Raw genomic sequence first — 72,089 nt, forward strand, 5'->3', positions numbered from 1 at the left:
GTAGTTAACTAGGTAACAATGTAAAGTAGTGTTCTAGTTAACTAGGTAACAATGTAAAGTAGTGTTCTAGTTAACTAGGTAACAATGTAAAGTAGTGTTCTAGTTAACTAGGTAACAATGTAAAGTAGTGTTGTAGTTAACTAGGTAACAATGTAAAGTTGTGTTCTAGTTAACTAGGTAACAATGTAAAGTAGTGTTCTAGTTAACTAGGTAGCAATGTAAAGTAGTGTTCTAGTTAACTAGGTAACAATGTAAAGTAGTGTTCTAGTTAACTAGGTAACAATGTAAAGTAGTGTTATAGTGAACTAGCTAACAATGTAAAGTAGTGTTCTAGTTAACTAGGTAGCAGTGGGGATTACTCACCCAATCCGTTGCGTTGTTGCAGTATTTTGGCTCGACTAGCGAGTTTGTGTCGTGATTCTCAACAACGTTGAAACGTAGTTCCGTGTTTCAAAAGAAAAGTCTGAATATTTTCATTGCTTGCCGTTATGCGGACCAGATGATCAGACTGTGTCTCACATGTCTAAAATGTACTGAGAGTACAGACAGACAGATGAGAGTACAGACACAGACAGATGAGAGTACAGACACAGACAGATGAGAGTACAGACAGACAGATGAGAGTACAGCTCGTTTGATATGAGCAGGTCAGATATGCTGATACCGATCCCATCTTGTGGGAAGCAGATCAGCATGGGAGCTGAAACATGAGCAATCATAACAGGACAGAAACCCAAGCAAAGAACGACCAAGGAGCTCTACAGTCTGGGTTATGAGTTGCCTCCATTTGCAGGGCTGAAGCCTTTGAAACTCAAATGGCATGGTGTTCACCTATGGTTTGTTTCACATTCTGCGTAGTACCCGCGTGAGTAATGGGAGAGTGAAGCATTTGTTTTCTTCTTTTGGTTCTATACTCCAAAAGTTTGGACTTGAAATCAAACACTTACTATGAGGTTAAAGAAGAGACTCATCTTTTATTGAGACTATACGTGTACATATTGGTTTCACCATTGGGAAATGACAACACATTTTATACAGTACGTAAAAACAGAAAACATGAAGCACAAGGTTACCTGTGCATCTGTCTTCCTGCTCAGATCAGTCCAAGAGTAGGTTTGTAAACAAATGATAAACATATTAAGTAACATAGTGGAGATGGGCCAACATGTTGTAGTTTCAGAGATTCCGGATGGTTCCTTCATGCCAAAGGTTTGAGATGATTGTCAAGCCTTTGCATGGACCTGCTGATTTACCACTGACCCCGCAGTCACTGATGCACACTGTTACTGTGAATTGAATATCAAGTTGCCTCCGTTTATTCTCATTATTTGGTAGCAATTTTGATTAAACGTATTACTAACACAGTAACTTCTCCTGTTACTAAAACATTAAAAGGTTGAAGTTAATATGCTCTTATTTAGTCAACTTGTATCATAACAAGCAACATTTCTATCTTTACTGTGTAATACTAATTTGTAATACTAATTACATTCAGGTTACCAAAATGGTAAGAGGAGTACTTGGAACTAGTAACTTGTTTAAAGGGTAATAATGTGAAGTGTGGCTCTTACCTCTTTGTATGACTCTTCACTCTTTCAGAGGATGAACCAGAACCAGAACCAGAACCAGAAAATGGAAATGGAAATAATAATGGGAATGGGACAGGAACAGGAAGTGAGGTGACAGGGATGGTGACAGAAGACGCGTGCATGTGCGAGGCTCAGATCGCCTTCCAGAAGAAGGTTCAGTCGACCATACAGGAGATCACCAGCAAACATATCCTTTACCTCCTTTACCTCCTTTACCTCCCACCGGCTCATCTATAACGCTGCTTGTCCTCCTCGCCAGGTGTAGCAGTCAGATATATACATATACATATATAGCATAGAGATATATACATATACATATATAGCATACAGATATATACATATACATATATAGCATACAGATATATACATATACATATATAGCATACAGATATATACATATACATATATAGCATAGAGATATAGGACCTGGTTTATACGTTCTTCTAAATGCTTTGTCAAGAGCATACCGTTGTTATGGATTCATAACGCTTTATAAGACATATATGACATTATAATGTCCTTAAAAAGTCTTAAGGATGGACATAACATAGTATTAAGACGTTATAAGGAATCATACATGCCTATAATTATTTATAAAGTGTTATATGTGTGTTACATGTGGTATTAGCAATTTCCTCTACTGTAATCACCTTTTAAAATGTAATGCTTCTCTGCTTTTGGGGTGGCGCAGGAGGTAGAGTCGCCGCCTAATGATCACAAGGTCGGCAGATCGGCGGTTCGAGCCCCGGCTGGACACATGTCGAAGTGTCCTTGGGCAAGACACTGAACCCCAAAATTGCTCCCAGTGAGCGGGCCAGCGCCTTGCATGGCAGCTTGTCGCCATTGGTGTGTGAATGTGTGTGTGAATGAGAGGCCGTTGTAAAGCGCTTTGGAGCAGCTTTAGAGCAGCAAAAAAAGGTGCTATATAAGTGCAGTCCATTTACCATTTATTCTTTCTATGGCTGAGATAACAGATAATAAACAGATAATTTTCTTTCATGCTGTATTGAAGTATAAATACAGTTTCCTTAACAGCGTGTCCACTAGATGACATATCAAGGAAGGTTCACCAGATTGAAGACCAGCGTCGATTCTAAAGAGAGACACACCAAGAAGACAAGTCAGAGCTTCTCTAGTTCACCACCATTGAAAATGTCTGTTTAGTATCCTATTTTAGCATTAAAATACTCCATTAAAAGCAGTCCATTGGAAGTTTTGTCAGCCAAAGATAAGACTCCTGTATGTTTACCCAACAGAGGAGTTGAAGAGGTAACCACCCCATCGATGTGCTGCACCTCTGTGTTAAAAACCTGTCACTTCATACCTGATTCAGTACAGCTAAAGTTGTCCATGTCGGTGGGGTACTGTCACAGCATTTGAGAGCTGAATCCCCAACCCAGATCTGGAACTCCAAATCAAATAATAATAATTTACTTCCATCCTCCCAAGCCTGTGTATTAACTGAGCTGTTCTACCTATTTAAAACCAGATTATACATTATCTTTAAATAATTGTAAGAGACTTGAATGCTACCACACATTTTTATTTTACAGTGGTAGACAATATATTGTGATGAATGTGTGACAGATCTCGATTATTCAGAACATGTTTTTTTTATTTTTTATATATAGATTCTCAATATACATACATACATACTGTACATACATAGTGTAGCCACCCTAACCCCAATAAACTAAAAAATAAACCAAAATCAATGCATTAACACTAGAACAGCCGTGCGTTTTTACCTAGCCGCCTTGGCCCTCTTTAGAATGGGAATCTGCTATTTACACACAACAACCACTAGTTGTCCGCTTGTAAATTAGCCTGCCTCCTACACAGAAAAAACGGCAAAATAGCTTCATACTAGCTTATCCTGATGTGATTTATAAAATGTAAGGATACTGGGTGGTAGAACGCACATATCTAGGAAAAGTCATGAAAGGTGTGTCCTGAAATTTGATTGAGTGCAAAGATATAACATGTTTTTTTACTCACGGCTATTCTAGTGTTAAGCGAACATTCAAACAGGTACGTGGGCCTGGACAGAGGGGACCTATCCAGTTAGGATGTACATAAACTTCATTAGAAGATGGCCTTTATTTAAGCATATTTTAAGTGACTACAGTGCTGCGTGTGTCAGTTTATTTCAGATCAAACAGGGAACGTCCATCATGTGTATCCGTTTGTGTTTGTACAGTAACCATGTTGTCCCCACGAATGGTGTGGTTGTGGTTGTGGTTGATCTCTAGGTGGGTATGTGTGCTGCTGGAAGCATGGACGTGCACGCTTTTGAAGCATGTTAGGCTGTGCTACAAATAAGATATAAACTCGGGGTGAAATGGGGCAGGCAAATATCTCAATTGTTATTTGTAAGTACTTATTGATAATAAATGAAATATCAAACAACAATCCTGCTGGGTAGAACAGCTACTGCCTGTATGACCTGCAGATCAACATTATCTACTAGCTAGCAAACAACAAGACGGTGATCATTTAACAATAATGCCTCAATCATGCTTGGTATAGATTATCTCACCAACATATGGAATTGGACAATATAAACCTGTTCGGTCAGATAAAAAAGACTGGTTCTGATTAAATAAAGATTTCATGGTAAAAACAAAAAAAATCTATAATATAGGTCCGCAATTCGGCATCCGATTTAATGTTAAAAACACATTACATGAACATGTAAACACATTTCAGTGTTGTTGAAAATCAATGACACACTCGCTAATCAACTAACACAGCTTGTTTTGTGAGCCTGCTAACAATGTAAAGTGGTGTTCTAGTTAACTAGGTAACAATGTAAAGTAGTGTTCTAGTTAACTAGGTAACAATGTAAAGTAGTGTTCTAGTTAACTAGGTGTGTTGTGATCTTCAACAACGTTGAAATTTATTTCTGTGTTTCAAAATAAAAGTCTGAACATTTTGATTGGTTGCCGACTTGAGGCCCAAATGACCAAACCGTGTCACACAATATATATATATATATATATATATATATATATACACACAACATTGTTGTATTTGAGACAAAGTCACACCTTGTCTGTTTGCTTTAGATGAATCATGCATGTAGTAGAAGTTTTTTTATATACAGAAATGAGTGCAGGTGCAAAAATAAGTGAACCTTGGTTTAATCTAAAGGTGGTTTAATTTAAAGTAGGTAAGTAGAATCCGTTGGGTAAATAATTGGGTACCAAATGAACCAGTTGAAGGAGAGATCTTTAGGAAAGAGTTCGGGTGCGACTCTGATAAGTAGAGATAAGAAACCTGGTCAGTTTTGTGTTATCCATACAGGTGAATGCAAAACACACCATGTCGAGCGGAAAGGAGATCTCAGAGGACATCAGGAAGAGGTTAGAAAGAGCACATCAGTCTGCAGAAGGCTTTAGAGCTCCGGGAGTTGACGTCACTCAACCCGGAAATCCGAGTTATGGTCCCATTTTGGCAGAGTAGAAGCGGTAGTACAAAGCGGGAGAGCGTCCAGTCTTCCATTATTATTATTATTATTATTATTATTATTATTATTATTAATGAATTTCAGATTTCACTGCATAGTGGACATATTCTCTTGCCGGAGGATCTCTTGCAGTTAAGTAGCCCGGTTTGGTCTCAGATACGTTTGCAGAAGGCCGGCAAATGGCGTTAGCATTAGCTAATGTCAGTCTTAGAAGCTAATGTTATCCAGTCTGTATACAGTATGCCGTGCTCTTACAAATGCTTGTGAGTCTGTTGTACCCTTCCAGTGAACACCTAAACTGTCCCAACAGGTGTGACATGCTACTGACGATGTTCAAAAGTGAAATAAAGATGATGCTTGTGACATATTCAAAAAAAAAAAGTGCTGTCCCATGATTCCATGTTTTTGTAGGACACAAGTATGCCATGCTCTGAATGCAGACAGCCTAATACTGTGTGGGGTGACAACCGTTAAAGCAATGTTAATGTAAGACAAACTAGAAAGACAACATTTTAGAAATTGCACAATGTTGATTTATTCAACTATAGACAATGGGGATTGATGGGTGAACTGATACCTGTGAGAGTACAGGGAGAGCAGACAGAAGGCTACACATTTCTGCTGCTTGATCATAATAAATATGTAGGTGATAGGCATACTGTTTGCTTTACTTACTGTTTTTCCTGAGAAGGCTGAGGTCTTTCGGCGTCTGCAACAAGCTGCTGCGAATGTTTTACCAGTCGGTGGTCGCCAGCGTTCTGTTCTTCGCCGTGGCCTGCTGGGGTGGAAACATCTGTGCCAGGGATGCTGCGAAGCTGAACAAACTGGTGAAGAAGGCCAGCTCTGTGGTGGGGACCGGGCTGGACAGCCTAGAGGTGGTGGCAGAACAGAGGATGGGGAAAAAACTGGCGGCCATGCTGGCCAATCCCTCCCACCCGATGTACTGCGAGCTGGCGGGGATGAGGAGCAAGTTCAGCCACAGATTTGTTCTCCCCCGTCAAAGTACAAAAATATTTGGACAGTCCTTTATTCCAGCTGCACTCCGACTCTACAACCAGGCCCTGCAGGGTGGGGGAGACCTGGAGCTGAGAGGCCGTTAAGACTGCTACTTGGACTATACATGCACTTGAGCACTTTATCTTGCACTATTTACTTATTGAGCCTGCACTGTTTTATTTATTTATTTATTGAATGTTTTCTGTCTGCCCTACTAAGCTGTTTGACAACAAAATGTCCCCATTGGGGACAATAAAGGTTTTCATTCATTCATTCATTCATTACTTATACGATTCAAAGTAATATAACTCTGGGTGAGATTAGGCTACATGTAACGGGACGTAACGTTACCTAACGTTAACTTAGCCTAGCAGACAGCTAGCTTGCGTTTTCGTTTTCTAATGGCTTGAATAGTACGCCAGTGGCGTTATCAGGGTTGGTGATGTTCAATCTATTTAGTTTAGCGATGTAGCGTTCTTTTTTTTTCTCTTTTTTTAAATTTGTTTTTCAGATTTTATCCCTTTTTCACCCAATTTGGTAGCCAATTGAACCCAACCTAGAATCCAATTATCCCCTGCCTATTGCGAAGGATCCGCCGCACGACCCCGTGGCCGGCAGTCCCAGAAGAGGCCGCCAGGCAGACTAGCTGACTGGCTCCTCGAGCCCAGCACCTGTTATTCCGGCACCCCGGGGGCGCTGTTGCGCGACGGATCCTTGTCCGGAAATACTCCTATACCGCCCTCGGGAGCGGCCGCCCAATATGCCGCTCCCCGTGTGTGCCCCAGCCATATCCGGATCTGGCGAGCTGGGATTCGAACCCAGTCCCCGGTGGGCAGCATGCACTAGTGGCCAGTGCTTAGACCGCTACACCAGATGTAGCGTTCTTTGTCTTGGTCAGTGAAGTGGGACGTAAACTCTGATGGTCTGAAGTTGCCACTGGCGCTGGTGCTGCATCCATTGTTTTCTATTCTGCCAATATGGCGCCGTAAACAAAGTTTTGTGACTCGAGTCACGTGACGTCCAGAGCTCTATATAATATTTGAACTCCATTAGTCCTCTGTGAGGCAAATCATTTACAAATGGAGAGCATTTAACATGACAGCAACTCGGCCTAGAAGTGGACACCCTTCCAAAATATCCCAAAGAGCCACAAGAAAAATCAAAAATCAGGTAAAAACAATCCAAACATAATATTTAGAGATTTGCAGACCTCCCTTGCTGCATCTCAGGTAACTGCTGCTTCAACAATAAGAAGAACACTGAATCACAATGGCATGTGTGGGAGGGTTGCTAGGAAGAAGCCTCCTGGGAATGTCATGATCTGGGGCTGCTTTTCCTCCTCTGGGGCCTCATTTATAAAGCTTGCGTACGCACACTAAGGTGCGTAAGCAAATTTTCCTGCAATTTTGGGATTTATAAAAACTGTGCGCACCTCTAGGCTACGCACACTGTGGTCCATGCGTACGCATAAAAACTGGAGAAATGTCAACTGCGACTCCGCTGGCAGAAGGATGAAACAGGAGAAACGCTTTGAAATGGATACAATTTCCACCAACATAAATCAAAAGATTACCTCACATATTATGTGAGTGCACACAAAGAATATACGTGCACACTGCCCATATCTTATTCTCCCTTGTCCTGTACCCATCACAATGTAGCCTACATATATATTTGTTCTATATAGATATTCATGCAAATATATAAACTTTTTATATTCATATTTATTGCACATAGCGCGAGGCTGGACAAGTTGAGCACCGTTCCTGATTCACTGTTCCCGAGTGCTCAGTGGGTAACGTCCCGATAAGTCCAATGATTGCAATATCCATACATTGAAGAACATGAACAAGCCCACTGTAGACAATTGACTATCATCCCCAAGCACACCCCATACGGACTACGAACATTTTAAGCGCACAGACACTTTATTACTGAGCTATCTATTATTACTAATTGCACCACCAGTGTATCTTGTCTTAGGCTACTTAATCTGTAATTATTAAACAATACTTGGATGTTATGACATGTATTATCATGAATAGTAAGCAAGCCCGGATTATCCATTTATTGCATCGGGTGAACGCCCTGGGGCACCAGCCAATGGGGGGGCACCAAATTATTCAGACAATGAAGAGACATTTTTAAAATATAGGCTATATTTACTGGAAGTCATCCACACAGGTACAAAACTAACGGTTATATTTAGGCTATCATGTATAAAAAGATAAATAATTGCGAGTTCAGTGTAAGTGCCCCCCCCCCCAGTCACAGACAAGTGCGCGATGACGCAGTGCCACCAAACTATCAGAAGAAATCCAAATGTACAGGCGACAACTGAGTGGCTCTGCCAAGCGAACAATTAAGCAAGGTAAAGACTCCAGACATACGGCCACTCTTAAAAATGTCCCAACAATTGGGATTTTTTATTTATTTCACCTAGGCCTAAAATTAGCACCGGAGCCCATTCACAGCCACACTGGAGCATGTCTTGCTGAATGTGTAGTAAGAATGGTTCATGTCATGACCTGAATGTGGAGTAAGAATGGTTCATGTCATGACCTGAATGTGGAGTAAGAATGGTTCATGTCATGACCTGAATGTGGAGTAAGAATGGTTCATGTCATGACCTGAATGTGGAGTAAGAATGGTTCATGTCATGACCTGGGGTTAGACTTGTCGGGTAAATATAACGGCCTCCAGGCGCATCTTCAAAAAGCAAACCCCCTGATTCATTGCCCTGTGCTGGACATTCCCTTCATGTTGTCGGTGTAAACACCACATTAATAGCTGTAAGGATGCGAGTGATTTCTTTGACCTACTTCAGTCATTGTATGCGTTTTGTGCAGCATCCCCTCACCGATGGAGCCGGATATTTAAAAAGAAGGATGTGAACAGCAGGACTCTAAAACCACTGTCCAGTACTAGATGGAGTTGTAGGACTGACTCTACCAAAGCGTTGAGAGAGAACTATAGTGCAATAAGAGAGGCCTGATAAGAATAAGATTCCCTGCTGGCAATTGAATCCGAGTTGGTCAAAGAGATGGACTTTGATGGACTTTGAGGATTTAGTAAACGACTTTGCCTGTGTAAAATCAAGAAAAAATAAGTTCTGCTAAAGGTAAGGCTTACTTCTGCTTATTTGGGGCTAATATGAGGCTGTGGCTGATTTGGGCAGGCTGTGTGATGCACAGGGCTATAGCCTACGTCTGATACAGCATCACGAAGGTGAGCAGAGCGGCAAAGAGAGAGGCGCTGTTTATTTCCATAATACCTGTAGTACGCTTCATTAATGCGGACAGAAAATATGTTCTTATTCTTATATGCCTGCAACAGTCGTTATTGGACTTGGTTGGTATTGAGCTTGTTTTATTGTAGTATACAGTATGTGCATTTTCCCCCTTTGTTATGGTTTAGCATGTAGTCTCAGGCCATTTATGATGGAAATAATTAGCCTATACAGCCCGTTCCAAATTATTATGCAAATTATATTTTTCTCAGATTTTCCTAAATAGTCGATGTAAATGACAATCAGTATAATTTTCAAGTCATCAACCGTTAGAGTATAATTCAAATTTTATTGAACAAACCTCCCAATGATAACAGTATTTTTTTTTAAAATAAAAAACTCAAAATGCACTGTTCCAAATGATTATGCACAACAGAGTTTCAAAACATTTTATAGGTTGTAAAGAACTAAAAATGGTAATTTGATGAATTTAGGGTTAGGAGGTCATATTAGGAGGTCATATTTACTGAAATCAAAAGCTATTTCAAACAAAAACATCTTAACAGGTCTAGTTACATGTTAACATAGGACCCCTTCTTTGATATCACCTTCACAATTCTTGCATCCATTGAACTTGTGAGTTTTTGGACAGTTTCTGCTTGAATTTCTTTGCAGGATGCCAGAATAGCCTCCCAGAGCTGCTGTTTTGATGTGAACTGCCTCCCACCCTCATATATATTTTGCTTGAGGATGCTCCAAAGGTTCTCAATAGGGTTGAGGTCAGGGGAAGATGGGGGCCACACCATGAGTTTCTCTCCTTTTATGCCTATAGCAGCCAATGACACAGAGGTATTCTTTGCAGCATGACATGGTGCATTGTCATGCATGAAGATGATTTTGCTACGGAAGGCACGGTCCTTCTTTTTGTACCACGGAAGAAAGTGGTCAGTCAGAAACTCTACATACTTTGCCGAGGTCATTTTCACACCTTCAGGGACCTTAAAAGGGCCTACCAGCTCTCTCCCCATGATTCCGGCCCAAAACATGACTCCGCCACCTCCTTGCTGACGTCGCAGCCTTGTTGGGACATGGTGGCCATCCACCAACCATCCACTACTCCATCCATCTGGACCATCCAGGGTTGCACGGCACTCATCAGTAAACAAGACTGTTTGGAAATTAGTCTTCATGTATTTCTGAGCCCACTGTCATGCTGCAAAGAATACCTCTGTGTCATTGGCTGCTACAGGCATAAAAGGAGAGAAACTCATGGTGTGGCCCCCATCTTCCCCTGACCTCAACCCTATTGAGAACCTTTGGAGCATCCTCAAGCAAAATATATATGAGGGTGGGAGGCAGTTCACATCAAAACAGCAGCTCTGGGAGGCTATTCTGGCATCCTGCAAAGAAATTCAAGCAGAAACTGTCCAAAAACTCACAAGTTCAATGGATGGAAGAATTGTGAAGGTGATATCAAAGAAGGGGTCCTATGTTAACATGTAACTTGACCTGTTAAGATGTTTTTGTTTGAAATAGCTTTTGATTTCAGTAAATATGACCTCCTAATATGACCTCCTAACCCTAAATTCATCAAATTACCATGTTTAGTTCTTTACAACCTATACAATGTTTTGAAACTCTGTTGTGCATAATAATTTGGAACAGTGCATTTTGAGTTTTTTATAAATAAATAAAAAATACTGTTATCATTGGGAGGTTTGTTCAATAAAATTTGAATTATACTCTAACGGTTGATGACTTGAAAATTATACTGATTGTCATTTGCATCGACTATTTAGGAAAATCTGAGAAAAATATAATTTGCATAATAATTTGGAACGAGGTGTATATATAGAAAGTCGTGTTGCATTGTGATGTGAGTTGCATTCAGATTTGAGCATCAGTGTAAAGGCTATACTACGGCATTAGGCCCAACTGTGATGAGCCTGTACTGTAGTTATGTTCAAGTCAAGACTAAAAACCCATCTTTTTAATATTGCCTTTAAATGACTAAATCATTAAATTATGATTATATAATGATTGGAGCACTTTGAGCTGCAGTGTTTGCAGGAAAAGTGTTCGCTTTTCAAATAAAAAGTGATTATTATTATTAGTAGTATTATTATTATTATTATTATTATTATTATTTCATTGCCTTTTATTGTGATCCTAATCCATGTACGGCACTTTGGTCAGCGCAAGTTGTTTTAAATGCTTTATAATTAAATAAAGATGACATGACTTTGAGGAAACCGGACGTTCAAAACTACACTCGTGCGCAGAGCTTACAGAAGACTACAACTACCAGAAGAGAGAGGGGAAGCATTGTGTGACTCGTCTTCCGGTTCATGGTTACCCTGGGTTACCACGGAAAGCGTTGCAAGACGTCCTAACCAGCTAATAATGTAGCTATACTTTTTGCAGGAGGAAAACTAAATTGTCAGATGCAAAACATGTTTGTGCGTGTTCTCATTAACTGTACATAGATAGTCCGCTGGTAATCTACTGCTACTCCAGAGAAGTGTTTCCATAAAGCAGCTACTACAGCTACCCCAGCTAGCTACCCAGCTAGCTTTAAGCGCTTCGACTCCTACGGACGTGCGTTGAGTTGACGTTACTGGGCAGAAACCATGTTTATTTATCTCAGTAAAAAGGTAAGACGTACTCTTTCTGACATGTACCAAACATCTGTTCGTATAGCTGAAATGACTTGCTACTCTGCACAGCTTCACACTGACTGTCGCTGATTATTTTCTCCCCCAATATCCTCCTCATCCCCATGCCTCCACCGCCAGCACACACTGACCACACAAAGAGCTTTTGATGCCTTTTATGTTAAACGTTCAACATAGTGCAGTGATTTCTGCCGACGCATATAGCCGACAATTAAATATCCATAATAAATTGTCCTGAGCAAAGTATCCAGTTGTAAAGTCATTGAGATGCCTTCATCCAGTCAGTTGATGATGATGAAAACCTTTATTGTCCCCAATGGGGAAATTTTGTTGTCAAACAGCTTAGTTAGGGCAGACAGAAAACATTCAATAGATAAATAGATAGATAAAACAGTGCAGGCTCAATAAGTAAAAAGTTGTGACCATGCACAGCCCTCTCTCTCTCTCTGTCCCAGATTGCCATTCAGTCAGTTGTGACCATGCACAGCCCTCTCTCTCTCTGTCCCAGATTGCCATCCAGTCAGTTGTGACCATGCACAGCCCTCTCTCTCTCTGTCCCAGATTGCCATCCAGTCAGTTGTGACCATGCACAGCCCTCTCTCTCTCTGTCCCAGATTGCCATTCAGTCAGTTGTGACCATGCACAGCCCTCTCTCTCTCTCTGTCCCAGATTGCCATTCAGTCAGTTGTGACCATGCACAGCCCTCTCTCTCTCTGTCCCAGATTGCCATCCAGTCAGTTGTGATCATGCACAGCCCTCTCTCTCTCTGTCCCAGATTGCCATTCAGTCAGTTGTGACCATGCACAGCCCCCTCTCTCTCTGTCCCAGATTGCCATTCAGTCAGTTGTGACCATGCACAGCCCTCTCTCTCTCTGTCCCAGATTGCCATTCAGTCAGTTGTGACCATGCACAGCCCTCTCTCTGTCCCAGATTGCCATTCAGTCAGTTGTGACCATGCACAGCCCTCTCTCTCTCTGTCCCAGATTACCATCCAGTCAGTCGTGACCATGCACAGCCCTCTCTCTCTCTGTCCCAGATTGCCATTCAGTCAGTTGTGACCATGCACAGCCCTCTCTCTGTCCCAGATTGCCATTCAGTCAGTTGTGACCATGCACAGCCCTCTCTCTCTCTCTCTGTCCCAGATTGCCATTCCCAACAACGTGCGTCTGAAGTGCGTCTCCTGGAACAAGGATCAAGGCTTCATCGCCTGCGGAGGTGAAGAGGGTCTTCTGAAAGTACTGAAGCTGGAGACGAAAACAGGTGAGGGTTTTCAAGTCACTGGTCACCTCACAGGTTATTTATGCAGTTATGCAAAGTGTTAAGGCAATGTGATTCAGATTCTACATTTGTGAAACGACTACTGTAATTGAGCTTGGCTCCTGATGGCACCTGTCATCTCAGTATACGCCGTGTCGATCAGAGTTTCACCTTTATTGTTACCTCACATTACATGAGTGTAAGGAAGTACAATTCAGCCTTCAGTTCCTGACATTGCAGCACAAGACAATATGGCATAATTCAAGATAAAAAAGTGACAATAGTGCAGGACATAAGTGACAAAAAGACAGGATACAATTAGCAGTATCCAGACAATTAACAGGCAATAGGCGTAATTCAAGATAAAAAAAGTGACGAATAAGAAGGATACAATTAGCACTACAACTAGTAATAAAATAGATAGTTCAAGTAGTAAAGTGACTGTGAGCTTAAGGTTTAGGTAGTCTGTATACACGAGGTGTGCTTGATGATAGTCAGTTGTCTACAGTAGGCTTGTTCATGAGCATGATCACCTGGGGGAAGTAGCTGTTGGTTAGCCTCTGAGTTTTGGCCCTGAGGCTCCAGAGGCAGTGAAATGGGACTCCTTATAAACATGGAGTCACTGGTGGGTGTGACACAGGTTAGACAGCAGAGCCAGGGTGAGAGAACTATCCTGGTCCAGGATTTCAACATTCCAAAGGCGCTTAGCAACCAGCAAGGTGCGCTGTATAGATGGCTCTGGGTAGGGTTGGGGGGTATAGATGGCTCTGGGTAGGGCTGGGGGGTATAGATGGCTCTGGGTAGGGCTGGGGGGTATATATGTTATAGTACATGTAGGAATACGGTACATGTGGGAAAAATAGGGTTAGGGTTAGGTGCCTAGACATGCCAGCATGTACCAAGTCGACGTAGCACCTAACCATAACCCTATTTTTCCCACATGTACCGTATTCCCACATGTACCGGTCCGTAACATATACATTGTTCACACCGTTATACTGATAATAATAATAATAATAATAATAATAATAATAATAATAATAATAATAATAATAGCACTACACCCCTGATCACAAACCATTCCCTCTCATTGTCATTGTCCTTCACAGCTCATGGTCTCCCCTTACACCCTGGTTAACACTGTTAACAACTCAATAGGCGTCATTAATGGGCAGCAATCACAGTACCGTTTGGGGTGGGGTGGAGGTAGCTACAGGGGAAACGAGTCTCCTTAGTTGGTTCCTATAGATCCATAACTTCATTCTAGAATCCATAGGCGACTTGCGCTTGTCCATATACTGTATGTCAGAATACCGCTAAAACATTTCCCCTGCTTCTCCTTGCTGCCCATATGAGAGCTTAGCTAGAGAAAATACTCTAGACTAAAACACCAGAGTAGATAATGAGATTTGAAAAAGACCAGTTGGTCCCAGCTCAGATAACTTGATATTTTAAAAACAGGGTGTCCGCGGTGTCTTGAAAAGTATTAAAAGTTGATAAATCAATTTTGGGAAAATCAAGACCCTTAATAAGTATTAAAAAGTCTTATCACGATTTTATGAGGTCTTGAATTTTGTAGGTATTTTTCTGAATTAGACTCTGTCCAAAGAGTTTGAGTCCTAAAAACTTTTAGTAAAAGTTCGTGAATGTATTAGTTTTATTAAAAAACAAAGATGAACCGGAAATTGTGTTGTATGATAGTGGTCTAGTCTATTGCAAACTAAACCTGTTAAGTTAAAGGTGTCACTGATGTAAACGGTTACAGCTCGAAGTGGCGGTGAGGTCTGGAAAAATATTGACACGGTCTTTAAAAAGTCTTAGAAAGGTATTGAAATTAACCTCAAGATTCCTGTATATACCCTGAAAAATGTCCACTCTTCATCTTCATGTAGCCTAATTCATGAGCTGATCTGCTTTCTAATCAGCTAAATTTAGCTAAATATAGAATATAGAATTTCAAACAGCCATCTCCTTGTTGTGGCTTTCTGCTGCAGCATTGAGCTAGCCCACTGTTGCAACCATGTAGTCAGTATGAGCCTTTTAAACTCTCACCTACTGTATGTGGCATATACTACATTACATGATACAGTCCATTGTAGTAACCCAAGGCAGGACCATATTGTCACATGTTCATGTAGCCTACATGACTAGTACATTCAATTAAAATGTTTGTTCCATTTTCATGTTAAATTATCCTGTTTTTCTTTCCATTTATAACTTTCAACAGACGATGCTAAACTCAAGGGACTTGCAGCACCCAGCAATCTGTCAATGAACCAGACCCTTGAAGGACACAGTGGTAAGTAGGGGTGTTTTCGAATGACAGATGCGTCGTTCTTTTTACCCCAAAGTGCTGGTGCATTGTTGGTCTATAAATGTTACGAGCACATACATTGTCGATACTGATTTTGATGTCTGCTAAGAGGTTGATGTCTGCTAAGAGGTTAGGGTTAGGTGCATTATTGTTCATTACAAATACAAATCTGAGATTGACATGAAGAAAAAGAGAGGGAAAGGTACAGAAAGAACAATAGTCTGTAAATGCTCTGTTTTTGTTCCTGATTACAGGTGCAGTGCAGGTGTAAATGCTCTGTCTTTGTTCCTGATTACAGGTGCAGTGCAGGTTGTGACTTGGAATGAACAGTACCAGAAGCTAACCACAAGTGACCAGAATGGACTTATTATTGTGTGGATGCTCTACAAAGGTATCTTTAAAGTTCTGTGGTTTGTCAGAGAAAATGTCTGGTAGGTTGGTGAAACAAGCCTCAGGATCCCCAAGATCAATTCCGTCACTCTAGTTTAGTTTGTCAACGTCTCTCCTACTAGTCACATCAGTTAATAACTGCCATGAATAAACTTTTTAGACAAGTAGTGCTGCACATGTCTGCATTGAGAGACATGAATTGATTGTTGTCTTGTTTTGTCTAAAGGCTCGTGGTATGAGGAGATGATCAACAACAGGAACAAGTCGGTAGTGAGGAGTATGAGCTGGAACGCAGACGGACAGAAGATCTGTATCGTGTACGAGGACGGAGCCGTCATCGTTGGGTCTGTGGACGGTGAGGCTGCTCTTCTTTTTAAACAGTTGCTCCAATGAATCCAAGATGATCTGAGTTTAGTTTTGATGGCCTAATAATACACTATTATTATTATTATTTTGACATTGCTTAACAGTCTCTCTAGTTACTTTCACTAACGTGCAAAATAATAATTTAATAATAATAAACATAAGAGGTGGGCCGGCTAATGACTGTTTCACCAGTTATGGATGACAGGTTTAATGTTAGTTATGGACTTACTACTTACACCCATTAATTACATAATTGTGACAACTGCCAATGAAAAGGGCTACCTGTAGGCAAAATCATTTTTCTGTTTTTTACATGTGCTTAAACTACAGATTGTAAGCTTTCAAATGATGCATCATACATTGAAATCGGAAACAAATTGAAGACGACATGAGTATTTGAAAGTTGCTACACCTGAAATCACTAAGCACAGAAAATCCCCATCAAAGATAATGAATCCCCATCAAACAACAAGAAACGAAGTCATTGTGTTATAGATTACACTTATTTAATGAACGTAAAACTGTTCGGAAAAATAACGAGTGGGTACTTCACATCTTCGAGTTGAATGTTAGCTAAAAAAACGAAACAAACGAAAAAAAACTTTCAAGACGAATTTCACGTCTTTCTCATTTCCGAGAGGTGTCTGTTTACATCAAATTGTGACACAATTGGTAAGAAGAAAACTATCAGGAAGAAAAGAGGCATGGTTGATGTCGTTGTTGGTTTTGTATTTTGGTAGGTAATCGGATCTGGGGGAAAGAGCTGAAGGGCATTCAGCTTGCCTATGTAGCCTGGTCACCAGACAGCAAGATCCTCCTGTTTGGAATGGCCAACGGGGAAATCCACATCTATGACAATCTAGGGAATTTCAACGTAAGTGCATGATAATGTCCTTTGAATGTTGCCACTGCAATTAGTAGCCAGTTTGTTTCCAGAGACATTGTCTCCAATACCTTTGCTTCAACCAGAGAGAGTTTCTGGATATGAGCAGCTTTATTTAATATTTAGAGCTTAAAATATTGATGGTTTGGCCTGAGAATGGTATCCCAGGGTGTAGCAGATTCAGACACAGAGGAGGTCGACACGGAGGTTTGGGTCTGGGCACTGCCCCTTTATTCACCAGTCCCTGACACGGGACACGGGACTACTACTACTAATAATAATAATAATAATAATGCAGTGCTCCGGGACCACTGATCCCACACTCCATGGCGTTTGCGGTGTCTCTGCTGTAGTCTCCCTCGCCAGTACCTTAGAGGCGTAAGATTCTGATGCATTGAACAATTTGGAACCGGTTCTCGACTGGAAGCCAGACCATTATTATTATTATTATGATGATGATGATTTGTTAAAAAGCGTTTAAGCCACAGCCCAGTTTACCTACAGTAGAAAGGTGGAAGTCACTCTGCCTCTCTCCCTCTGTCAACAGCAGTCTCTGCCTCTCTCCCTCTGTCAACAGCAGTCTCTCTCTCTCCCTCTGTCAACAGCAGTCTCTCTCTCCCTCTGTCAACAGCAGTCTCTCTCTCCCTCTGTCAACAGCAGTCTCTCTCTCCCTCTGTCAACAGCAGTCTCTCTCTCTCTCCCTCTGTCAACTGCAGTCTCTCTCTCCCTCTGTCAACAGCAGTCTCTGCCTCTCTCCCTCTGTCAACAGCAGTCTCTCTCTCCCTCTGTCAACAGCAGTCTCTCTCTCCCTCTGTCAACAGCAGTCTCTCTCTCCCTCTGTCAACAGCAGTCTCTCTCTCCCTCTGTCAACAGCAGTCTCTCTCTCCCTCTGTCAACAGCAGTCTCTCTCTCCCTCTGTCAACAGCAGTCTCTGCCTCTCTCCCTCTGTCAACAGCAGTCTCTCTCATCCTCTGTCAACAGCAGTCTCTCTCTCCCTCTGTCAACAGCAGTCTCTCTCTGCCTCTGTCAACAGCAGTCTCTGCCTCTCTCCCTCTGTCAACAGCAGTCTCTCTCTGCCTCTGTCAACAGCAGTCTCTCTCTCCCTCTGTCAACAGCAGTCTCTCTCTGCCTCTGTCAACAGCAGTCTCTGCCTCTCTCCCTCTGTCAACAGCAGTCTCTCTCTCCCTCTGTCAACAGCAGTCTCTCTCCCTCTCTCCCTCTGTCAACAGCAGTCTCTCTCTCTCTCTCCCTCTGTCAACAGCAGTCTCTCTCTGCCTCTCTCCCTCTGTCAACAGCAGTCTCTCTCTCCCTCTCTCCCTCTGTCAACAGCAGTCTCTCCCTCTCTCCCTCTGTCAACAGCAGTCTCTCTCTCCCTCTCTCCCTCTGTCAGCAGCAGTCTCTCTCTCCCTCTCTCCCTCTGTCAACAGCAGTCTCCCTCTCTCCCTCTGTCAACAGCAGTCTCTCTCTCCCTCTGTCAACAGCAGTCTCTCTCTCCCTCTCTCCCTCTGTCAACAGCAGTCTCTCTCTCCCTCTGTCAACAGCAGTCTCTCTCTCCCTCTGTCAACAGCAGTCTCTCTCTCCCTCTCTCCCTCTGTCACCAGCAGTCTCTCTCTCCCTCTCTCCCTCTGTCAACAGCAGTCTCTCTCATCCTCTGTCAACAGCAGTCTCTCTCTCCCTCTCTCCCTCTGTCAACAGCAGTCTCTCTCTCCCTCTGTCAACAGCAGTCTCTCTCTCCCTCTGTCAACAGCAGTCTCTCTCTCCCTCTCTCCCTCTGTCACCAGCAGTCTCTCTCTCCCTCTCTCCCTCTGTCAACAGCAGTCTCTCTCATCCTCTGTCAACAGCAGTCTCTCTCTCCCTCTCTCCCTCTGTCAACAGCAGTCTCTCTCTCCCTCTGTCAACAGCAGTCTCTCTCTCCCTCTGTCAACAGCAGTCTCTCTCTCCCTCTGTCAACAGCAGTCTCTGCCTCTCTCCCTCTGTCAACAGCAGTCTCTCTCTGCCTCTCTCTACCTTGTTGTGTGTTTAGTTGCGTAGCCTCCTAGTGCTGGTGGTCAGAACCATAGTGGTGTGTGTACACTACTGTATGGAGACCGCAGGTGCTGTGTCACTGAGTGGTGAAATGGATGTCATCTCTTTCTCTCTCTGAGAGAATTAAATGAGGTTTTACGGTCATATATAAGGGTACAATAGCAGACATGCCTGTCTTTCTTTGATAGTTGAGAGAGAGTTGAGAGAGAGAGAGAGACTAAAGAAATTTTGGGTGGCAACATTTAAAAAAATACAAATAACGGTTAAGTCATTAAAGCCGAGCAGGAGATTTTATATAGAAGGGGCTCAAATACCAAGATATCCTACAGCTGCAGCGGAACATGCAGAACGTGCATGACACACACACACACACACACACACACACAGAAAGATCATCAGCTCATCGAATATGAAGTACACGAGAGATAATCAGCTCATCGAATATGAAGTACACAAGAGTACACATGGAATCGGGAACGCGCATACAGCACTGAACAACATCCGTAGAATATAAACTTGTGACTGACAGTCACATATACATACACACACACACACACACACACACACACACAATGAAAGATCATCAGCTCATCAATACGAAGTAAGTAAGTAAGTAAAGCTTTATTTATATAGCACCTTTCATACAAGAAATGCAGCTCAAAGTGCTTTACAACAGGAATAAGAACATCAAGTGAATATAAAAACATGACAAAACCCGGTGTTCTAAATCCTACAATACAAACCTGTTTTTCAGTTCAATCTAATATTCTCCTCCTGAATGTTTATATTGACTGACTTACGCTACCCAGCCCTGGAAACCACACACACGCAGCCGGTTCACCAAGCTAGATAAACCTCCAAACAAGCTGATGGTACATAGGAAGCTTGAGCAGAGTGGAGGGCCTCCGTAACACCAAGGAGAGCAGTTTCAGTAGAGTGCCCAGCCTTAAAGCTGGACTGTTGAGGGTCAAGGAGGTTGTTCTGAAGGAGATGGTGAGATAGTTGGTTGGATGCAGCGCGTTCAAGGGTTTTCTATAGGAAGGAGAGAAGGGATACCGGTCTGTACTTGTGGACAGAAGAGGCTTGACTCTGGCTGTCTTAAAGGCAGCCGGGACAGATCCTGTGGATAAGGAGGAGTTGACTACTGTGGTAAGGAAAGGAAGGAGGTCTTTGGAAATGGATTGGAGAAGAGGAGAGGAGAGGGGATGGGAGAAGAGGAGAGGGGATGGAGTGGCAGATAGTTGCCCACTTAGATGCAGTTGTTGACAAAAATGTAATTGCTTATTTTTTTTATCATAAGCCTACAACATAGTCAACAGCAGGCTGTATGAGATGCTGGCATCCTCCCAGGTATTTGAGATGCACATAGACCAGAGCTGCTTTGTCATTCAGGGTCAGTGGGATCTAGCCCCCCCAGCAGATGGTGCTGCTGTGCAAATTAAGCATCACATTGTCTACCTTCATTAGCCAATCTAATACTTGTTATCTTTGGTTAATGCACCATTCACGGCTGTGCTTTACTTAAGTCTCCTTTCTCTGGCTGTAGCACATGTTGGAGCCACTAGGGACAGACTTTGAGCACACAACCATGTTCCCCACTCAAAGTGTTTTATTTTTTTTATGATTAATAGTTTTTTATTATTTTCAATTAACAGACAATGAACAAACATCCATTACACGTAACAGTTGACATTAAACAATAAATTAAAAAGACAAAAAATAGACACAACAAAACATAAAGGTGATGTACAGCAATGTAACTCTACAGCATTGTCTAACAATCATACTTATAGCAGTTTATTTTTACTTTTTACATTTGGGATATTGCTACTTATAATTAAATAAAATAAATAAAAATAAATAAAAATATTGCTATTTACATGAGCTGGAGTTGCCATTATTTCTCAATATATGAGTGATACTGCCCCCATTTCAAGCGGTATTCCTCCACCTTATCTAGCAGCCTATATGATAATTGTTGTAGGGCTGCCAGCTGCCCAAGAGAAATGTGCCACAGAGACGGTGCTGGTGCTGTTGAGGCCTTCCACTCTTTAACTAATAGTTTCCGTCCTAGCATTAACGCTGTCTGGATCCAATTGGCGAGTGGTGGAGTCACCTCACTTAATGCTGTGGGGTCACCCAAAATAAAAAGACTGGGGGTGAACGGAATGTCAAGGCCGACAATTTTTTCCAGATAACCATGGATGGCTAGCCAAAACTCCTGGGTTTTTGGACATCCCCAAAGCATATGCACTCAAAGTGTTTTATTGCCAGAGGGGCCAGTCCTGATCTGGACATCACAACCACAAATATCAGCGGTCATCATGAATGAGGTGTTCTATTTACTCACTACTCGCCTCAGTACTGACTGGAGGAAAACGTTTAAGCGTCTAGGGACACACAATGAATTTAATTATAACTGTAGGCAGTTTCAACCCTGAGTGGTTTCAGAGGAACAGCTTTTTCATACCATTTATATTTTTAGAGTAATCGAATTTGCCTGAAATCCTATTAATTTCTCTCTGAAGGGGAACATTGTAAAATATGTTGACTGACTACACTTAAAGAACTTTATTTGAGTTTTCTTTTACACTTTTTTAACTTTAAACTACCAGCTCTACCCCTCTGAAACCACTATCTATCTATCTACAGTATCTATTGATCTAACCTTCTCCATCCATCCAACCAACCAACCACCTAACCAAACTATCTTAAGTTGACTATGAAATAATGACACTCAAAGATGTTGATGCTTCGATCTGCGCCACCTTGTTTTATATTTTATAGCATCGTAAACCGCTGTGCACATTCTCCAAATATGATACAGCACTGGTATCCACGAACAGACTCTCACTTTCTTTCAACTACCCAGCAATCTGTCTGTTGTCCAAACCATCTTTAAACTTTTTCTACTACCAACTACCACATATCTTTAATTTGATGGAGCTCTTTGATAACATTCATAGTTTTTAAGCTATAACCAGTTACGGTTTAACAAATTATCACAGATTTATTTAGCCGTGAGCTTTTTCTTGCAAATATCTACCTGCTTTAACTGCCTGGGTTAACTACCTCATAACTACCTTACCAACTTGTTCCACTACCATGGAAATACTTATAGCCATTTGAAGCAAGCCTACAAATCTCCTTCCCAGAAGGTTAATATTTCAAGCCATTGTGAGATGGATAGTACACTGTGCAGTAATTCCATACCATACCAATGTTCCAATTGGTTTTTGCATGTTTAGTTTTTCTTCTTTAGCATTTAGTCAATTGTGCAGTGTGTATAAGAGACCTCCTGCCCTGCAGACGTTGAGACTGTTGTTATGTTGTAGATGAAGATGACCCTGGGCTGTCTGCACAATGTGACCGGGGCCGTCAGCATTGCAGGGATCCACTGGTACGCGGGGGCCCAGGGCTACGTGGAGCCAGGCTGCCCCTGCTTGGCCATCTGCTTTGATAACGGAAGGTGCCAGGTCCTGCGTCGCGAGGGAGATGAGAGTGAGTCAATGAGTCACGTCTTTAACGTCTGACTGAAATGGAAATCACTAAATCAATGCTTTTTTTTTTGGTGCTTTTTTTCATATCTTAAGTTGAAATAATGACACTCAAAGATGTTGATGCTTCGATCTGCGCCACCATGTTTTATATTTTATAGCATCGTAAACCGCTGTGCACTTTCTCCAAATATGATACGGCACTGGTAAGTGTGCCTGCCTCAACTGTTACCCAGCAGTGGATAAAGTCACGTTAGCTTTCCAACGTAGACAGAGCAGTTCACCAGCTAGCCCTCTCCAGACCCAGTCTTTCTCTCATGTCCTCTCCAGACCCAGTCTTTCTCTCATGTCCTCTCCAGACCCAGTCTTTCTCTCATGTCTCCAGACCCAGTCTTTCTCTCACGTCTCCAGACCCAGTCTTTCTCTCATGTCCTCTTCAGACCCAGTCTTTCTCTTATGCCCTCTTCCCTCTTCAGACCCAGTCTTCATAGACACGCTCATGAACGTGGCCAGCATCCAGTGGAACCAGTGTGGCAGTGTGCTGGCCGTGGCTGGGTCCCTCAGAGCCACCACCGTGGAGAAGGAGGTCAACGTGGTGAAGTTCTACACCCCGTTCGGAGAGGTGAGAAGTCTGTCCACTAACAGGGTTGAAGTCTGTCCATTAACAGGATTTCTCTTCAGAGAATGTTAGCGGGCGCTGTGCAACATTGTGGACTTTAACTATGTTAACATTTCAGACCTCATTTAAAAGCGAAAGTGTTACTATGTTCCTCAGTTAATTCAGTGTTTTAGTGGTATTCTTAAAGCATTTTGACATGAACAAATGCAAGGCGGTTTTGATAATGCATTCCAGTGCTACCTTGCTCAAAGATTCTGGGGAGAACCCTGTTTAATATAGCCTAACACCAAGATTACAGATAAACTAAACATGGTCAATATGTATTTGGGTATTTGACTCGACGATAGAAATCAGCAACACGTGAAACATGATCTATGAACTCTATGAACAACTTTTAGCTACTAGCTGCTTTTAATAGCTAGTAGCCAATCAGCCAGTTTTGTGCTGTGATAGCTACATAGCCGACAGTTGGCAGACAGACATGTAGCTGCAGCAGCAGGACAGCAGCAGGTGACTCACTCAGCACAGGAGCCCAGAAGGTCGTCTCTGTCTGCTGGCATTTGATCCGTGGTGTGGTCCTTTAAGATTATCAACACAATTCTCACAGGAAATAACCTAAGATTAGTTCTCAAGCAACTTGCCTAGTAAAATGTAGGTGAATGAATACATTGTTAATTAGGTCTCTCAGGTCCTCTGACCAGGGTTTGTTGGTTGTCCCCCGTGCCAGACTGAAGACCCAGGGTGATGGAGCATTCCAACCCGTGGCTCCCAGGCTCTGGAATGCTCTGCCCTTGGATCTTAGATCAGCTGGATCGGTCAAGGTTTTTAAAAAAACAGCTAAAGACTGTCTTGTATAGACAGGCTTTTGGCTAGCCCCTAGGGCCTGTCTTTCTGTGTCCTGTTGATGTTGTTGTACACCTGTTGTCTGTTACTTGTTTTTATTTTCACTTGTTTTGCCTGTTTTAACCTGCTGTGGCTTTCGCTCTTGTATTATGTTTTATTTGTGTTTCTTCCTTGTTATGTAAAGCACTTTGTGACCCTTGGTCTGGGAAAGGTGCTGTATCAATACATTGTACTTACTTACTTAATTGTTTCTCTTTGTTTAACAGCACCAGCGGACCCTGAAGGTGCCTGGGAAACAGATGACAGCGGTGGCCTGGGAGGGAGGAGGACTACGGATCGGACTGGCAGTGGACTCCTACATTTACTTTGCCAACATAAGGCCAGATTATAAGGTAAGCATCAGCTTGTCTATAGGCTTAGTCATAATGCACCAGCATTTGCTGTGCTTATTCTTGCATTCTTTATGTCTTATGACCGTAAAAAGGGAGATAAAGTTATCAGTGGGCAGTAGATAAATATTATGTCGAAAACTGTCTTCTGTCATATTAAAGACAGTGGCGGGTTGACTTTGAGTCATTTGAGCAGTCTTATGGCCTGTGGGTAGAAGCTGTCCCAGACCCTGTTGGTCTGAGTCTGGGGTCTCCGGGACTGTTTGCCAGACAGTGACCAAGAGAACAGCATGTGGCGGGGGGGTGGCGGGGGCGGCTCTTTACAGGAACACGGATGTGAGTGTTCGAGACGGCTGCAGATGGGTGATGTTGAAACCGTGCTCTGAGAATGGAGAGGAATGTTTAGGGACAGGTCAAAGGTCAAAACCCCTTTGAGTTCACACTGAGGACGATGAAGTAGTGGACATAAAGCGTTTCCCTAGACAAACCATCTGAAGTGAAAGGAAGAGTGGTCATGAATCACCTTCTCTGTTCCCAGTGGGGCTACTGCTCCAGCACGGTGGTGTACTCCTACACCAAGCCCGACCGGCAGGACCACTGTGTCGTGTTCTGGGACACAAAGAACAATGAGACATTTGTCAAGTACGTCAAGAGCCTCCTGTCCATCACCACCTCAGGAGACTTCTGCATCCTGGCCACCAAGACAGACCACACACACCCACAGGTACACTACACACACACACACACACACCCACAGGTACACTACACACACACACACACACCCACAGGTACACTACACACACACACCCACAGGTACACTACACACACACACACAGGTACAGTACACACACACACACATCATTTTACATTACACCACTACTCACTCCATGTATACTGTAAGAATATGGGGAGCATATTTTGATACTCTATTATAACATCTTTATTTAAAATTTCAGGGTAGCATATTCCGATAGAGGATGTTGGTAAAAATACGCTACCTCTTAAATACCGATGTTATAATAGAGCATCAAATGAAATAACGTACTGTATGACAGTTGTTACAAACATGTTGAACAACAGCACCATTGCTGGATCAGTCTCACCTAATCTTTTTGCAGATTAAGGTTGTTATTTTGCTGTAATGAAAGTTCTTTCCTTGTTTCCTCATGTCTGGCCACACAGGAGGATGCAGAGCTGGAGTCTGGGAACGCCATGGTAACGTCACAACATCTGCAGGGTTCACTGTTTGTTGAATTTCAGTTGATCACCTGTAATAATGATGATGATGATGATGAAAACCTTTATTGTCCCCAATAAACCTTTATATTCCCCAATGGGGAAATTTTGTTGTCAAACAGCTTAGTTAGGGCAGGCAGAAAACATTCAATAAATAAATAAATAAAACAGTGCAAGTAAAGTGCTCAAGTGCATGTATAGTCCAAGTAGCAGTCTTAACGGCCTCTCAGCTCCAGGTCTCCCCCACCCTGCAGGGCCTGGTTGTAGAGTCGGAGTGCAGCTGGAATAAAGGACTGTCCAAATCTTTTTGTACTTTGACGGGGGAGAACAAATCTGTGGCTGAACACATGGTAATGGTAACCTCTGGTATATGAATGAAATGAACCCAATGTTGTTGTGGTTAAGTTGAGTACGTTGTTGTGTTGCAGTATGTGCTGGTCCTCTGTAACTCTATTGGGACGCCACTGGACTCAAAGTACATTGACATTGGTGAGTGAGATTAAACATCATTCATAGTAGATGATAATGAATGGAACTATGCCATTTTGAATGTGTTAAATATTCCTCATATAGAATGATGTTGTTTATTTGGCCTTATTTTTTTTTATTTGAACGTTTAACTTGAGCCCCTGCTCAATGTCTCTAGACGTGGAGTCTGTTTGGCTGGAGTCAGTCAATTCTGTACTGGGCAACTATGTTAACAAACCAAACTCAATGGTTAATCTAGTCTGGTTAACCTGGTTAATCTAGTCTTGTTAAACGTGTTAATCTAATCTGGTTAATCTAGTCTGGTTAACCTGGTTAATCTAGTCTGGTTAACCTGGTTAATCTAGTCTGGTTAACCTGGTTAATCTAGTCTGGTTAACCTGGTTAATCTAGTCTTGTTAAATTTGTTAATCTAATCTGGTTAATCTAGTCTGGTTAACCTGGTTAATCTAGTCTGGTTAACCTGGTTAATCTAGTCTGGTTAACCTGGTTAATCTAGTCTGGTTAACCTGGTTAATCTAGTCTTGTTAAATTTGTTAATCTAATCTGGTTAATCTAGTCTGGTTAACCTGGTTAATCTAGTCTGGTTAACCTGGTTAATCTAATCTGGTTAACCTGGTTAATCTAGTCTGGTTAACCTGGTTAATCTAGTCTGGTTAACCTGGTTAATCTAGTCTGGTTAACCTGGTTAATCTAGTCTGGTTAACCTGGTTAATCTAGTCTGGTTAACCTGGTTAATCTAGTCTGGTTAACCTGGTTAATCTAGTCTTGTTAAATTTGTTAATCTAATCTGGTTAATCTAGTCTGGTTAACCTGGTTAATCTAGTCTGGTTAACCTGGTTAATCTAGTCTGGTTAACCTGGTTAATCTAGTCTGGTTAACCTGGTTAATCTAGTCTGGTTAACCTGGTTAATCTAGTCTGGTTAACCTGGTTAATCTAATCTGGTTAACCTGGTTAATCTAGTCTGGTTAACCTGGTTAATCTAGTCTGGTTAACCTGGTTAATCTAATCTGGTTAACCTGGTTAATCTAGTCTGGTTAACCTGGTTAATCTAGTCTGGTTAACCTGGTTAATCTAGTCTGGTTAACCTGGTTAATCTAGTCTGGTTAACCTGGTTAATCTAATCTGGTTAACCTGGTTCATCTAATCTGGTTAACCTGGTTAATCTAGTCTGGTTAACCTGGTTAATCTAGTCTGGTTAACCTGGTTAATCTAGTCTGGTTAACCTGGTTAATCTAGTCTGGTTAACCTGGTTCATCTAATCGCGCGCACCACTGTCGCTCCAGGGCCGTGTCAAAAGTCGACTTCTACTTTATGTACATATGCTGTCACGACGTGGAAGCTCACGTGAACAGGTATTTAATGTCAGAAAATCTTATTTACAATCTCTTGGACAGCACTGGAATTAAGTGTTACATTTAACACGTCCGTTAAAGCTACAAACTCCCATCTAGATGCAAACAGAACAGGCGTACTACCGCGTTCTACCAAATCAATTTCAATAAAAGCGTTTAATACTGCTTTTCAGCCTGTCAAAAATATTGTTTTAAACATAAATCCATCCTGGCCACACTTGTTTGAGTATAACTGTCCTTTTAGAAGAAGAAGAAGATTCAAGCTTTGTCATTGCACAGAGAACAACGAGATGTATTTATGCTCTAGGCCAGGGGTCAGAGGTCAGGGGGCAGAGCCATAGAAGGACCCTGGAGCAGTTAGGGGTTCAGTGCCTCACTCAAAGACACTACAACACACAGTCAACCGGGATTCGAACCGCTGCGAGCTGCTGACCCTGCCGACCATTAGACTGAGCCACAGTCGCTCCCCGTCACATAAAAGCACGGCCAGTCTCTGTCTGCCTTACTGGGCCAGTCTCTGTCTGCCTTACTGGGCTTCAAATGCCGGCTGTTGGTAGGGCTCATGCTGCCAGCGTTCACGGGCTCATGGCACAGAGACACAGAGCAGTGGGCATATTTATGTCTCCCAGACATTCTGCCAAATTCCGTTTCTAAATGGTGTGCCAGGTCTGTGCTGCTGGCGAAATATTTACCCAAGACCACAGGCACAGGAACATCAAATGAATGGATCTGAATGAGTTTGTATGAGACCCAGCATGTTGAATCAATAAAGACAGAAAGATGTTAACTTCCTCTTTGTGGTGACTTTTCCTGTATAGCCTGAATAGACCCTGTTGGACCAGATAACGCATCTCCTTAAGCCCTTCTGCCAGGGCCTTCTGCCAGGGCCTTCTGCCAGGGCCAGCCATTAGAGGCTTCTGCCAGGGCCAGCCATTAGAGGCTTCTGCCAGGGCCAGCCATTAGAGGCTGAAATGACCATTTTGCATCTCCCAATTACTTCCAGATGTCATGGACATTTTGCTCCTGTAACAGTAGTACTTTCATAAAGTGAATATAAAATGTGAAAAAGTATACAAATGGTGTATTTCATGTGTTTAATCATACTACTACCCAAGTGATTAATCACACTACTACCTACTACTACTAACTAAGGGTATGTTCTCACTAGAACATTTGCTTCACGGAGTTTAGGATAAAATTCGCTTTGCTCTGCGTCGTTTGCAGCGGTGAGAACGCACATTCGAAGTCGCTCCCGGAGCAAAGAACCAACGGATGCTCCACTTGAAAAGGGTGGTTTCGCTCCGGTTAGAAACGACGCATCCATCACTTTGCTTTGCTTCGCTTTTGGTGAGAACGCTGCTCGAGGCAGTCCATAAGAAAACAACAGCGCAGGCGTGTTGATCTGGATAAGAGCGGGATGAACAGGCAATTCTCAATTTTTCTGACCAATCAACTACCACGTCTGTTGCTTCGATTGCGTATGTTACTTCGTTTACATGAAGGGCTGTGAGAACGCAAATCAGAGAAATAATTTATGCAACAATGTTGCAAACTCATCCACTTGCTCCGGGTCTCGATTCAGACTTTCATGTGAGAACATGACCTAAGTGTAATAGAGCCAAACAAGAGCAAACTTGGGGGTAGGCTTGTTGTGTCATAGGGTAGGCCTGTTGTGTCATAGGGGAGGCCTGTTGTGTCATAGGGGAGGCCTGTTGTGTCATAGGGGAGGCCTGTTGTGTCATAGGGGAGGCCTGTTGTGTCATAGGGGAGGCCTGTTGTGTCATAGGGGAGGCCTGTTGTGTCATAGGGGAGGCCTGTTGTGTCATAGGGGAGGCTTGTTGTGTCATAGGGGAGGCTTGTTGTGTCATAGGGGAGGCCTGTTGTGTCATAGGGGAGGCCTGTTGTGTCATAGGGTAGGCCTGTTGTGTCATAGGGGAGGCCTGTTGTGTCATAGGGGAGGCCTGTTGTGTCATAGGGGAGGCCTGTTGTGTCATAGGGGAGGCCTGTTGTGTCATAGGGTAGGCCTGTTGTGTCATAGGGGAGGCCTGTTGTGTCATAGGGGAGGCCTGTTGTGTCATAGGGGAGGCCTGTTGTGTCATAGGGGAGGCCTGTTGTGTCATAGGGGAGGCCTGTTGTGTCATAGGGTAGGCCTGTTGTGTCATAGGGGAGGCCTGTTGTGTCATAGGGGAGGCCTGTTGTGTCATAGGGGAGGCCTGTTGTGTCATAGGGGAGGCCTGTTGTGTCATAGGGGAGGCCTGTTGTGTCATAGGGGAGGCCTGTTGTGTCATAGGGTAGGCCTGTTGTGTCATAGGGGAGGCCTGTTGTGTCATAGGGGAGGCCTGTTGTGTCATAGGGGAGGCCTGTTGTGTCATAGGGTAGGCCTGTTGTGTCATAGGGGAGGCCTGTTGTGTCATAGGGGAGGCCTGTTGTGTCATAGGGGAGGCCTGTTGTGTCATAGGTGAGGCCTGTTGTGTCATAGGGGAGGCCTGTTGTGTCATAGGGGAGGCCTGTTGTGTCATAGGGTAGGCCTGTTGTGTCATAGGGGAGGCCTGTTGTGTCATAGGGGAGGCCTGTTGTGTCATAGGGGAGGCCTGTTGTGTCATAGGGTAGGCCTGTTGTGTCATAGGGGAGGCCTGTTGTGTCATAGGGGAGGCCTGTTGTGTCATAGGGGAGGCCTGTTGTGTCATAGGGGAGGCCTGTTGTGTCATAGGGGAGGCCTGTTGTGTCATAGGGGAGGCCTGTTGTGTCATATGGTAGGCCTGTTGTGTCTTGGGAATACAACATACAGCCCCCTGTGTCAGTAATGGTACTACAAGATGAAAAAGATTCTTAGTTTATCTGATGTTTGGGTACATGGTTTCACCATTTCAAAATGACACGTTTTTATACGTAGTGCCGCTATTTCAGGGCACCAAAAGTAATGGGACTTACTATGTGTTCTGCAGATATAAGAGAGCTGTCAATGTCTAGTATGGATGCTAGGCTTTGGGTTTGCCTGTGGAGTCTGTCAACATGAGGTGTCAATTAAAGTCAAGGAAGCCATTATTCAGCAAAACTCAGAAACAGCCAAACAAATCTAGAACATGGCCATAACCTGAGGTTTGACAAAATCAACAATTTAGGACATAATTAAAAAGAGGAACAAAAGCTCAGCAATCGCAAATGGGCTACAGTGAATTACCGAAGAATACTTCTCATAATTAAGATTCAAAACAATAATTGTGAATTTATTCTTGACATAATACAACTTAGTTTTTCGAAATTTCAACTTTATTCTCAACTTTATGACATTTCAACATTATTTTGGACTTCTGCTACCCCCTCTACAAAAACAACAACACATTATTATTTTCTCTGGGCTATATTAAGCTTCCATATATTACAGTCAATGCAATGCAATTGTGTTGTGAAATTGTGGTGATCCGAACTTGTCATGGAATGTCATATTATATTTTTTGGGACTCAAGCCATACTTCACTGCATCAGCTTTCCTCCTTACTAACGTCTGACTTTTATCTTTGGCTTGTGCTGTGGGCTTGACCTTGACAGATCCGCTGTTTGTAACCATGACAAAAACGCATGTGATCGCCGCCTCCAAGGAAGCCTTCTACTGCTGGCAGTACCGGGTAGCCAAGAAGCTGACGGCCCTGGAGATCAACCAGCTGTCCAAGACCAGGAAGGAGGGCAGAGAGAGGTGAGCTGGTGTCACTGTTGAGGCAGGTAGACAGGGCAGGCATGTAGACAGAGAAAGGTGAGCTGGTATCAGTGTCGTCCTACACTGACCCCCATATAGGGCTGGTCCCTGTACTGTCCTCGTCTGTGTGCCAAGAGGTCAGCTCTAAAGATAGTATCTCTCTCTCTCTCTCCCCCCCCCCCCCCCCCCCCCACACACACACACCCTAGGGTCTATCATATTGATGATACTCCATCTGGGACCACTGAGGGTGCTCTGGACTTTGCCAAGGCTTTTACTGTGAGTACATTTATAGAAGAACACCATGCCTCTTCTAACACAGTGTTCAGTGTTCAGCCTCTCTGTTCACTCTGAGTGATGAACTCCAGTGATAAAGTGAAACTACAGTATATGCAAAAACTACCAGTTGAGTGCAAATGGCAAACTGATGACCCATTTCTATATGTTTATACCCATTTCTATATGTTTACTAATTTCTATATGTTTATACCCATTTCTATATGTTTACTAATTTCTATATGTTTATACTCATTTCTATATGTTTACTAATTTCTATATGTTTATACCCATTTCTATATGTTTACTAATTTCTATATGTTTATACCCATTTCTATATGTTTACTAATTTATATATGTTTACTCATTTCTATATGTTTATACTCATTTCTATATGTTTATACTCATTTCTATATGTTTATACTAATTTATATATGTTTATACTAATTTCTATATGTTTATACCCATTTCTATATGTTTACTCATTTCTATATGTTTATACCCATTTCTATGTTTATATAATTTCTATATGTTTATACTCATTTCTATATGTTTTGCTATTGTTATATTTTAGGCAACACGAGACCCTATCTGTTGCATTACAGCAACAGAAAAGACATTGATTGTGGTATGTATTCTTTTCAGTATTTCTTACCGAATCGTTCTGTCAAAAGTTCAAATCTGTGCATGTAATTGTCTGTGTGTGTGTGTGTCTGTGTGTGTGTGTGTGTGTGTGTGTGTGTGTGTGTGTGTGTGTGTGTGTACAGGGCCGTGAGTCTGGCAGCATCAACAGATACAGCCTCCCTAACATCAGTCTGGTGCAGAAATACTCCCTCAACTACCGAGCTTACCAGCTCTCCCTCAACTGCAACTCCAGGTAGGTACGATAGGTATGGATAAGGTATGGATAAGGTATGACATTTCTGTCATGGCTTCCGCATTTAGGCCTACGAGAGAGTCAGAATCATGTCGGAATCATGTACTACCAAGCGGACCAATCACAGTGCTTACGGTTGCGTAGGCACTGCCGCGTAGTTATTTTTGGAGAGGTGCGCGTGAGCCTACGGCGTAGGCTCGGGGCCTACGCAGGCTATGGCGTAGGCTACGCCGTAGATTTTACGCAAATTGGGTTTTAGGTCATGACCAGTGAGGTGGTTAACCCTCTGTCATACTTGTTCCTCAGCCGTCTGGCCGTCATCGACATCTCTGGGGTTCTGACCTTCATGGACCTGGAGGTGCGCCCGTCCTCTACAGACAGCTCTGGGACCCGGCCCACCACGGCCGACCTGTCAAAGTTTGAGCGCAAGGACGTCTGGGACATGCAGTGGGCCAATGACAACCCTGACCTGTTCTCAATGATGGAAAAGACCAGAATGTATGTCTTCAGGAACCTTGACCCCGAGGTGAGGGACCAGTGAGAGAGAGAGAGAGAGAAGGAGAATTCCACTGTCCATATGGCTATAATAACTGTTCCACTGTCCATATGGCTATAATAACTGTTCCACTGTCCATATGGCTATAATAACTGTTCCACTGTCCATATGGTTTATAATAACTGGGTGGATCGCAATTAAAGGCTACAAGACAGAATACAGTACAATGTCCCTTGGTTGGTTTTAGCTCCAGTGATGTTCAATACTAGCCTAGTGGCCTTTTAATCCAGCCTGCCCAATCAGCGTACTCTGAAGGGTCTGGGTGTGTTTAAGGTTGTTAACCTTAAACAGGTCACATTTGAAAATGAGCCCTTGGGGCTCAATGTGTTTTTACCTGTATAAATAAAGGTTAAATACAATAAAATAAAACGACCTGCCCCAGGACAACAGAAATGCTCAATCTGAAAGGTGGATAAATGTGCCTAACACTGTCGACAGTAAAGTAGTTAATGACCAAAGTGTGAAGCAACTGGACTGATAGCTGTACGGTTGATCTTCTATTATAACATCTTCTATAATAAAACTATAACACTACCACACAACTATTCATATTGTTCCTCCACTGCTTGTTCTGGTTTATGGTTTATGTGAGGGAAGCACATTGCATAGTGCCCAGAGACTACACATTGATCCCATAGTAAAGTGCTCAGTTCTGTATTTACACAACCAATGTTTTCTTTCTCTGGAATCAGGAACCCATCCGGTCGTCTGGATACATTTGTAACTTTGAGGACTTGGAAATCAAATCTGTCCTGCTGGATGAAATCATGAAGGTCACCCTCCTTTCCTCATATAAGCCTAACATTGAGTAATACTGCTACTTTGACCACAAGAAAGACAGACAACCCTGTATACAATGGAGACAGTAACAGCTTTATACAACTTTAAAACAACAGGCAACAGAAAACAACAGCAAAGGCACTGCCCTGTCCTTTTCAACTTCAGACACTTCAGTCTGTCTTCTGTGTTATTATCCTGTTAGTCTGTTAGTCTATTAGTCTGTTAACTCTCTGTGTTACTATCCTGTTAGTCTGTTAACTCCGTGTTAACTCCCTCCAGGATCCCGAGAGGCCTAACAAGGATTACCTCATTAACTTTGAGATCCGCTCCCTCCGGGACAGCCGCTCCCTGATCGAGAAGGTGGGGATCAGCGACGCCTCCCAGTTCATAGAAGATAATCCTCACCCAAGACTCTGGTAAATATAGAGAATATCACCCTGCACTCTGGTAAATATAGAGAATATCACCCTCCACTCTGGTAAATATAGAGAATATCACCCTCCACTCTGGTAAATATAGAGAATATCACCCTCCACTCTGGTAAATATAGAGAATATCACCCTCCACTCTGGTAAATATAGAGAATATCACCCTCCACTCTGGTAAATATAGAGAATATCACCCTCCACTCTGGTAAATATAGAGAATATCACCCTGCACTCTGGTAAATATAGAGAATATCACCCTCCACTCTGGTAAATATAGAGAATATCACCCTGCACTCTGGTAAATATAGAGAATATCACCCTCCACTCTGGTAAATATAGAGAATATCACCCTCCACTCTGGTAAATATAGAGAATATCACCCTCCACTCTGGTAAATATAGAGAATATCACCCTCCACTCTGGTAAATATAGAGAATATCACCCTCCACTCTGGTAAATATAGAGAATATCACCCTCCACTCTGGTAAATATAGAGAATATCACCCTGCACTCTGGTAAATATAGAGAATATCACCCTCCACTCTGGTAAATATAGAGAATATCACCCAAGACTCTGGTAAATATAGAGAATATCACCCTCCACTCTGGTAAATATAGAGAATATCACCCTGCACTCTGGTAAATATAGAGAATATCACCCTCCACTCTGGTAAATATAGAGAATATCACCCTCCACTCTGGTAAATATAGAGAATATCACCCTCCACTCTGGTAAATATAGAGAATATCACCCTCCACTCTGGTAAATATAGAGAATATCACCCTCCACTCTGGTAAATATAGAGAATATCACCCTCCACTCTGGTAAATATAGAGAATATCACCCTGCACTCTGGTAAATATAGAGAATATCACCCTCCACTCTGGTAAATATAGAGAATATCACCCAAGACTCTGGTAAATATAGAGAATATCACCCTCCACTCTGGTAAATATAGAGAATATCACCCTGCACTCTGGTAAATATAGAGAATATCACCCTCCACTCTGGTAAATATAGAGAATATCACCCTCCACTCTGGTAAATATAGAGAATATCACCCTCCACTCTGGTAAATATAGAGAATATCACCCTCCACTCTGGTAAATATAGAGAATATCACCCTCCACTCTGGTAAATATAGAGAATATCACCCTGCACTCTGGTAAATATAGAGAATATCACCCTCCACTCTGGTAAATATAGAGAATATCACCCTCCACTCTGGTAAATATAGAGAATATCACCCAAGACTCTGGTAAATATAGAGAATATCACCCTCCACTCTGGTAAATATAGAGAATATCACCCTGCACTCTGGTAAATATAGAGAATATCACCCTCCACTCTGGTAAATATAGAGAATATCACCCTGCACTCTGGTAAATATAGAGAATATCACCCTCCACTCTGGTAAATATAGAGAATATCACCCTGCACTCTGGTAAATATAGAGAATATCACCCTCGACTCTCGTAAATATAGAGAATATCACCCTGCACTCTGGTAAATATAGAGAATATCACCCTCCACTCTGGTAAATATAGAGAATATCACCCTGCACTCTGGTAAATATAGAGAATATCACCCTCGACTCTGGTAAATAAAGAGAATATGACCCTCGACTCTGGTAAATATAGAGAACATGACCCTCGACTCTGGTAAATATAGAGAATATCACCCTGCATTCTTAATGGCACTTCAAGCCGTCCAGAAACGTTCTTGATCATCCTTTGTACGATGTTTGTGATTTAGCAGATCTCTAGTTGAAGTGAAACCTCACAACTCTCACATGTTCCAGCTGCTAAACTCCCCGGGTCTGATGTTTCTGTTTTAATCATACAACCATCTCTAGTTAATACATGGAACCTAGAACATGATCATCCTTTCACCTAGAATGACTTCAGTGTGAAGCCTGTGAGTTCAGGCGATGCTCCATTACTACACACTGGAGGGGCGGGCGGCTGTGGGTCAGGAGGTAGAGCCGCCGTCTAATGATCACAAGGTTGGCAGTTCGGCGGTTCGAGTCCCGGCTGGCCACATGTCGAAGGGTCCTTGGGCAAGACAACTGAACCCCAAATTGCTCCCAATGGCAGCTTGCCGCCATTGGTGTGTGAATGTGTGTGTGAATGGGTGAATGAGAGGCCGTTGTAAAGCGCTTTGGATAAAGGCGCTATATAAGTGCAGTCCATTTACCATTTACACAAATGAAACGGGCCACTGTATTGAATTGAGTCTAGTCTGGCCTGAGGCTGTCAGCCTCTATAGAAGCCGTCACGCTCAACAAGCATCAACCCACCCAGGAAACGTGCCACACAAAAGTGACGGTTGGACTCAGATATATTGGTCTGACCCCAGATGACCTGAGAGAGAGAGTAGTCACGGCTGTTACACGTTTATCATCTCTTTGATGATGTTCTTCTCAAAGAAACACAGAGGTCCCGAGGTGATGGATCTGGTCCTGGTATGTCCTGTCACACAGCCTAACCTAAAGGCCGAAGGCCTGTCTGGCAGCCCTGTTTACACAAGCAGCTAAGAATGTGACGTGTGTGTGGAATCTGACAACACAGAGATCCCATCTTAATATTTCAGTCATATTCATATGTAGCCGTGTTGAAGAACAATGAAAGAGACGGTGGAGGTCATTAAAGCGTTGATGTTTCTAGAGGCTCGTCATCCAGTCATGTGGGAGAATCCTCAGGCTGGTGTGACAAAGTGGCAGAAATGGATGAGAGTGTTTTGGTAGCGTTCACCTGATTGATGCTGGTTGGAAAAGGACTTCAGCCTTCCTGTCAATTCTCACAGCATTGCTTGGAATTTGGGATCCTGTAAAAAAGAAAGAGGTATTTGTCCATCCTATGTGCAGATCCTGTGAGGGAGGGACAGGGAGGCGAGTCTGAGAGAGCCCTGACATCACACTCATTTTGAAGCGTCTGTTTTTTTAATGCAAATAAGCCATTCATTCATGTTCCAGATTTAGTAATAAGGACTCTCCGGTGACGTTATGGCGAAAGCAGACGCTCCGACAGACCCGTTATTAAAGTAGTCAACATCTAAAATGAACACGAGACTAAACTATAAACTCATTATTACAATGAGTCAAAGCGACACCTTTGTCAAAGCGACTACAGTCCAGTGAGGTCAGAGATGTTGTATACCTACTGTGCCCTGCAGAAGTAATGGAGCAGTGAAGCCTTCTCAAGGACAGGAGATGTTTGTCCATGTTGATTTCACCATTCAGAACAGGTTCTCTGGCGAGGCTCTGCCAGGCCCGCAGCTGGACTGGTCACTTGGTGTTTGTTTGGAGGTATTTTTAATAAATCACTGACGCACTGTTTGGCCCTGAACATCCCTAGTCCCTGTTTGGGGGTAAGTGACTTCAGTGTTTAACAAGGTGCTGCTGGGTGACATCACCCAAACTAGCTCACATTTATTCAAGTCAACAGTGAGCTGCTGCTGTCAGCTGTTACATCATCAACCTGTCAATGTTAACTTCCCTTCACTGTCCCATTACTTACTAAGGGCACGGTGTGTATGGTTACAACACAACACCTCAGTGATGCCAGTCCCATGCTCTCGTACCATACTCTAGTACCATGCTCTAGTACCATACTCTAGTACCATGCTCTAGTACCATACTCTAGTACCATACTCTAGTCCCATGCTCTAGTACCATGCTCTAGTACCATGCTCTAGTACCATGCTCTAGTACCATGCTCTAGTACCATGCTCTAGTACCATGCTCTAGTACCATGCTCTAGTACCATACTCTAGTACCATGCTCTAGTACCATGCTCTAGTACCATGCTCTAGTACCATGCTCTAGTACCATGCTCTAGTACCATGCTCTAGTACCATGCTCTAGTACCATACTCTAGTACCATACTCTAGTCCAATGCTCTAGTACCATACTCTAGTACCATACTATAGTACCATGCTCTAGTACCATACTCTAGTACCATGCTCTAGTACCATGCTCTAGTACCATACTCTAGTCCCTTAGTCTAGTACCATACTCTAGTACCATGCTCTAGTACCATGCTCTAGTCCCTTAGTCTAGTACCATGCTCTAGTACCATACTCTAGTCCCTTAGTCTAGTACCATACTCTAGTACCATGCTCTAGTACCATGCTCTAGTCCCTTAGTCTAGTACCATGCTCTAGTACCATGCTCTAGTACCATGCTCTAGTACCATGCTCTAGTACCATGCTCTAGTCCCTTAGTCTAGTACCATACTCTAGTACCATGCTCTAGTACCATGCTCTAGTACCATGCTCTAGTCCCTTAGTCTAGTACCATGCTCTAGTACCATGCTCTAGTACCATGCTCTAGTCCCTTAGTCTAGTACCATGCTCTAGTACCATACTCTAGTACCATGCTCTAGTACCATGCTCTAGTACCATACTCTAGTACCATGCTCTAGTACCATGCTCTAGTACCATACTCTAGTACCATACTCTAGTACCATACTCTAGTACCATACTCTAGTCCCTTAGTCTAGTACCATGCTCTAGTACCATGCTCTAGTACCATGCTCTAGTACCATACTCTAGTACCATGCTCTAGTACCATGCTCTAGTACCATACTCTAGTACCATACTCTAGTACCATGCTCTAGTACCATACTCTAGTACCATACTCTAGTACCATACTCTAGTACCATACTCTAGTCCCTTAGTCTAGTACCATGCTCTAGTCCCTTAGTCTAGTACCATGCTCTAGTACCATGCTCTAGTACCATGCTCTAGTACCATACTCTAGTACCATACTCTAGTACCATACTCTAGTACCATACTCTAGTACCATGCTCTAGTACCATACTCTAGTACCATGCTCTAGTACCATGCTCTAGTACCATGCTCTAGTACCATGCTCTAGTACCATGCTCTAGTACCATGCTCTAGTACCATGCTCTAGTACCATACTCTAGTCCCATGTTCTGCACACTAATTAGCTGTAATTCACTAAAAGACAACGTTGACAGTGTCAGAGTGCCGAGTTCCTAAATAATGTGCATACGGAATGTTCTGGATCAATGACAAAGTCATGACCTCATTCACAGCTCAGCTGTGTCATGTCTTATTATATTTTTTTTAATAATAATTAATTAATTTTGCCATTTAGCAGACGCTTTTAATCCAAAGCGATTTACAATTACGAATTACAGGGACATTCCCCCTGGAGTAACTGAGGGCTGAGAGCCTTACTCAAGGGCACACTAGTAGTGGTGTGGTTTCAGGCAGGATTTGAACTCACAACCTTCTGATCACAAGTCCAACTCACTATCCACTAGACCACCACTACCCTACTCTTATGTCTAAGTTGTTGTTCTTTTTTAATGTAAAACGCTTTGAAACAATTTTCAAGAAAAGTGCATAAGTTATTATTATTATTATTATTATTACTATTATAGTCATTAATCTGTCATTGATGATCAAAAACAGTTACTCTATCATTACTAAATGTATAAAAAACACATTTCACGTACATTTTTGGGGGGGAGAATCCTCCTTTAAGCTCTCCTCCAAACCTCTGTTTGCTTTCCCTCCACCTGCTGTCTGCTGTCTGCTGTGTGCTGTCTGCTGTCTACTGTGTGCTGTCTGCTGTCTGCTGTCTGCTGTGTGCTGGCCAGGCGTCTGCTGGCCGAGGCGGCGCTCCAGCAGCTGGATCTGAAGATGGCAGAGCAGGCCTTCGTCCGCTGTAAGGACTACCAGGGCATCGAGTTTGTGAAGCGCCTGGGAAACCTGCAGAACGAGGCGATGAAACAAGCTGAGGTGTCGGCCTACTTCAGCCGCTTTGAGGAGGCGGAGAGGATGTACCTGGACATGGACCGCAGGTAAGACACTACACCTGACATGGACCACAGGTAACACACTACACCTGACATGGACCGCAGGTAAGACACTACACCTGACATGGACCACAGGTAACACACTACACCTGACATGGACCGCAGGTAAGACACTACACCTGACATGGACCACAGGTAACACACTACACCTGACATGGACCACAGGTAACACACTACACCTGACATGGACCGCAGGTAAGACACTACACCTGACATGGACCACAGGTAACACACTACACCTGACATGAACCCAGGTAACACACTACACCTGACATGGACCACAGGTAAGACACTACACCTGACATGGACCACAGGTAAGACACTACACCTGACATGGACCACAGGTAAGACACTACACCTGACATGGACCGCAGGTAAGACACTACACCTGACATGGACCGCAGGTAACACACTACACCTGACATGGACCACAGGTAAGACACTACACCTGACATGGACCGCAGGTAACACACTACACCTGACATGGACCGCAGGTAACACACTACACCTGACATGGACCCAGGTAACACACTACACCTGACATGGACCACAGGTAACACACTACACCTGACATGGACCACAGGTAACACACTACACCTGACATGGACCCAGGTAACACACTACACCTGACATGGACCGCAGGTAACACACTACACCTGACATGGACCACAGGTAACACACTACACCTGACATGGACCACAGGTAACACACTACACCTGACATGAACCACAGGTAAGACACTACACCTGACATGGACCGCAGGTAAGACACTACACCTGACATGGACCACAGGTAACACACTACACCTGACATGGACCACAGGTAAGACACTACACCTGACATGGACCGCAGGTAAGACACTACACCTGACATGGACCACAGGTAACACACTACACCTGACATGGACCACAGGTAACACACTACACCTGACATGGACCACAGGTAAGACACTACACCTGACATGGACCGCAGGTAAGACACTACACCTGACATGGACCACAGGTAACACACTACACCTGACATGGACCACAGGTAAGACACTACACCTGACATGGACCCAGGTAACACACTACACCTGACATGGACCACAGGTAAGACACTACACCTGACATGGACCACAGGTAAGACACTACACCTGACATGGACCACAGGTAACACACTACACCTGACATGGACCACAGGTAAGACACTACACCTGACATGGACCCAGGTAACACACTACACCTGAGATAGATACAATACATATTTATATGTGGGATAGATAGATAGTAAATACAATACATACAGTATGTATAGGGTAGATAGGGTCTCAGATCCTGGTAGTTTGTTGTAACATTCCATGATAACTATTAACATTATTCAAACAATACCACCCACAATACTCATTAACACATTTTTTAAATATAGAATTGTCGTAGTACAAATGGAACTCAGATTTCAAATTCAGTTGGAAATCATATTTGATGAGATACGATGGTGTCTCTACTCTAGCCCAACATTGTTGATCGGCCGTACTTAAGTACACTATATGGACAAAAGTATTGGGACACCTGAACATCACACCCATATGTGCTTGTTGAACTTTCCAAAACCATGGGCATTAATATATATATATTATATATATATATATATTAATTATTATTAAGTATTATTATTGTGATGCTTGTTCCTCAGGGACCTGGCCATCAGCCTGATAATGTATTATTATTATTGTGATGCTTGTTCCTCAGGGACCTGGCCATCAGCCTGCGGGTGACCCTAACCCTAACCCTTGTTCCTCAGGGACCTGGCCATCAGCCTGCGGGTGACCCTAACCCTAACCCTAACCCTAACCCTTGTTCCTCAGGGACCTGGCCATCAGCCTGCGGGTGACCCTAACCCTAACCCTATGCGTGTCCCTCAGGGACCTAGCCATCAGCCTGCGGGTGCAGCTGGGAGACTGGTTCAGAGTGCTGCAGCTGCTGAAGAGCGGCTCAGGGGACTGTGACGACGCTGTGCTGGAGCAGGCCTACAACGCCATAGGGGACTACTTTGCAGACAGGCAGAAGTGGTACGGGCCCTAACCCTAACCCTCTCTGGGTCCTAACCCTCTCTGGGTCCTAACCCTAACCCTCTCTGGGTCCTAACCCTCTCTGGGTCCTAACCCTCTCTGGGTCCTAACCCTAACCCTCTCTGGGTCCTAACCCTCTCTGGGTCCTAACCCTCTCTGGGTCCTAACCCTCTCTGGGCCCTAACCCTCTCTGGGCCCTAACCCTAACCCTCTCTGGGTCCTAACCCTCTCTGGGCCCTAACCCTCTCTGGGTCCTAACCCTAACCCTCTCTGGGTCATAACCCTCTCTCGGTCACATCATTATCAGATCACATCATTATCAGATCACATCATTACCAGATCACATCATTACCAGATCACATCATTACCAGATCACATCATTACCAGATCACATCATTACCAGATCACATCATTACCAGATCACATCATTATCAGACCACATCATTACCACATCATTATCAGATCACATCATTATCAGATCACATCATTATCAGATCACATCATTATCAGATCACATCATTATCAGACCACATCATTATCAGATCACATCATTATCAGACCACATCATTATCAGATCACATCATTATCAGATCACATCATTATCAGATGGGGATTTGGGGGTCAATTCCATCTCCACTCTACATATGCTGAGGTTCTAATTGTTAATTTCTCCAGGGTAAATGCGGTCCAGTACTACCTACAAGGGCACAACCAGGAGAGGCTGGCAGAGTGCTACTACATGCTGGAGGACTATGATGGGCTGGAGAAGCTCGCTAACTCCCTCCCAGAGAACCACAAGCTGCTACCGGTAAGGCTGCTAGCATGACCTGACTAACATGACCTGACTAGCATGATCTGACTAACATAATCTGACTAGCATGACCTGACTAACATGATCTGACTAGCATGACCTGACTAACATGATCTGACTAACGTGATCTGACTAACATGATCTGACTAGCATGATCTGACTAACATGATCTGACTAACATGATCTGACTAGCATGACCTGACTAACATGATCTGACTAACATGACCTGACTAACATGACCTGACTAACATGATCTGACTAGCATGATCTGACTAACATGACCTGACTAGCATGATCTGACTAGCATGACCTGACTAACATGATCTGACTAACATGATCTGACTAACATGACCTGACTAACATGATCTGACTAGCATGATCTGACTAACATGACCTGACTAGCATGATCTGACTAACATGATCTGACTAACATGATCTACTAACATGACCTGACTAGCATGACCTGACTAACATGACCTGACTAGCATGATCTGACTAACATGATCTGACTAACATGATCTGACTAACATGACCTGACTAACATGATCTGACTAACATGACCTAACATGACCTGACTAACATGATCTACTAACATGATCTGACTAACATGATCTGACTAACATGATCTGACTAACATGATCTGACTAACATGACCTGACTAACATGATCTGACTAACATGACCTAACATGATCTGACTAACATGATCTGACTAACATGATCTGACTAGCATGATCTGACTAACATGACCTGACTAACATGATCTGACTAGCATGATCTGACTAGCATGACCTGACTAACATGACCTGACTAACATGATCTGACTAGCATGATCTGACTAGCATGATCTGACTACATGACCTGACTAGCATGATCTGACTAGCATGATCTGACTAGCATGACCTGACTAACATGACCTGACTAACATGATCTGACTAACATGATCTGACTAACATGACCTGACTAACATGATCTGACTAGCATGATCTGACTAACATGACCTGACTAACATGACCTGACTAACATGATCTGACTAACATGATCTGACTAACATGATCTGACTAACATGATCTGACTAACATGACCTAACATGATCTGACTAGCATGATTTGACTAGCATGACCTGACTAACATGACCTGACTAGCATGATCTGACTAGCATGATCTGACTAACATGACCTGACTAACATGATCTGACTAACATGATCTGACTAGCATGATCTGACTAACATGATCTGACTAACATGATCTGACTAACATGATCTGACTAGCATGATCTGACTAACATGACCTGACTAACATGATCTGACTAACATGACCTGACTAACATGACCTGACTAGCATGATCTGACTAGCATGATCTGACTAACATGACCTGACTAACATGATCTGATCTACTAACATGATCTGACTAACATGACCTGACTAGCATGATCTGACTAACATGATCTGACTAACATGACCTTTCAGATTCAGATTCAGATAACGTTTATTGCCATTATGCTTGACACATATAGGAATTTGTTTTGGCATTACAGAAGGTGCATTTATGCTTTTTTCACATGTATACATGAACAAAAACAAATACAAATACAAATGCAAAACAGGACAACACAGGGCAGACAATGCATTGAATAGTGCTATATATATATATATATATATATATATATATATATAAAGTGCAGTGCAGAGTTTTTCAAAGGTCCAGTGCATATTCAGTCCTGACTAACATGATCTGACTAACATGATCTGACTAACATGATCTGATCTACTAGCATGATCTGACTAACATGATCTGACTAGCTACCTCTGAATCTCTGTAATACAGATTTACTGGTTTAGTTGAATTGTCACTGATTTTAATCAGTTTTTTTTATCCAGCATTTTATAGTCAAGCCCTTTTTATAGTCGAGCCCTTTCCACAGCCTTTTCCCGCCGTTCGGTTTTGTTTGCGTTTCCTAGGACATCGGCCAGATGTTCGTCACCGTCGGCATGTGTGAGCAGACCGTGAACGCCTACCTGAAATGCAACCAGCCCAAGACTGCGGTCGACGCCTGCGTTCATCTGAACCAGGTGAGAGACAGCCTGGAGTGATGCGTCTGTGCTTTGGACAGATTATCTATTCAGCTTCATTTCCATGGCCAACTAACAGTCGCCACTATTGATACCGTTGCGCCCATGTCTCAATGACACTTTGTGTCCTGAATGCTTGTGGTCTGGCACTGACTTGTGAATGTGTTTAATGTTCACCCTAACACTTACCCTTTTCTGATGTGAACCAGGTGCATTTTTCCGATGTAAAAGCACTTAATGGGAACAGCACAGTGACTTGAGATTGAGTGTGGTAATATCTGTGAATATTAAAAAAAAAAAAAAAAAAAAAAAAAAAATCCTAACTCAAGCTTAAACATTTAAATATTGAGCTATGTAGCTTAAAGATGAGAGCGGCATATAGAATGATACGTCCAGGGATGAGGCTGGGGTCATCAGGTAGACGGGACTGTGGGAGCGTGGGGGTGGGGGTAGAGAGAGCACTGTTGGAGTCATTCTCAGGATGGGTTCCACAAATCTCCTGGACCCCGTTCACATTACGTAACTCCAGGGGCCCCAATGTGCTTTGGCTAAACAGTGGCGGACAGTAAAACTAGGAGCAGAGGTCAGGAATGGGCAAATTCCACATTTAAATGGCATGACTATAAACACAGGAGAGGCGACCCTGACAGCCACACACACACCACCATGTATCCTCTACAAGTATGCAGAAGCAGGCCTGGAGAATCTCTCCTAGATCTATCCTCCTCCCATTACTACATTCAGCAAGGTATACTCTCTAAAACATTGAATACCCAATGTTGTCAGCATACATCAATCACCTACACCCTCTGTGCCAATCACTTTCTCAGGATAATGACATCATGCAACCATGAATGTCTTTGATAGGGTATAAAATAACATAGGAGTATACTGTTTATACACCAGTCATTTGCTAAAGTAAAAAAAAGTAAGTAAAAGTGGACACAATCGCTGCTTCTTCCTGGGGCGAAGCTCCTTTATGCTTCAGTAACCTCTTATGCTCCACCATGCAAACCACATTAAAGGAGAAACAGTCATGTTGTCTATTGTAACAGTCATGTTGTCTATTGTAACAGTCATGTTGTCTATTGTAACAGTCATGTTGTCTATTGTAACAGTCATGTTGTCTATTGTAGCAGTCATGTTGTCTATTGTAACAGTCATGTTGTCTATTGTAACAGTCATGTTGTCTATTGTAGCAGTCATGTGGTCTATTGTAGCAGTCATGTTGTCTATCATCTTATCTCCCATCAGAGAAAGTGTCTCAGGATGAATGTTGTCTATTGTAACAGTCATGTTGTCTATTGTAACAGTCATGTTGTCTATTGTAACAGTCATGTTGTCTATTGTAGCAGTCATGTTGTCTATTGTAACAGTCATGTTGTGTATTGTAACAGTCATGTTGTCTATTGTAACAGTCATGTTGTCTATTGTAACAGTCATGTTGTCTATTGTAGCAGTCATGTTGTCTATTGTAACAGTCATGTGGTCTATTGGCGTGGAGAAACAGTTCTGATAGACTGTGTGCAAAACTCTAGCTTGAGTAAAACAACAGTAATAAGCCAGGTGTTGATCTGCGTGTGTGGAAGCACATGTCTGGTCTTCATCCATCTGAACATCACAGTGACACAGTGAGATGATCATCTTATCTCCCATCAGAGAAAGTGTCTCAGGATGAATGTTGTCTACTGTCGTGTAACATTGATAGTTGTGAAGCTACTTTTTACTACGTTTTTCTTCCCCCTGTTCACAGTGGAACAAAGCTGTCGAGCTGGCCAAAACCCACAACATGAAAGAGATCAAATCCCTTCTGGCCAAGTACGCCTCCCACCTGCTGGAGAAGAACAAGCCCCTGGAGGCCCTGGAGCTGTACCGCAAGGCACACCACTTCCTGGAGGCAGCCAAGCTCATGTTTAAGGTGCTTTGTTAACATGTTAACATGCAAAGAAACAGATGGTAATCTTTAAAGTGGACATGTTAGATTGGTACATACATTTTTGGACTTTTAAATGATCAAGTATAACCATTGATTCTTGAAGAATATAACTTCCAGCTTAGTTCATCCATCCAACTCATTTGACCCAAGGAGAACCCATGCCTGTAAACAGTGAAGGACTTTAGATGATTCTCACCCAGGCCGCTTTTAACTGATGGGTGAGGGAAGGTGAACATTGCAAAACATCAACATTGCAAAACACGTTTTGTGCACTATACCATGAAGTAGAGACATGAGAGAGAAAAAATACATTTTTACATTACCACTAAAACACCAAAACAATGTCCACTAAAAATGCTTCTCTGTGCAGTAACATGCGTGATGACTACAACAAAATAGTATGAGAGTCCATAAGGATATTTGAAACACAAGTCGTTCACCATTAAGATAACTTAATTTAAACAATTTCCATTTTTCATCTCCAGAGGTGATCTGTTATTCACCTCTGTTTGGCCCAACATAGGAGATATTGTATTATTATATATATTATATTATATGATATATTCTGGTGCAGAGTTTATCTACGTATGCAGAGTTTATCTACGTATGTAGCAAGTTGGTGAAAGCGAGACTGCAATCGAAATATAACTTGATGTTGTGCTTTTGTTATCTGCTTTCTCTCACAACCCATATATAGAATGTATTCCACAACATATACCATGAGCGTGGTGATAGAGCATTAATGTTGACTACCCGTGTGCATTAAAGCCCGTCTGTGTTGCCAGATAGCCGAGGAGGAGGCCAGGAAGAGGACCAGGCCTCTGAGGGTGAAGAAGCTGTATGTGCTGGCGGCCCTGCTGGTGGAGAGCTACCACGGCCAGGTGAAGAGCTCCCAGCTGAGCAAGGCCCAGGGAAGGAAGTCTGAGGTACGTCCCCCTAACCCTAACCCTAACCCAAGGCCCAGGGCAGGAAGTCTGAGGGACGTCCCCCTAACCCTAACTCATCACCTGATGAAGGAGTGAAGAAATACTATCATGTTTAGAGGATTCACTACGTTCTGGCCTGACCTCAGCGGCGCGTGTGACTTTCATTCAGGCGCCCAGCAGCCATACAGGCCTCGCGCTGGCTCCTCCCCCTCGCTCGTTAGAGACTCAGAGTCTCGCCTATTTTCTCAGCGTGTACAGAGACAGCAGCTGCAGTAGCGTGTACAGAGACAGGACTGCAGTAGCATGTACAGAGACAGTAGCAGTAGCATGTACAGAGACAGTAGCAGTAGCGTGTACAGAGACAGGACTGCAGTAGCGTGTACCTCCAGGCTACCTGTGCTCTGCCTGTTCCTCCAGGCTACCTGTGCTCTGCCTGTTCCTCCAGGCTACCTGTGCTCTGCCTGTTCCTCCAGGCTACCTGTGCTCTGCCTGTTCCTCCAGGCTACCTGTGCTCTGCCTGTTCCTCCAGGCTACCTGTGCTCTGCCTGTTCCTCCAGGCTACCTGTGCTCTGCCTGTTCCTCCAGGCTACCTGTGCTCTGCCTGTTCCTCCAGGCTACCTGTGCTCTGCCTGTTCCTCCAGGCTACCTGTGCTCTGCCTGTTCCTCCAGGCTACCTGTGCTCTGGCCGGCCTGCTGGAGGAAGACACCACCTCCTCAGACGACCGCATGGTGGACAACGCCTGGCGCGGGGCCGCGGCCTACCACTTCTTCCTGCTGGCCCAGAGGCAGCTGTACGACGGCCGCATGGAGGACGCCATGAAGACAGGTACACATCTGACATGGCCTTTAACAGGATTACACCGTGTTGGTGAGCCACTTTAGTGTATATACCCTGACTACTACAACAGAACATATATACCTTGACTACTACATTTAAAAACATATACCATGACTACTACAAAAAAGATATACTACTATAACAAAGAAAAGTCTTTTAAAATATGAAAATGACAAATTTGTTCAAATATTTTCCCAGCTAGGTTGCTAGGCACACTATTTCATATCTAGGGCTACAGCTTCCTTGCATGAAAATTAAGCAATGATTATGACTGACCAGGAGCCCCCAAAATAACATATTTTGGGAAGTAAACAAAACTATTCAACACTCATATCAATAGTTGCATTTATTCATGTCACTATGTTTTTACAAATATAGGCAATTAACAGATACATGTGTGATAAAGAGATCCAGCCAGTCAATTGAAAAATGTACCTTTTGGAGCTGAAAATCGGCGGCCATCTTGGATTTGAAGATAAAAAAATAGGTCAAATCATCAAAACGACATCAATTATGAATTCCTCGTCCCAAAAAGTGCCAGAAACCATGTATTGAATAACATTGTAGGCCAAACCATTGAGAAGCTAAAGATAAATAAAAAACATTGAAAAGCTAATGTTCAACATATGGAACCTCCATTTTGGATTTAGGGCAAAAAAAAAAAAAAGTGCCCACATTTTTGTGAGGCTACGAACCTCCGCTCTCCACGGTCACGGAACTGCTGGAGAAGGTCCAACTAAACTAGGACAGCCCATGAAATATTTAGTTATTTTTTTAAGAAATATGGACATATCAATATTTGATCTTGTTTCAAACAATGTCTATAGATAAAGGTGGTGAGTGTAAGAGATGTAATTGAACCAAAGACAATGAAAATGTTCCTTTATTATCATGTATTTAACAAACAATGAACAAAGATGCCAGTTCCTACTGAGGAACAAGTTAGGACCTCCTATGCCCGACTACTGAGGAACAAGTTAGGACCTCCTATGCCCGACTAGACATGTCTGGTAACCCAGTAACATCTCTATACCTCCCTGTGTAACATCTCTATACCTCCCTGTGTAACATCTCTATACCTCCCTGTGTAACATCTCTATACCTCCCTGTGTAACATCTCTAACCCTAACCCTGTGTAACATCTCTAACCCTAACCCTGTGTAACAGCTCTGCACCTGCGTGACTATGAGGACATCATCCCGGCCGTGGAGATCTACTCCCTGCTGGCCATCTGCTCCTCAGCCAACCGGGCCTTCAGCACCTGCTCATGGGCCTTCATCAAGCTGGAGGCCCTGGAGGCCCTGAGCCCCGAGCAGCGGCAGCTGTACGAGGACCTGGCGCTGGAGATCTTCACCAAGCACAGCCCCAAGGACAGCCTCACGCTGCAGCTGGACAGCACCGCCCAGGGGTGAGGAGGGCAACACTGGAGATGAGTTGAAAGTGAAACTGATGGCATGGCTCGATCCACATACCATAGATCCACATACCTAGATACACATACCTAGATCCACATACCTAGATCCACATACGTGGCCACTCATACTTCTATGGCCACGTTCATCATCATCAGCTTTTCATATGCTATGGATGTCCGTTTGTAAACTGTAGAATCCAAACATGACTGGGGACCGGCAGCTACTCTGATGGGAGGGTTCAGCCTGTTTTCATGGTTAGGTGGGAGGGTTCAGCCTGTTTTCATGGTTAGGTGAAATCTCATCTTCACCCTGAGTCGTCTTCAGCGGCCAGTAGTGAAAGCTTCTTCGGTTCTCTGTGTCGGTGACGACTGATGGCGCTAATGTCACTCCAGAACCCAAGTCATGTTTAGTATGTGAATGTGAGGTTGTGTCTGATGTGAGGTTGTGATGTGAGGTTGTGATGTGAGGTTGTGTCTGATGTGAGGTTGTGATGTGAGGTTGTGATGTGAGGTTGTGTCTGATGTGAGGTTGTGATGTGAGGTTGTGATGTGAGGTTGTGATGTGAGGTTGTGATGTGATGTGAGGTTGTGATGTGAGGTTGTGTCTGATGTGAGGTTGTGATGTGATGTGAGGTTGTGATGTGAGGTTGTGTCTGATGTGAGGTTGTGATGTGATGTGAGGTTGTGATGTGAGGTTGTGTCTGATCTGAGGTTGTGATGTGAGGTTGTGATGTGAGGTTGTGATGTGATGTGAGGTTGTGATGTGATGTGAGGTTGTGTCTGATGTGAGGTTGTGTCTGATGTGAGGTTGTGATGTGAGGTTGTGTCTGATGTGAGGTTGTGTCTGATGTGAGGTTGTGATGTGAGGTTGTGATGTAATGTGAGGTTGTGTCTGATGTGAGGTTGTGATGTGAGGTTGTGATGTGAGGTTGTGTCTGATGTGAGGTTGTGATGTGAGGTTGTGTCTGATGTGAGGTTGTGATGTGAGGTTGTGATGTGATGTGAGGTTGTGTCTGATGTGAGGTTGTGTCTGATGTGAGGTTGTGATGTGAGGTTGTGTCTGATGTGAGGTTGTGATGTGAGGTTGTGTCTGATGTGAGGTTGTGATGTGAGGTTGTGATGTGAGGTTGTGTCTGATGTGAGGTTGTGATGTGAGGTTGTGTCTGATGTGAGGTTGTGATGTGAGGTTGTGATGTGATGTGAGGTTGTGATGTGAGGTTGTGTCTGATGTGAGGTTGTGATGTGATGTGAGGTTGTGATGTGAGGTTGTGATGTGAGGTTGTGATGTGAGGTTGTGTCTGATGTGAGGTTGTGATGTGATGTGAGGTTGTGATGTGAGGTTGTGTCTGATGTGAGGTTGTGATGTGATGTGAGGTTGTGATGTGAGGTTGTGTCTGATGTGAGGTTGTGATGTGATGTGAGGTTGTGATGTGAGGTTGTGTCTGATCTGAGGTTGTGATGTGAGGTTGTGATGTGAGGTTGTGATGTGATGTGAGGTTGTGATGTGATGTGAGGTTGTGTCTGATGTGAGGTTGTGTCTGATGTGAGGTTGTGATGTGAGGTTGTGTCTGATGTGAGGTTGTGTCTGATGTGAGGTTGTGATGTGAGGTTGTGATGTAATGTGAGGTTGTGTCTGATGTGAGGTTGTGATGTGAGGTTGTGATGTGAGGTTGTGTCTGATGTGAGGTTGTGATGTGAGGTTGTGTCTGATGTGAGGTTGTGATGTGAGGTTGTGATGTGATGTGAGGTTGTGTCTGATGTGAGGTTGTGTCTGATGTGAGGTTGTGATGTGAGGTTGTGTCTGATGTGAGGTTGTGATGTGAGGTTGTGTCTGATGTGAGGTTGTGTCTGATGTGAGGTTGTGATGTGAGGTTGTGTCTGATGTGAGGTTGTGATGTGAGGTTGTGTCTGATGTGAGGTTGTGATGTGAGGTTGTGTCTGATGTGAGGTTGTGATGTGATGTGAGGTTGTGATGTGAGGTTGTGATGTGAGATTATGTGTGATGTGATGTGAGGTTGTGATGTGATGTGAGGTTGTGATGTGAGGTTGTGTCTGATCTGAGGTTGTGATGTGAGGTTGTGTCTGATGTGAGGTTGTGATGTGAGGTTGTGATGTGAGGTTGTGTCTGATGTGAGGTTGTGATGTGAGGTTGTGATGTGAGGTTGTGTGTGATGTGATGTGAGGTTGTGATGTGATGTGAGGTTGTGATGTGAGGTTGTGTCTGATGTGAGGTTGTGTCTGATGTGAGGTTGTGTCTGATGTGAGGTTGTGTCTGATGTGAGGTTGTGATGTGAGGTTGTGATGTGAGGTTGTGTCTGATGTGAGGTTGTGATGTGAGGTTGTGATGTGAGGTTGTGTCTGATGTGAGGTTGTGTCTGATGTGAGGTTGTGTCTGATGTGAGGTTGTGATGTGAGGTTGTGATGTGAGGTTGTGATGTGAGGTTGTGATGTGAGGTTGTGTCTGATGTGAGGTTGTGATGTGAGGTTGTGATGTGAGGTTGTGTCTGATGTGAGGTTGTGATGTGAGGTTGTGATGTGAGGTTGTGATGTGATGTGAGGTTGTGTCTGATGTGAGGTTGTGATGTGAGGTTGTGATGTGAGGTTGTGATGTGAGGTTGTGATGTGAGGTTGTGATGTGAGGTTGTGATGTGAGGTTGTGATGTGAGGTTGTGTCTGATGTGAGGTTGTGATGTGATGTGAGGTTGTGATGTGAGGTTGTGTCTGATGTGAGGTTGTGTCTGATGTGAGGTTGTGTCTGATGTGAGGTTGTGATGTGAGGTTGTGTCTGATGTGAGGTTGTGATGTGAGGTTGTGATGTGATGTGAGGTTGTGTCTGATGTGAGGTTGTGTCTGATGTGAGGTTGTGATGTGAGGTTGTGTCTGATGTGAGGTTGTGATGTGATGTGAGGTTGTGATGTGAGGTTGTGTCTGATGTGAGGTTGTGATGTGATGTGAGGTTGTGATGTGAGGTTGTGATGTGAGGTTGTGATGTGAGGTTGTGTCTGATGTGAGGTTGTGTCTGATGTGAGGTTGTGATGTGAGGTTGTGTCTGATGTGAGGTTGTGATGTGAGGTTGTGATGTGAGGTTGTGATGTGAGGTTGTGATGTGAGGTTGTGATGTGAGGTTGTGTCTGATGTGAGGTTGTGATGTGAGGTTGTGTCTGATGTGAGGTTGTGTCTGATGTGAGGTTGTGATCTGAGGTTGTGATGTGAGGTTGTGTGATGTGAGGTTGTGATGTGAGGTTGTGTCTGATGTGAGGTTGTGATGTGAGGTTGTGATGTAATGTGAGGTTGTGTCTGATGTGAGGTTGTGATGTGAGGTTGTGATGTGAGGTTGTGTCTGATGTGAGGTTGTGATGTGAGGTTGTGATGTGATGTGAGGTTGTGTCTGATGTGAGGTTGTGTCTGATGTGAGGTTGTGATGTGAGGTTGTGTCTGATGTGAGGTTGTGATGTGAGGTTGTGATGTGAGGTTGTGATGTGATGTGAGGTTGTGATGTGAGGTTGTGTCTGATGTGAGGTTGTGATGTGATGTGAGGTTGTGATGTGAGGTTGTGATGTGAGGTTGTGTCTGATGTGAGGTTGTGATGTGATGTGAGGTTGTGATGTGATGTGAGGTTGTGTCTGATGTGAGGTTGTGATGTGAGGTTGTGTCTGATGTGAGGTTGTGATGTGAGGTTGTGTCTGATGTGAGGTTGTGATGTGAGGTTGTGATGTGAGGTTGTGATGTGAGGTTGTGATGTGAGGTTGTGATGTGAGGTTGTGATGTGAGGTTGTGTCTGATGTGAGGTTGTGATGTGAGGTTGTGATGTGAGGTTGTGTCTGATGTGAGGTTGTGATGTGAGGTTGTGATGTGAGGTTGTGTCTGATGTGAGGTTGTGATGTGAGGTTGTGATGTGAGGTTGTGTCTGATGTGAGGTTGTGATGTGAGGTTGTGATGTGAGGTTGTGATGTGAGGTTGTGTCTGATGTGAGGTTGTGATGTGAGGTTGTGTCTGATGTGAGGTTGTGATGTGAGGTTGTGATGTGAGGTTGTGTCTGATGTGAGGTTGTGATGTGAGGTTGTGATGTGAGGTTGAGGTTGTGTCTGATCTGGTCGTTCTCTGCAGGCCGGAGGGGAAGCAGGTCACCTGCGTGGTGACGGGCCGGGTCATCTCAGAGTTCCAGTTCTGGATGTGCAGCGTGTGCCGGCACTGCGCCCTGGAACAGGAGATTAACAACCACAGCTTCTGCCCTCTCTGCCACAACTCCCTGCCCTAACCCCTCAGGACCCTCCTCAATACTGTAAACATGTTTTGGGATTAGCGATAATCATATTCAATTCTTGCTTTTTGTTATGCACCAAAATGCTCCTCTCTTCGATGCTCTAGATCTGACTTCTTTGACTGACACCCCCATATCAATGGATAGTGATGTGTATTATACTAATATGTTAATTACTTATTGACGTGGGGTGTCAATCATCACAGAGTTCTGTCTATTGTGGTAATGCTTGAACAAACAATTACTTGATGACTCTTAATGGATCAATTACTTGGTTAATTATAGTAGTTACTGTTGAGCTTGACCACCTTTTGAAGGCCTGTTCCAGCACTACGTTATGTATTTTCATGAACCTCTCACTTATTTTCTGCATCACATATGTTAAGGGTTAGGGTTAGTTTACTGTTACTGATATTTGTCAACTTGTTGCAGTAATATTCCTGTTCGTATGTAAAAACAAATTGAACAGTTCTGACACGTTATTGTTATTGTTTTCATTTGAAAAAAATAAAGAATTTTTTTATCAAATGTAATTAGTTGAATTGTCATAAGAAATATAGATCCGGGAAATGATTTACATGATTACATGGAATTCTTGTAATATTGAAGAAATTGTATTAAATGTAATTACATAAGGAACAAGTTATGGAGCTCTATTTTTGGCTAGGGCAACATAACAGAATATATGAATGAATGAATGAATGAATTAATGATTTTTATTGTCATTGTAAAAGGTACAACGAAATTTCAAGAAACGCTTCTCCATTATACACAACAGACCTGCCTCCCAGAATGCATTTCGCACCGCCCGGCAGCAGGGTTTTTTAAACCTCCATTGGCTAAAAGCTGTAACTTTGGGTCTACGTGTTAACATGTCATTTTATTCAGTTTTAATATGTTATCAGGCGAGAAAGTAACCATATATATAACCATATAACCACATATATTCACAAAATGTGTCTAGTTTATCAAACTTCAACCAGCCCTGGCGCCTCAGCTCACGCAAGACAGCCGAGGTCGACGCCCCTGGGAGTCAGATAAGGTCGCTGCCCCTGGGAGTCAGGTAAGGTGCTGAATGCAGCCAGTCTGCCAGGTGCAGAGGCCATCTTCTCTAACATGACAGACAACAGCAGACCAGTGTGATCCTGTACTGACACACAGATTATATTGTAAGAAATCCCACTAAGATCTAACATTAACATCATGGTTCTGTCAATTACCAATTGTTTAGCTACTGTTGAAATGTGTAACCTGTGTACTGAACTAATTCAAAGATTTGGCTAAGATGCTTCTATAGTTATGCATCTGTCAGTGTCATTTAGTGTACACCTGGTACCATAGTGAATTATTGAACACAACACTTAACAGTAACAGTGTTCACAGCTATATTTCTCTATATCCTATCTCAAACCCAAGGACCCAACAGATTTCATAGACAGACAGTCAGACAGACAGAAAAACAAAGCAAAGAAACAAAGACAACAGTGACAAACTAGACTAGAGGCCAAAGGCCTTAGAGAAACAGGTTTTGAGGGCTGATTTAAAAGTGTCCAGGGTGGGGGGGCATTGCGGATCACTATGGGGAGAGAGTTCCAGAGGGTGGGAGCTCCACACTGAAAGCTCCGCCCCCGAAGGTCCGTAGGTTGGTGTCGGGGGTGGACAGCAGGCCCATGTCTGCGGACCGCAGGTTCCGGGAAGGGGTATGCTGGGGGAGGAGATCAGTTAGGTACTGGGGGGCGCAGGCGTGGAGGGATTTGTAGGTGAGGAGGAGAATTTTGAATGGGATGTGGGACTTGACCGGAAGCCAGTGGAGGTGAATGAGGGTGGGGGTGATGTGCTGCCAGGGCTTGGTGTGGGTGAGGACCCTGGCAGCTGAGTTCTGCACGTACTGGAGCCTGTCCAGGGCTTTGCTGGGTACCTGAACATACTGGAGCCTGTCCAGGGCTTTGCTGGGAACCCTGAACAGGACTCCATTACAATAGTCCAGACGGGAGGTGACGAAGGCGTGGATGAGGGTTTCGGCCACGGAGTCAATGAGGGAAGGTTGTAGTCTGGCGATATTTCTGAGGTGAAAAAAGGCGGATTTTGTGACCGATTTTATGTGTGACTGGAAGGAGAGGGTGGAGTCCAGGATGACGCCCAGGTTACGGACTTCGGAGGATGGGGAGATGGAGCAGACGTCGACCTCGAGGAAGAAGTCCCCAACCTTCTGGAGCAGCACCTTGGGTGCCACAACCATGAGCTCTGTTTTCTTACTGTTGATATTCATATGTAATATCATATGAAGCAGTTTTCTTCACCGCTAGTGTATGTCTATCTTGTACAACTTCAATAGCGTGTCCCCAGCTTCACGTTCCTGGGTGTCCACATCTCTGAGGACGTCTCTTGGACCCACAACTCTGCTTCCCTCAAAAAGGCCCAGCAGCGCTTATACTTCCTGAGGAGATTGAAGAAAGCCCAACTGTCTCCCAGGATCCTGACCAACTTCTACCGCTGCACCATTGGGAGCATCCTGACCAACTGCATCACAGTGAGGTACGACAACTGCCCTGTGTCTGACCTGAAGGCCCTGCCAAGGGTAGTGAAAACCACCCAGCACATCATTGGCACCAAACTCTCTACCATCTCTCTACCATCGAGTCCCTCCAGGCAGACCGGTGTCGGAGGAGGGCAGCAAACATCATCAAGGATACCTCCCACCCCAGCCACGGACGGTTTGACCCCTGACCCTGACCCTACCATCTAAGAGACTCAGGAGGTACAGGATCCTCAGGTGTCGTACCAGCAGGCTACAGAACAGCTTCTTTCACAGAGCTGTCACTCTGATGAACAATCACACCCCCCCAACACACACACACACACTCTGTTGAACAATCCCCCCATTCTTCCATGTCGACAGCAGAGCTGTAATGTTTCTATCCACCTGCACAGTATTCCAAGGTAGGAGAGCGCAACATTATTGGGTGCAAACTGTAGGATAACACTGAGGGTACCCCCCAGGGTAGGTCTGGTGGAGAGGGTACCCCCCAGGGCAGATCTGGTGGAGAGGGTACCCCGCAGGGCAGATCTGGTGGAGAGGGTACCCCCCAGGGCAGATCTGGTGGAGAGGGTACCCCGCAGGGCAGATCTGGTGGAGAGGGTACCCCCCAGGGCAGATCTGGTGGAGAGGGTACTCCCCAGGGCAGATCTGGTGGAGAGGGTACTCCCCAGGGTAGATCTGGTGGAGAGGGTACTCCCCAGGGTAGGTCTGGTGGAGAGGGTACCCCCCAGGGTAGGTCTGGTGGAGAGGGTACCCCCCAGGGCGCCGCCTGCTAACGATTCCCAACTAAGTTGGGCGCTCCGCCACGCCCCCAGCGGGCTCGCCACGCCCCCAGCGGGCTCGCCACGCCCCCAGCGGGCTCCCAACTAAGTTGGGCGCTCCGCCACGCCCCCAGCGGGCTCGACGCACGCGCAGCGGGCTCGACTCCCAGCGGGCTCGACTGCGAAACGGCATACATTTTGCCAGACTGCATACATTTTCACGCACTGCGTTGCTATTTTAAGCATTACCGTTTCAATCAACCACGTAATATGTCACTGTCAGATATTTATTCACCAGAACTAGTAAAACAGAGGTAGAGGACAACAGAGGGGCCAGAAAAGTGAGCTGTAAAAAAATATTCCCTGACCCCTCTTAACGAGACGAGCAATAAGTTACATTAAATTACAATATCAGAGCATAAAAACATCACAGGAGAGACATGGCAAATGTGCGTCCATGAGTGTGAGTCCATCCCACCAGCTAAGCAGTTTTTGAGGCGATTAAAGTTTCATTTATTTCAGTTGTTCTGCCTATGTATCCTCTTGAGGATAAAACATGTGAGATCAGGTTTTGTATAGATTTGTAAAAATGAACATTAGAACCTGAAATGAACTGATTGAAAAGGGCCTATTGATATGAACAGATTGAAAAGGGCCTATTGATATGAACAGATTGAAGTGAACAGATTGACAATAGCAGGCCTATTAAATACAATGGCAGTCAAAACTGTCCTTTTGAGCCGTCTTTGGGTCTTCAATATATACAAAGGGGTAGAGGAGCACCAAAATATTATGAATGAAAAAACCTTTGTTGTCAGGCCTATTAAATACAATGGCAGTCAAAACTGTCCTTTTGAGCCGTCTTTGGGTCTTCAATATATACAAAGGGGTAGAGGAGCACCAAAATATTATGAATGAAAAAACCTTTATTGTCAGGCCTATTAAATACAATGGCAGTCAAAACTGTCCTTTTGAGCCGTCTTTGGGTCTTCAATATATACAAAGGGGTAGAGGAGCACCAAAATATTATGAATGAAAAAACCTTTATTGTCGCCAATGGGGAAATTTTTTTGTCAAACAGCTTAGTAGGGCAGACAGAAAACATTCAATAAATAAATACATAAAACTATAAAATATAATATATTATATATAATATAATAATATAAAATTATGTTCTGCCTCGAAGGAACGATGAGAGAGGGGCACTGTAATCCACTGTGTCGCGCCTCTGTAGTGGATGAGGGGCACTGTACCGTAGCGTCCTGCCTCTGTAGTGGATGAGGGGCACTGTACGGTAGTGTCCTGCCTCTGTAGTGGATGAGGGGCACTGTACGGTAGTGTCCTGCCTCTGTAGTGGATGAGGGGCACTGTACGGTAGCGTCCTGCCTCTGTAGTGGATGAGGGGCACTGTACGGTAGTGTCCTGCCTCTGTAGTGGATGAGGGGCACTGTACGGTAGCGTCCTGCCTCTGTAGTGGATGAGGGGCAGTTCCTCAGTGCTTTTTGGCCAGGCTGGTGTTTGAGGCCACTGCAGAAGTCAAGTTGTGCCGCTTGACTGGTCGCCCAGCAGACAAGTGCCTTTTTGAGCCACAGCTCTGCTTCCTCCGTGCCACAGCTGTGGGCTGGCAGCCAATCATTGGGCCTGGCCGTTTGGCGGCCCGCCTCAAAGTGACTGCCCGTCTGCTGGTCAGAGTACTGCTCCTTCCAAAGGTGTGGACAGCTGACAGTAGTGCAGCTGGTTTTTTCTTCAGCAGCTGATGCTGTTTGGCCATCTTCACCAACCCAGTGAAGAAGAGGGGATCCTCTTGGCCTCTTCTTTTCAGATCCTCCATCATGTTTTCCACGATGGAGGCACCACCAGAATCTGTGATATCCAAGAAGAAAATAGGTTTGAATTAATTTACATACAGTGAGGGAACAGTTCTAAAAATGTCCATTATCCGCAATGCTATCCCAATCTCAGCAGAATCGTTGAATACCACAGTGCTCTGTCTGTATGGCAGTCACACTGAACCACATTCACCACTATTAACAAACACTGTTAACAATGATTATGATACAGGATGATACGGACCAGGCAGAGGAACATGTACTTCAGGGTCCTCTTCCATTGGACCAAAAGAATCTCCCTCATCAGCAGGACATTCACGTCTGCACACACTGCTTTTAAAAAGGTGCATAAGTATTACTGTCTGTCCCACCCACATGATTGATTATGAACTTCTTTTTCTTTTTTCTTTTTTTTTTAGTTCACAGGTCCAAAAACATTTTATTCATTTCTGAGGTGAGTGTTCAACACAAAGAATACCCAACACACATGATTGAGCGGATTTCCCGCCCCCCCTGTCTCAGAGGTTGGAAGAAGTCCACAGATACGGTTGCTTGAAAATACAAAAACAATGTTGAGATGAGCAAGTCTAATAGACTACAGTAGATTGTACCATGGTCTTTGCGATGATAGCACTCCAAGCATAAGAATTGTTATAATTCTTAATGCCTGTTGCTAGGCACGTTGTTTGGGTTACGTAAACATAGCAAAGCACAAATAATGTATATTTTACTGTAGGAGTATTTCTTTGTTTTTGGTAGGCAACTGTGTTATTAGGGCAGTAATTAGCTAAGGTTCTTTGCCTCCACGATCGCGCATTAGTACTGTCCAATGCCTGCCTGCCTGCGTACCCGCTGACATCTTCATACAAATAATCTAGTACTAGTCCTTCCTTGTCCCCCTTCTCCTTTTTACCCTCTTCTTCACCTCTTCACTAGCTGATGTGTGGTGAGCTGTAGTGTGCACAAGCTGCAGCCTAAGCATCACCCAGGTGGGCGCTACACATTGGTTGTGATGTGGTGTGCCCCTTCTTCCTCTCCCACTGCACTTTGAGCATTGTTTGATGGAAAAGGGCTCTATAAATGCAATAAATTATTATTATTTTATCATTATAAATCATAAAAACCCAAAATTACCTCCTGATGTGAGCTTCAGAAGCTCAGCTTTCTGCTCAGCAGTAGTGGGAATGTAATTGTTGGACAAGCAGTGGTAGTGTTGCACCACTGCTTCTTGGTGCCTGCATGGTGCCCCTGTCTGTCCAGCTGGACAGGTGCACAGCTCAGACTCCATGTCCACCTCATACATTGCTGTCGACCCCTTGACCTTGAACAGCTTCACCTCAATCTGTCAGACATTAAGAAAGAGAAGATTCTGTTTAAACACTAACTCAGTGTTGAAAGTTTCTGTGAATCTAATAGTAGTAGTAGTAGTAGTAGTAGTAGTAGTAGTAGTAGTAGTAGTAGTAGTAGTAGTAGTAGTAGTAGTAGTAGTAGTAGTAGTAGTAGTAGTAGTGATAGTAGTAGTAGTAGTAGTAGTAGTAGTAGTAGTAGTAGTAGTAGTAGTAGTAGTAGTAGTAGTAGTAGTAGTAGTAGTAGTATTTAAAACTGTTACCTGCTGAATGTCGCTGGCTTCAATGCTGCTGTCATGACTCATGAGCCAAGAAGCGTGAACGCTGGAAAGCCTCTCTGTGGCCAAGGGCAACATCAGTGATGCGGGCTACATAGTATGTCTCCAGCCGGGAGGTGAGCATATCAAAGAGCTGCGGAGGGTTGAACGCTTTGGTCCTCAGCATGATCTTGTCTTTGAGGACACGCATCGCCGCCTCCACAAAGTTATTTGTGTTGTTCCCTCGAGTACGCAGCTCCACTCTGAAGCTCAGCGCCCAGTCTTCCCTCCTGTTGTACAGCCGCTCCAGGTAGACCAGGTATTTACGGTACCTGGAATGGATTACAAGACAAAAAGTGTATTACATTAACTATAGAGGTGCATCTCCTTCTGTATGTATGCAATGTTACAGGCATGAAATGTGTGAAATTACCATTTGTCAACTAAGTATCTTCACCATTGTAAAGCTAACTGTCTCTAAACTCCACACTAACCTGACAGCAACAGGATTTTCCGCGGCCTGCCTGTACAGCCTGTCTACCTCAGAGACCTCCCTGCTGTACAACATGTCCCTGATGAAGGCAAAGAGGGTTTTCCTGTCTCCCTTCTCCACATCACTCTCCTTACTCCACAGCCACCTCCAGGTAGCTTGGAGGAGGTGGAAGGAGCAGAGCAGCAGTGTAGCCTCAGGAAATGCCTGCTTTAGAGCTCCCCTCTCTGCACTGGAGTCATCTGTCAGGAACACGCGAGGTCCTGCCTGTCCTTTCCCTGCAAAGCCTTCCCTTCCAATGAGCCCTTTCAGCAGCTCCAGCCCCTCAAAGATTGTGCCTTTGTCCTCCGCTTGAGTGATGATGATCCCAAGGGGAAGGCCACCTGCACATGTGTGTGTGAGGAGGAGGAAGACCCGGCAGTTCTCTCTGTCCATGTTCCCAGAGGAGTCGATGAAGCAGAGCTCCCCACTGTGCTTGTGGGTGTGAAGGCGTTTCATCAGTGGGGAGCATATCGCGATGAGAAGAGCTCCAGCAGAGGAAGTGGTCATCCTGGCACACACTTCTCCACACTTGGTGTTGTACTCCACCACCTGTCGTTCCAGAGCTTCCAGCATATAAGGGCCTTGCTGTGCACCATACTCTCCCCTGCACACCTTTTGGAAGAGTCTGAACAAAATAATGTTAGCCAATAAAGTTATAATATGCATGCTGTATACCGTTTCAAACTATACATCCCACTCCACTGCTATGTGTTCAAATGTGTGACACATACACAACCATCATCAACATAGTATTATACAGTCTCAACCCCAATCATGTGAGGGGTCTTTTGACAATACATACATAATAACTACAATATGATCTTAAAAAAAAGGTGCACCTTTGGACAAACTGGAGGTCTGGGCAGATCTCTCTGTTCGCTGAGGCATGGACATATCTCACGCCATACTGCATTTGCAGGTCGTGCTTCAAGACACAAAGTGCTGATGTGGGAGAGTGGCCGATTTCAAAAAGCCTCGTCAGGCTCTCAATTGATGCCTTCCCCACATCTCTGTGCCAAAGGGCCTCGGCCACAAACAGGTTGTGGTTGTGGGTGTTCTTTACCCTGACTTCCAATGGGAAGTCAGGCATGTGTCTGTCCTTGCAGCTGTTGACAGAATCATATCAACATTATTTTAAGTTTGAGCCAGTGAATGAGGGAATCAGTGGATTGGTGAGGTAACAAGGAGGATGTGGATGAGTTGAAATACTTGGCGTCAACAATCCAAAGTAATGGAGAGCGTAAAATAGAGGTGAAGAAGATAGTGCAAGCTGGGTGGAGTGGGTGGAGAAGTGTCTTAAGAATGATTTGTGACAGAATGCTACCAGAATTCTACCACCAATAGTGAAAAGGAAAGTTTACACGTGGTGGCATTGTCTGACAAATAACTAAACAAGAGGCAGAGCTTGGTTTTGGACATGGCAGATAGGAGACAAGCTGGTAGGGGTAAGGATGCTGGAGATAGAGCTGAAGGAAAAGGCGGAGGCCTAAAAGAAAGTATATGGTGTGGTGAGGGTGGACCTGCAGATGGTTGGAGTGAGAGAAGCTGATACAGGACAGTTTAAAATGGAAAAAAATACTCTGCTAACGAGGATGTTAAGTTTAAGCCAAGGATGAATATAACAACATGATTATCAGCGTACAGTAGACCTGCATACATCTCTCAACTCACCGGCTAATCTGCCGCCTCCGCTTTATAGGCTGCTGGCACTGTTTCAGGGTGAGAGACATTGTGGCTGGACAGCCTGTGTTTTTAGATGAAGGTCTCGAATTGGCCGTCATAGACCTCACATCAACATGGTGCTGACACTTGTAGTCCACCTAAACAAAACATTATATTCACTATATAAACGTAAAGTGGAAGGAGTTGAGAACCTATGTGAATGCCATCCGCCTGATACGTGACTGTTTGGAGCAGGCACAAGACATTTTAACTGTTACCCTGAAAAGAACGCGCTTTGCCAGACATGGAATGGATTTTCGGACCCTCCATGTTACCCCGGAGTGTTTTGCTGCCTTCACCCACTCCCTTGCCTCGTCCTCTGTCCTGACCTGGACTCTAATTTGTGCCTCAAATGAAGCATGATCCCCTGGTGATGGCAGGGCCATGTATTTGCACACAGGGTATGTGTGATCAGGGGGTAGCCAACTCTGCAGATGGAAGCCACAGAGGAAGAAAATACAATTAGTATGGACGGATATACATTGGGACTTTTACCTCATAACCTTATCCTACAATGATGACTTATTGCGATTCTCATCAGTTCCCTTCTTCCAGTTGCTAGGTTCATAAATAAACACTTTAGGGCTCAATCTGTCAATAACAAGCTAGTACTCAACAATAAGCAATCCGGTCTTCTCTGGTCATAACTGTCATCATATTTCATATTTACATGCTAACAGCAATGTAATTTGAAGGGCTTGACTTTGTAGCCTACATTATGTGTGAACACATTACTTTTTCCTTGTGATGAGTTCACTTGTCTGAAGGACAAGTAGGCTATACAGTACATGAAAAAGTCCTGCTAAACTTTAACGTTATACCTTCAATTGAGGATATTCCTCCACGTTTTCCCTGACATCTGAGCACACACTGACCTGCGTGCTACTGACAGTGACAGGGTTCACTGATGGTGGTCTGTAAATGACCAAGGAGAAGTGTTAGGTTCAAAACGAGAATGAAAGACCCAAATATGTACTTTTCATGAAAGACCCAAATATGTACTTTTCACAATGCACATGGAGTTCATATTTTAACTTTAGAAATGAGGATATTCCTCCACGTTTTCCCTGACATCTGAGCACACACTGACCTGCGTGCTACCAAAATGCTAACCAAAATCTGCGTGCTAACCAAAATCGCGAATGAAAGACCCAAATATGTACTTTTCACAATGCACATGGAGTTCATATTTTAACTTTAGAAACGTTGATAAATGAAACCTACGCGGGCGCAGCATTGCGGCAGTCTTGCGTCGACATCTTGCAGCTAGGCATCTTGCAGTGAGGCATTGCATCTATCAGCGAGGGCAGCGCAGCGTCGAAAGAGGCGCGCAGCCTGGGGGGCGGAGCCCGCAGGCCGCTGGGCGTGGCGGAGCCCGCTGGGGGCGTGGCGGAGCGCCCAACTTAGTTGGGAATCAAATACAGGCCCCCAGGGCAGATCTGGTGGAGAGGGTACCCCCCAGGGCAGATCTGGTGGAGAGGGTACTCCCCAGGGCAGATCTGGTGGAGAGGGTACTCCCCAGGGTAGATCTGGTGGAGAGGGTACTCCCCAGGGTAGATCTGGTGGAGAGGGTACTCCCCAGGGTAGATCTGGTGGAGAGGGTACTCCCCAGGGTAGATCTGGTGGAGAGGGTACCCCCCAGGGCAGATCTGGTGGAGAGGGGACCCCGCAGGGCAGATGTCTGCTGGGCTGAGCCTGTGTTTCAAGCCTGTAGAAAGGCTTGGTTGGTAGAAAAAAATAATACAAGACACATACAAAAAGATATTAGACATTAGAAATGAAAAATATATATATTTTCTTCTTTCTCGTTTCTCTTATTTGATAAAACTCCAGAGTGGCTCTTTCAGGCAGCGCAGACAGGAACACCTCAACGGGCATCTTTCTAGGAACATGGAAACACTGGTGTAACAGCGCCATCTACTGGTGTAACAGCGCCATCTACTGGTGCAACAGCACCATCTACTGGTGTAACGGCGCCATCTACTGGGTGATTGGGCGTATTGGCATTTCAATGAACACAACGGATTTAATTGCAACCAACATTCTGTATGGGACCACAAACTGGTGTCTTGATTGTTAAATCAGATACAGTTGTGAAAGAGATGATCCGAATTCCAACCATGATTCCCCCTGCAACTAGACTAGAGCATCAGTCATACCTCATAACCTCCTCTCCTTATTAGATGTCCTCATAACCTCCTCTCCTTATTAGACGTCCTGCTGCTACCAAACATTTGCAGGCGACAGCCCCCTCTAGTGGCTCTTACATGTTAAACCTGTTTGACCAGATTATTATTGGCGCCTTTCAACACAATCCTCCTTAAAAATGAAAACAGTATTTCCGATTGTTTTTGCTTATGCAGTTTCAAATCACTTGATATTAGCATTATTGAAAATGAAATAAACATTGGATATATGTTTGACCTAGGTCTAATTCATTGCGATGAATTGTCCTAATTCATGGCATTGTTTCAAGTTGTATTGTTACGTCACATTGTGTAAGAGAGTAAAATTCTTAGGCTTCAGTTCCTGACATTGCAGCACAAGACAATAAGGCAGTAGTGACAATAGTACAGGACACCTTCTTGTGTTTTTTTTTTCTTTTTTTTTCTTTCCTACCACCGGGGGAGCCACCCCTCCTAAATGTCGTTGTTTGGTACCTGTACTATAGCAATGACAATAAAGACCATTCATTCATAAGTGACAAATAAGACAGGACACAATTAGTAGTACAAATAATAAATGAAATTGATAGTTCAAGTAGAATGTCATGAGTATTGCACTCGGTAGCAGTGGGTGTAAGAGGTAGTATTGAGTAAAGTGACTGTGAGCTTAAGGTTTAGGTAGTCTGTATACATGGGGTGTGCTTGGGGATGATAGTCAATTGTCTACAGTAGGCTTGTTCATGAGCCTGATGGCCTGGGGGAAGTAGCTGTTGGTCAGCCTGGAGGTTTGGCCCTGAGGCTCCGGCAGAGGCTTCGCCTTTTGGACGGTATCGGTTCAAACAGACTGAGGTTGGGGGGGCTGGGGTCTAACAGACTGTGGTTGGGGTGGCTGGGGTCTAACAGACTGTGGCTGGGGTCTAACAGACTGTGGTTGGGGTGGCTGGGGTCTAACAGGCTGTGGTTGGGGTGGTTGGGGTCTAACAGGCTGTGGTTGGGGTGGCTGGGGTCTAACAGACTGTGGTTGGGGGGGCTGGGGTCTAACAGGCTGTGGTTGGGGGGGCTGGGGTCTAACAGACTGTGGTTGGGGTGGCTGGGGTCTAACAGTCTGTGGTTGGGGTGGCTGGGGTCTAACAGACTGTGGTTGAGGTGGCTGGGGTCTAACAGACTGTGGTTGGGGGGGCTGGGGTCTAACAGACTGTGGTTGGGGTGGCTGGGGTCTAACAGACTGTGGTTGGGGGGGCTGGGGTCTAACAGTCTGTGGTTGGGGTGGCTGGGGTCTAACAGACTGTGGATGGGGTGGCTGGGGTCTAACAGACTGTGGTTGGGGTGGCTGGGGTCTAACAGACTGTGGTTGCGGGGGCTGGGGTCTAACAGGCTGTGGTTGGGGTGGCTGGGGTCTAACAGACTGTGGTTGGGGTGGCTGGGGTCTAACAGACTGTGGTTGGGGTGGCTGGGGTCTAACAGACTGTGGTTGGGGTGGCTGGGGTCTAACAGACTGTGGTTGGGGGGGCTGGGGTCTAACAGACTGTGGTTGGGGGGCTGGGGTCTAACAGACTGTGGTTGGGGGGGCTGGGGTCTAACAGACTGTGGTTGGGGTGGCTGGGGTCTAACAGACTGTGGTTGGGAGGGCTGGGGTCTAACAGACTGTGGTTGGGGTGGCTGGGGTCTAACAAACTGTGGTTGGGGTGGCTGGGGTCTAACAGACTGTGGTTGGGGTGGCTGGGGTCTAACAGACTGTGGTTGGGGGGGCTGGGGTCTAACAGACTGTGGTTGGGGTGGCTGGGGTCTAACAGACTGTGGTAGGGGTGGCTGGGGTCTAACAGACTGTGGTTGGGGGGGCTGGGGTCTAACAGACTGTGGTTGGGGTGGCTGGGGTCTAACAGACTGTGGTTGGGGTGGCTGGGGTCTAACAGAACAGTATACTATGTTCTTTTTTTCATTTTTTCCCCCACTTTATTTATTTTTTCCTTAGAATGATAATAATATATATTATTAAACTATACAATGTTAGAATGATCATAGAATGATAACAATTATCAAATATAATGTAGTGGAAAAAATGGAAACATATGATAGAATGATCATAGAATGATACAAATCATAACAGATAATAAACTGAAAAATCAGGGAAAAAGGACATAGTATACAATGTTCTTTTTTTCCTTTTTTTCACTTTATTTATTTTTTCGTTAGAGTTAGGGTTAGGTTTTTTCAAAATGTTTTCACTTTATTTATTTTTTCCTTAGAATGATAATAATATATCATATTACACTATAGAATGATAGAATGATCATAGAATGATACAAATGATAAAAAAAATAGTTAAGTGAAAAAAATGAAAAAAAGGACATACTATGTTATTTTTTTCATTTTTTTTCCACTTAATTTATTTTTCCTTAGAATGATAATAATATGTCATATTATACTATAGAATCATAGAATGATAAAATTATAAAAAATAATGAAGTGAAATCTTTTTCTTTTAAAAAGAACATAGTATATGATAAAAAATAATAAAGTGAAAAAAAAATGAAAGAAACGACAAAGTATATACTATGTTCTTTTTTTCCATTTTTTTCACTTTATTTTTTTTCCCTTAGAATGATAATAATATATCATATTATACTATAGAATGATAGAATGATCATAGAGTTAGTGTTAGGGGTTAGAGTTAGGGTTAGGTTTTATTCCTTTTTTTCACTTTTTTTTTTTTTTACTTAGAATGATAATAATATATATTATTATACTATACAATGTTAGAATGATCATAGAATGATAAAAATGATCAAATATAATGTATAGATTTTTTTAATGATAGAATGATCATAGAATGATACAAATGATAAAAAATAATTAAGTGGGAAAAAAATGAAAAAAAAGGACATAGTATACTATGTTTTTTGTTGTTGTTTTTTCCATTTTTTTCCACTTCATATTTTTTCTTCCTTAGAATGATAATAATATAGCATATTATACTATAGCATTTTCGTAGAATGATAATAATGATTTTAAAAATTATAATAAATTGTGAGGGCTCTAGGGCACGCCGCCCGGGCACGTCTCCTCCACTGGAGTGGGCATCCCCTGGGCACGGACCTGCTGCACACACTGCCTGCAAGGACCAGGAGAGACACATGAGAACACAGACCAGGAGAGACACATGAGAACACAGACCAGGAGAGACACATGAAAACACAGACCAGGAGAGACACATGAGAACACAGACCAGGAGAGAGACATGAGAACACAGACCAGGAGAGACACATGAGAACACAGACCAGGAGAGACACATGAGAACACACACCAGGAGAGACACATGAGAACACAGACCAGGAGAGACACATGAAAACACAGACCAGGAGAGACACATGAGAACACAGACCAGGAGAGAGACATGAGAACACAGACCAGGAGAGACACATGAGAACACAGACCAGGAGAGACATGAGAACACAGACCAGGAGAGACACATGAGAACACAGACCAGGAGAGACACATGAGAACACAGACCAGGAGAGACACATGAGAACACAGACCAGGAGAGACATGAGAACACACACCAGGAGAGACATGAGAACACACACCAGGAGAGACACATGAGAACACAGACCAGGAGAGACACATGAGAACACAGACCAGGAGAGACACATGAGAACACAGACCAGGAGAGAGACATGAGAACACAGACCAGGAGAGACACATGAGAACACACACCAGGAGAGACACATGAGAACACACACCAGGAGAGACACATGAGAACACACACCAGGAGAGACACATGAGAACACACACCAGGAGAGACACATGAGAACACACACCAGGAGAGACACATGAGAACACAGACCAGGAGAGAGACATGAGAACACAGACCAGGAGAGACACATGAGAACACACACCAGGAGAGACACATGAGAACACAGACCAGGAGAGACACATGAGAACACACACCAGGAGAGATACATGAGAACACAGACCAGGAGAGACACATGAGAACACACACCAGGAGAGACACATGAGAACACAGACCAGGAGAGACACATGAGAACACACACCAGGAGAGACACATGAGAACACAGACCAGGAGAGACACATGAGAACACAGACCAGGAGAGACACATGAGAACACAGACCAGGAGAGACACATGAGAACACACACCAGGAGAGACACATGAGAACACAGACCCACACAGGTTTTAAAAAGCCAAATTACAGACAAAGACGACCCTTGAGATGAGTGTGTTCTTCACTGGGCTGCCAGTCCGTCAGACCTACCAGGCGGAGCGGGACATGATGTAGTGGATGTCGGGTTTCTGGAAGCCGTTGAAGGTGGAGGAGGCAGCGACGGTGTACGCCCCCATGTTCTCAAACAGCATCCAGTCTCCCTCCTGCATGTCGGGCAGGTCACACTGCTCCACGATGCGGTCCAGCCCGTCGCAGGTCGGCCCCCAGATGCTGCAGGGGTACATGCGCTCGTCTGGCTTCGGCTTCTGAGAGGGAGGGAGGGAGAGAGAGAGAGAGAGAGAGAGAGAGAGAGAGAGAGAGGGAGAGAGAGAGAGAGAGAGAGAGGGAGGGAGAGAGGGAGAGGTTATAAAGAGCAGAGGCTTCAAATCCTGTCCGCCGCGAAAACGCAGAGAAAGGAGGTAGCCCGCTGACGTCTCGTTAAAATATTCGGCTCACGAGTTCAATTTGTTGGGTTGGTTGCAGAAAGAGCGTGGGTCTCTCACCTTGTGCAGCGTGGGCAGGCAGACTGCGTGGTCGTACAGGATGCAGTTGAAGGAGCCGTACACGCCGTCGTTCACGTAGTACATCAGCGTGCGGTCGCTGCTCCCCTCGTCTTCCTCTGCGGGAGGAAGGACACATTATGGTCAACGATCAGGAGAACATTCTGTTACCTACGAGGCCAGCAGCCGTGACTCTGCATTGGCTGCTGGTTTCTCTGCAGACCCGAGGCTCGTACCGTCTGACAGCTCGTTCATGATGACTTTCTTAGCGATGATGTTCACCGCCAGCGTGTAGGCGGAGGCCACGTAGTAGCGGCCCGGCTCGGCGATGATCCGGACTCTGCTGTCTGCCGGGAAAAACATGTCCAGCGCCGGGTTGATCACCGCGGTGATCTACGGAAGAGAAGCAACGACAGCTAGGATCAGAACCGACCCGACACCAGGTGACTCAAAAAAAGAACCCGTTGGAAAAAAAAATGTTTGTTTCTTTTCTCTGGTACACGCTTTATAAAACGACGCATTCTCAACACACAGACGTACCTCCTCAAACTTCAGCTTGGTGTCCTCAGACCCGGGGAACCCTCCGCCGATGTCCAGCAGGCTCATGTTGAAGCCCACCACCGCCTGCAGAGACCAGAGAGACAAGAGTTAAAGCTGCTGGAGGCCAACCGTGTTCTCCTCTCTGCTCATTGGCTACTGGGAGGGGACGGGCGACGGAGCAGAGGGACTCACCGCCATGTCAAAGACCACGGCGGCATCATAGATGGCCTGGCTGTAGGTGTCAGGGTCGGTGCAGCCGCTGCCCACGTGGAAGCTGACCCCCACCACGTCCAGGCGCAGCTCCATGGCGCGCTGCAGCAGCCCAAGGCACGCCTTCAGGGTGGCGCCGAACTTGACGCTCAGCCGACACACGGCCTTGGAGTCGTCTGTGGCGATGCGCAGCACCAGTCTGCACAGAGGAGAGGTTTAAAACGTCAGGAGGCGCAAACATGTTCAGCATCGCGGGGAAGACGAGAGCGGGTTGGAAAACAGGTCTCTGCTGCCACAGAGCCACAGAGCCACAGAGACATGTCACATCCCAATGAGAGGAGAGGAGACGGAAGTCAGAAAGGTTGTGTATGATGGTTGTGTATCCCAGAGTTTACCGTAAAGATGTTGACATGGGAGTCTTTACTGTCAGTCAACTGAGTGATGTGGTGTTGTTGACACAGTGATGTGGTGTTGTTGACACGGGGTCGTCTCTTACTTGGCATTGGAGTGGCAGCGGGCGACCTTCATGAGCTCCACCTCGCTGTCGAAGGTCATCATCTGGACACCGTGAGCCGAGGCGTACTTAATCTGGGACACCTGCTTGCAGGGGTTGGCATAGATGATCCTCCCAGGCTCCACCCCCAGAGACTGGACCAGGTGGATCTCAGTCTGGTGGGACAGAGAGAGACCGGGTCAGTACAGAACACTGACTCACAGTTTGAGTCAATACACTAGAAAGGAAAACATTTCTTGTCTCAAAATAAAATCGGGTTTAAACAAACAGAAGATCCGACAACAGTTTGTAGCACGTTTTAATGTGGTTTTTGCTTGGAAAGCTAACTCAATGAAAGGACTATCGTCTCATTAACCCCTGTTACGACACTCTCACATGAACACCAACCAGACAGACACGCTACACTGTACCCACACTCCCATCTCAATACAGGTCCAAAGATACTGTAATGGGTATATGTTGTATATGTTGAACACTCCAATGAGAAGATAACCCTCAAAACTCAAGGGCTTTGGAGACAGTGCCTTTTCACGAGCTGCACCCCACCTCTGGAACTCTCCCCC

The 72,089-nt window shown here is 44.2% G+C and overlaps 3 protein-coding genes across 3 annotated transcripts in view; 2 read left to right on the forward strand and 1 right to left on the reverse strand.

The window, feature by feature from the left end:
• The window catches only part of LOC308163552 (matrilin-3-like), a gene marked incomplete at both ends in the record, with an annotated part of 20,196 nt that extends 18,370 nt beyond the window's left edge, over positions 1-1,826 (forward strand). The window contains one exon of the mRNA XM_080537724.1: positions 1,672-1,826. Coding sequence (XP_080393850.1) covers positions 1,672-1,826 — 155 coding nt within the window. The remainder of the gene's footprint in view (positions 1-1,671) is intronic.
• Positions 1,827-11,913: 10,087 nt separating this feature from the next.
• wdr35 (WD repeat domain 35) lies at positions 11,914-54,387 on the forward strand (the record flags this gene model as incomplete). Its single annotated transcript, XM_080537725.1, has 28 exons — positions 11,914-11,937; positions 13,101-13,218; positions 15,443-15,514; positions 15,828-15,920; positions 16,146-16,274; positions 17,026-17,159; positions 22,529-22,694; positions 23,167-23,312; positions 24,419-24,544; positions 25,080-25,265; positions 25,724-25,756; positions 26,206-26,266; positions 31,169-31,313; positions 31,523-31,592; positions 32,164-32,217; positions 32,357-32,466; positions 32,773-32,992; positions 33,715-33,795; positions 34,082-34,218; positions 39,865-40,068; positions 41,987-42,133; positions 42,809-42,941; positions 44,905-45,015; positions 46,769-46,933; positions 47,737-47,877; positions 48,547-48,703; positions 49,883-50,123; positions 54,237-54,387. 28 exons carry the CDS (start codon positions 11,914-11,916, stop codon positions 54,385-54,387), a joined length of 3,555 nt encoding a protein of 1,184 aa, XP_080393851.1.
• A 13,957-nt stretch (positions 54,388-68,344) lies between these two features.
• LOC308163223 (ornithine decarboxylase-like) overlaps positions 68,345-72,089 on the reverse strand; it is a 5,721-nt gene continuing 1,976 nt past the window's right edge. Inside the window, exons 4-10 of the mRNA XM_080537400.1 lie at positions 71,509-71,681; positions 70,995-71,211; positions 70,803-70,886; positions 70,499-70,655; positions 70,266-70,381; positions 69,814-70,028; positions 68,345-68,653 (exon numbers count right to left, since the gene is read on the reverse strand). Of these exons, the coding sequence (XP_080393526.1) occupies positions 68,578-68,653; positions 69,814-70,028; positions 70,266-70,381; positions 70,499-70,655; positions 70,803-70,886; positions 70,995-71,211; positions 71,509-71,681 (1,038 nt within the window). The 3' untranslated portion in view covers positions 68,345-68,577. The remainder of the gene's footprint in view (positions 68,654-69,813; positions 70,029-70,265; positions 70,382-70,498; positions 70,656-70,802; positions 70,887-70,994; positions 71,212-71,508; positions 71,682-72,089) is intronic.

This window comes from Nansenia antarctica, assembly GCF_963989245.1.
Source record: "Nansenia antarctica genome assembly, chromosome: 8".
NCBI classification, from domain to species: Eukaryota; Metazoa; Chordata; class Actinopteri; order Argentiniformes; family Microstomatidae; genus Nansenia; species Nansenia antarctica.